At 36.2% G+C, this 72089-nt stretch overlaps 1 long non-coding RNA gene across 1 annotated transcript; it reads left to right on the top strand.

Annotated features, from left to right (window-relative positions):
- The first annotated feature begins 31379 nt into the window (after positions 1–31379).
- On the top strand, positions 31380–53695 carry LOC129526232 (uncharacterized). The gene is made up of 5 exons (XR_008670829.2): positions 31380–31689; positions 32990–33124; positions 44038–44068; positions 50836–51019; positions 53579–53695. It is a non-coding gene; the product is annotated as an uncharacterized lncRNA (long non-coding RNA).
- Positions 53696–72089: the final 18394 nt, after the last annotated feature.

Raw genomic sequence — 72089 nt, 5'->3', positions numbered from 1 at the left:
ATTCAAAACATTAATAAATAAGCACATTATGTTCAAAAACATACCATGTTTTTGAAGAGCACATATAAGAAAATCTTCATGACCTAGGATTAGCAAAAATTGTTCTTAGACATGACAAAACACAAAATACACACACACACACACACACACACACACACACACACACACAAGCTACCAGACAAAAAGTTGATGAAATGAAATTTATCAGAACTAAAATTGTACTTTGAGAAAATCTCTATGATGATAGTAAGGACACACGGCATAAGATGTAGACTTGAGGCAAACACTTGTAAATTGAAAACACAGTTCTAAAATGGTCAAGAAAATTGACAAGATTCTTGACTAAAAAAGATTTCAATGTGGTAAATAAGCCCTTTGAAAAATGCTTGAATTAATTAGCGATTAGCAAAACTAAAGTTAAATCATAGTGAGATATTAGTACTTATCTATTAAAATAATTATTTTTAAAAAACTACATAAGAAATTCCTGGAACTGTTGCAGAATAACGTTATCTCTTCTTTCTGCTGATAGAAAAGTAAAATGGAGCACTGACCCTGGAAAAATCATTTTTACATACATTTTAAAATTAAAATCAACTTTTGAAATAGAAATTTAATTCTTGGGCATTTATCCTACAGAAAAGAAAATATATTCACATAAAAAGTTGTATTGTGATGTTCAAAGCAGCATCATGTATAATAGTCCCAACCTGGAGAAAAACTGAAATATATTTTATGAGAAAATGGATAAGGAAGTTGCACTATAGTACACCAGATTAGAATATTAAAAACCAACAAATACTTCGAAAAAAACAACAAAAATGTCCTAAATTTATTTTCTAATTTGTATAGGTATAAAGTTTGTATTTAGGTCTGTGATCTATGTAGATATAATTTTGTTCTAAGGTGTCAAGTATGAGTAATGTTTTTGTGTTTGTTTTTGTTTTTCCATATAGATGTCTAGTTTTCCAATAACATTTGTCGAAGTCTCCTTTCTTCATTGAACTGCCTTGGCACCTTTGTTGAAAATCAATGAACTATACATATGTGTGTTGATCTTATAACTCTATTCCATACTATATGGGTCGCTTTGTCTATTTTTTTCACTAATGCTATGATGTCTTGATTATTGCTACTGTTAGGAAATCATAAAATCAGGTAACTATTCCAACTTTGTTCTTTTTCAAAACTATTTTTGCTATTCTGAATTCTCTGCTTTTAAATACACATTTTAGAATTATTTATTCATTGTTGATAATTAGAAATACAATTGAAATTTGTATATTGAGCTTGTATCTGAAAACATTGCTGAACTGTCATCATTTCTTGGAGGTTTTGTGTAGAGTCCATGGACAATCAAATTGTATTTGATTAGAGAAATTTTTATTTTCCCTTTCCAGTTCATAAATAACTTTTTCCTCCTGTATTTTAATAGGTTAGACTTCCAGTATCACCTCAATGATACTGGTAAAAGTGGATCTCTTTGCCTTGCCACTCATCTTTCAGCGAAACTGTTCAATCTTTCACTATTTAATATGATGTTACCTGTAGGTTTTTTGCAGATTTGCATTAGGATAGATAGTTTAGGGAACTAATCACCTATTCGTAATTTACTGAGAGTTGTTATCATGATCAGATGTTGGACAAAGTCTTATCTAAATCCATTGAGGTGATCATAGTGCTATTCTTATACTTTCTGTTAATATGGTGAATTATCATAAATATTGTAAATAATAAATTAGCCTTTAATTACTTATATAAACCCTATCTATTCATGTTTTTTCATATGTATATACATTTTCCACACGTGAATTTATGTAAAGGGTGTACAAAATTATTAAAATTACAGGTTGAATATTCCTTATCCAAAATGCTGGAGAGTCGAAGTGTTTCAGATTTCATACTGTTTTTTTTCCAGATCTGAGAATATTTGCATATATATAATGAGATATTGTATTAGTTCGTTCTTGTGCTGCTATGAATACATACCCAGGACTAGGTAATTTATAAAGAAAAGAGTTTTAATTGACTCACAGTTTCATATGATGGGGGAAGCCTAAGGAAACTTACAATCATGGCAGAAGCCACCTCTTTACAGAGCAGCAGGAGAGAGAATGAGGGCAAGCAGGGGAAATGCTAGATGCTTATAAAACCTCAGCTCTCTTGAGACTGTTTCATTATCATGAGAACAGCACAGAGGAAATGGTTCCTATGATTCAATTACCTCCAGCTGGTCCCATCCTTGACACGTGGGAATTATGGGGATTACAATTCAAGGTGAGATTTGGGTGGGGACACAGAGCCAAACCTTATCAGATATCTTGGGAGTGGAACCCAACTCTGAACACGAAATTCATTTAAGTGTAATATACACCTAACACCCAGAGCCTGAAGGTAATTTTATGCAGTATTTTTAGTAATGTTGTGCATAAAAGAAAGTTTTGACTGCATTTTTACTGAAACACCTCACATGAGATCAAGTGTGGAATTTTTCACTTGTGGTGTAATGTTGCTCAAAAAGTGTTGGAATTTGGAGTACTTCAAATTTTGAATATTTGGATTAGAGATGCTGGACCTGTATTATATAAAATTATCTTTAGACTCTGTGTATAAGGTGTATATGAAACACAAGTGGATTTTGTGTTTAGGCTTAGGTCGTATCCACAGGATATTTCATTAGGTATGTGCAAATTGTCCCAAATTTGAAAAGGTCCAAAATATGAATGACTTTCAGTTTCAAGCATTTCTGATAAAGAATACTCTACCTGTATTTACTTATTATCTTTTAATATTTGCAGGGATGTTTTTCCTTTCATTACTGATATGAATAATTTGTGTGTTGTGTTTGTGTCTATGTGTGGGGTCAGTTTTGCTAGAGATTAGTCAATTTTTCTTTCAAAGAAGCAGGTTTTGTTTCACTGCTATTATCTTGCTGTTCTGATTCCAGTTTAAATACTTTCAGCTCTTATATTTACTATTTTCTTTATTCCACTTGCTTTGGACTTAATTTATTCTTCTTTAAATATTTTCCTAAGGTGTATACTTGGATTACTGACTGGGGCCCTGTTTTCTTAAACATGGATTTATTGCTGTTTCTGTTTCAGTACTGATTTATCTGCAACTCACAAATTTTGATATGTTGCATTTGTGATTTTATTTATTTTAAAATATTTTCTAAGTTTTCTGAAAACTTTCTTTTTGATCAACGTGTTATTTAAAAATGTTGTGCTTAATTTCCAAATATTTGAGGAGTGCTTAAATGTTTGTTATTAATTTTTATCTGATAAAATTAATACTTCCATTTTTAACATCAAATAAAAAGTCAGCCTGGAAGTAGTAGGGATATAGAGAAATTTACTTTTTTCTATAAGCCAGATTCTAATAACTAAGGAGGTTGGAATGATTCTGTTGATATTGGTGATGGTGGTAGGGATGGTATACATTTTTTGGCAAAGTGGAAGTAGACTACAAAGAAATAGCAATGCCAAACTACTTCTTTGTTAGTAACTATAACATCAGCAGCATTCATGGTACCATCAGCAAAGTCAGCATGAATTTCAGAAGTGAATACCTTAGGCAGAAATTGTGACTACTTAGTTCCAGAGTTTCAACTGGCAAGCATTGAGAAGAATGAGCGGCCCCCTCCAATGTGAGAATGCAACATTAGCCAAGGTCAGAAGAATACGGTAACTGCTCCTTTCAGAGTTTTAACTTTACCAGTGTTATTTGCAGAAGAACTTGTGGCAGACACTTCAGGTGGAACTAATTTCTAATAAGTGAACTGGCAAAGGCTCATGCATTCATAACTTGATGTTAGGAAAAAGTAAAAGAAATGCAATCCCACTTCATATGGAAAGTCTGCTAAGGGTGAGAACCTACATATACAGTTGTGCTGCATTTCACTTGACTTGATTAACTTTTGAAAGTTTATGCAGATCTAATCAGGTTAGGCTTGAATTAGAGTGCATTTATATTCATGATTATAATCATATCTGAATCAGTAGACCAAGAAGTGGTATATTACATGGTAGGATCCAGGCGTTTTCATAATCCTTTGTCTATTTGTACTTTTCAGTGACCATGTTTTGCTCTATCATCAATAGCAGTAGTGAGGCTAAAAATTCTTGATGTAAATCACAAAATGAATTTTTTCTATAAACAAGTTTGGCTTAAACTAAACATACTAGAGACAGTCACGATAAGGAATAAAACATATATTCAAACAAAAGCAAAAGAAGATTATGAGATTATTATTTCTGAGTGTTTAAAAGGCCTTGTATCTAGGATAGGCTTACTTATTTTTAGAAAGTAGCGACTATGCTTCTATGATCTTCAAAGATTTTCATTTGACCTTCTTTGACAGGGATCCCAACAACTTGATCTGATAACACTTGTGATATGTAATTTAAAAATAAGTGCCTGAATTTTTTAATGGTTGATCGGATTAATTCTGTATGGTCAATTAGTATATATCAATAATTACTGCACATCTTAGAAAATATGTTTTATATGGAATTTATAAATTATAACTTAATTAGCCATCAAAAAAGATAAGTGATAACACAGTAGGTGGGTGCGAACCAGAGCAAATTTGATAAGCTCTCACACACCATTAAACAACCTCAACAGTCATTTTAGGGGAAAGAGGTCTGCACTTTCTGTTTTTGCCTTCTCATCACTTGTGTCGGTAGGTCTCTTCATGAAAGAGGCCCATAAATGAATAAAAACAGTCATATAATACAAGTTTCCTGTTTTGTAGTCATAAATATAATAGCATGTTAATAGATAGTTTATTACGATGAACTCTTTGTTACTAAACATAAAATTTGTTATATTTAATACATAGCACCATCTAGTGAAATTTGAGGGAAATGTATCATGTATTGAATATAATGCATAACAACATTGCAAATGTTACAGACTAATTCTTATTCATTAAGTATAATTTTAGGTTTCTTCAAGAAATTTCCCAAGGAATAAATAAAATGTATGTCTGTATATGTGTGTGCTTATATATATAGAAATAGACACAGATATGGCTATAGATATAGACACTTCATAGTATTAAAATTTATTCTTTTTATATTAATATGTTTATAAAATCAGTAAAATGTTCTCATACTATTAAATAATATATACCATTAAAAGCATGTATTTATTATGTATGCATGTTTTGATATTAAGAAAATTGTACTTCAAAAATCTCTAATAAGTTTTTATAATAACATTTGTTGGATTTTTGTGAAAATAGAGGTTGATGGTTCATGGAAGTTGTCAGAATAAATTTAATATTTACTTGACAAAATATGCCCTAATAGGTTATAAAATATTAAAGTTGAAAAATAAGTGATATTAAAATAATATATATAGAATTGTGTGAACACACCTCACTCCTCATGTTGATTTCTTTTCAATATAGCATAGAGTTCATCTATGTGCAGAGTTTATATTTTTGCCCATACACATATTTTACACAAAAACTATTTTGAACATCATCAGTAATGAAAATATATCATGCTCTGTGAATGAAGGCAAGAACCACCACCAAACATGTTTTAAAACCACGCTAGGTAATAGAAGGGGAATAGGAATTGGACAAATGGTAAAATAAAAATAAGTCATTATAAAATACAATTGTGGATTTATTTTGCATTTGATCAATGGGCTCAAGTACAATTCTAAAAAGATAAGTTCAAATACATTTTTGTAACAGTTTTGATTAGTAATTTAACAAATAAGTATTGATTATCAGCAGGAACTATTCAATTAATGAATAAGAATACAAGTGTGTCAGTAATGAGAATACACTGTCTGACTTTCCCATTAGACAGCATGGTTGACCAGAAGCCCCAGTTACTATGCTTTAAAATCCGTTTTCATGCTTTCCCCAAGGCCATGCTTTCTACCATCTCACTGCTAGCCAATAACCGAGTATGGTATGAGTACAAAAACAGGCTTATTTTGAGGAGACAGGAGGACATTTCTGACAGCCATCTTTGACTCACAAACTCCTCGATAGCTTTGATAAACTTTTCTTAGATTGCACTGCTATCTGGAAAGCTTCCACCAACCTTCTTTTTCTATCTCCTTTACACTTAGAAACACAATCTGATGGCTCTCCAAGACCCAGGTTTCTCTCCACGTTTTCTCAGATTTTTTTTCTAATAAAAGGTTCACACATTTAATTTTATTTAATCCTTTGTTGGCATCTATTTCTCAGAAAATTCTGAAGTTGGAAGGGTCAGAACTTTTGTTCTTAGAGTGATAGATTTTTTTTTTTTTGAGACAGAGTCTTGCTCTGTTGCCCAGGCTGTAGTGCAATGGTGCAATCTCGGCTCACTGCAAGCTCCGCCTCCTGGGTTCAAGCCATTCTCCTGCCTCAGCCTCCCGAGTAGCTGGGACTACAGGCGCCCGCCACCACGCATGGCTAATTTTTTATATTTTTAGTAGAGACGGGGTTTCACTGTTTTAGCCAGGATGGTCTCGATCTCCTGACCTCGTGATCCACCATCCTCAGCGTCCCAAAGTGCTGGGCTTACAGGCGTGAGCTACCGCGCCCGGCCGAGTGATAGATTCTTATACGGGTTTGCTTTCATTACACAAAGAGCTTTAGTTATTAGTACCACATACATGCTTACGGAATGCTTGATCCATAGGCTTGAATCCCACACAGTGTAGCACTGGGGCAGGGGGCATAACAAGGGTCCCATTTAACAATAAGTTATAGTTATAGTTAAGTTTAAATTAACTATAGACCAATAGGGTAACTTCAAAATTCATGTGCCCAGGGATCACCAGGCAAAAAGAGGAGTCACAGAATGTCAGGAGTAATTGACCTTCATCAGTAAAAGGAAAAACGGTTGTCATTATGCAATGGAGCAGGGAGAAATATGTATGAAACCCAGGTGATCTACTTGGGTGCTTCTTGGTCCATTGGTACTCCTTTGCCTCATTTTAACTGTGAATGCTGCAACCCTAGGTGAAGAAGAAGGCTATGATTATTGCAGAATCAGGTACTTCAAGAATGAAAGTTTGACACTCACACTACCAACCAAGGTTGGAAAAAGTTTGAAATGGATAATGATGGAAGGAGGGTGAGTATCAGTCAGATATTTTTAGATCAACTGCATCAGTAGGGTTAACTTCAAAGCAGTAATGTTTTCCTATATTTTTCCTTAAATATGTCCCAGGTAACCATGGAACTGATCCATGAACCTGTGTGGAGATTTTGAGCTCTACAGCAAGCGTGAGTGGACTCTGGCGGTCATGAGAATGGGAGCATGGTTGACCAAGAACCCTAGCTGCTGTACTCTGGAATTTATCAGCCACATTTGCACTGAAGACAAATTTCTCACTGACTGATCAAGCCAATGACTGAAAGTGGTAAGGACACTTACCTGGCCTAATTTGGGAAGACATGGGCGTCTCCTAACAATTAGTGTTGGCTCCAGAACTCTCCTATCTCTCTGCTGAACTTTTCTTAGACTGAAAAAGCAGTATAGGATTCTTTTACACACAGTTTTATTCTCAGTCCTTTCCTTGGGATCAAACTTGCATGACCATGTAATAAATAGCTCAGCATTACCAGCTTCTAGCCCACTTCCTTTCAACAGACCTCTCAGGTTTGCCACTGATAAAATCCTTGATTAGTTAAAACTGACAGTGCAATATCAAATAGCCCAAGAAGCTTGGATAGGCAAGAGGCTAGGAATTACTAATTGGATTAAATTGATTCATTTTGCTGATGGATATGGTTTGGCTATTATGCCCCTACCCAAATTTCATCTTGATATGTACCTCTCATAATCCCTAAGTGTCATGGAAGGGACCTGGTGAGAGGTAATTGAATCATGGGGGCAGGTTTTCTCATGCTGTCCTTGTGATAGTAAATAAGTCTCATGAGATCTGATGGTTTTATAAGGGGCAGTGCTCCTGCACAGGCTCTCTTGCCTACCACCATGTAAGATGTGCCTTTGCTCCTTCTTAACCTTCCGCCATGATTGTCAGTCCTCCCAAGCCATGTGGAACTGTGAGTCCATTAAGCCTCTTTTTCTTTCTTTTTTTTTTTTTTTGAGACATAGTATCGCTCAGTTGCCCAGGCTGGAGTGCAGTGGCTCGATCTCTGCTCACTGCAAGCTCCGCCTCCTGGGTTCACGCCATTATCCTGCCTCAGTCTCCTGAGTGGCTGGGACTACAGGCACCCGCCAACACGCCCAGCTAATTTTTTTGTATTTTTTTAGTAGAGACGGGGTTTCACCATGTTAGCCAGGATGGTCACGATCTCCTGAGCTCGTGATTGGCCCACCTAGGCCTCCCAAAGTGCTGGGATTACAGGTGTGAGCCACCGTGCCTGGCCGCCTCTTTTTCTTTATAAATTACCCAGTCTTGGGTATTTCTTCATAGCAGTAGAAAAATGGACTAATACGCTGATACACAGCCAGTAGATTATTAGGAAAAATTTTCTTCTAATTTCAAATTAATATTCTTCTTGTTTTAGAAAGGCTAAAATTAGAAAAAAATAAAACAACAAAAAAGTATCCTATGAGGAAGAATATAAAAAAATAAGTCAAGTATGTTTGTTACAAGGCATACGACAGGCCAAGTAGGGAGAAGGAAAAAATTTGTTTCCCATATTTCAGCTCAAAAAAACATCAGAAACCCAAAAATATTTGAATTAGGAGATTCTGTTTAGAAGAAGCCTGTGGTCACAGAGATAAATTGCATTATGTCTGATTAGATTCTTGTAATAATAAAGCATGATATATTGGACATCAAGTTTAAAATGTCAGCTGGACAGTTTCCTGATACAACCTGTACTAACATCTCTGCAAAATATTCATGCAAAAGTTGTTTATCCTCACAAAAGCTTGAATACTAAATTTAGAGATGCAATCAAATTATTTTTTCTAGGGTACAAATTATAATTTATATTCGTGGCATTCTCTTTGGCATGGCCAATTCTGGTGAACAGTTTAAGTATACATATATAAGACAAATTCCTACTTACTGTTCTCGGGGAATCAAAAACTATTAATTAGTATGTACACAATGTCAACTGCACAGAGACAACAGGGCCTGGATAATCTTTTTAGGTGCAGAGGAGTCTAGATTGCACAAGGTGGTATGTGGATCCAGGATCCATTGTGGAAGGTAAGCTGCCTGCTTTCTGCAACATGATGAATGGCTTTGGGAAAAAGGGGAAAGCAGAATGAGTGGTCCTTGTGTTAAGTTTTGCTAAACAGCAAAGCTTAGTAATCACTGTAATTAAGCTCCTACTGAAAAGAGTGGCATACACCTTTATTGGTCATAGGTAGAAACATGATGTCAGATACAAGACTCAGGAAATACTTAGCAAAGGAGTATAGCAATTACCCAGAACAAGGAGTGACTTAGATGACAAACAGCTTTCAGGAAATATTTATGCAAAATAGAGGCATTGTTTGGTACTGTCAGAGTGTGTCCGTCTGCTGGTAATGTTAGAGGTTTTATTCTTTCGGCAATAATGAAAGAGTCCCTATGCTGAAAATTGATGTGGAGAAAACTGTATACCCAATCTCCACGCACAAGCTGGTGTATTTGATCTTATCGATTTGGTTTATGTCCTGAAAACCAATTCTATTTTTTTAGCAACCTTTTCAATACAAACATAATCTTTTGTTTTGTTTTATTTTACGTAGAGTCTTGATCTGTCTCCCAGGCTGAAGGGAGTGGTATGATTATAGGTTATATGATATTGCAGCTTTGAACTCCTAGGCTCAAGGAATTCTCCTGTTTTAGCCTCTGGAGTAGCTGGGACTACAGACATGTGAAATGAAACCCAGCTAATTGTTCCTTTTTTTATTTTTTATTTTTTGTACAGATGGGGATCTCACTTTGTTGCCCAAGGTTGGTCTCTAACTCTGGGCTCTGAGTGATCCTCCCACCTCAACCTTCCAAAGTGCTGGGATTACAGGTGTGAGCCACTGCACCTGACCCCAAATGTAATATTTAGTAGAGAGCTCTACAGAATTCTAATTACAATGAAGAGAATTCATGATTCTCATTGAATTGTCTGCCACTTTCATCACTACAGAGGGTGTTGAGAACTACCCACCAATCCATTAATCTGTAACCTAATTTAGATACTTAGGGATTATGAGTGTGTATTTTGTTCTGTTCTTATTTACCATGTTGAAATAGCTCTTTTCATTAGCCAAGCACCACATCTAGGAATGTAGATCAAAATTCACTTCCCTAAGGAAGTTTAAGTGTATGGTTTTTTGTTGTGAGACACAAAAGAAGTAAACTGTAATATTCATATCACTAGTATTTTGAATTATGTGTCTTCTTATCAGGAAAAGTATATACAAAGTTATCTTGAATATATATATATATATAGGAATCTTTATTTCTTTATCTTTGTTTCAGCTAAGTTAGACATAGTCTGTAACATAAACAAGTTCACATTATTTATTACTGACAAATTTTACACTTGCAATAAAGTTCTCTCATTAATTTCTTTCTCCTAACAAAATTCTAAGCTTGTTAAAAGTAGGCAAAATTAGTTTACTCACCAATGCCTACCTAAAATAGTCTGGCACGGGCATTTATCTTGAGGGGAAATGGAAGAAAATAAGTTATATATTTTTATATATTAGAAATAATACTTTAATGTATTTACATTTTTCTTCCTTATAGTAAATACAGTTTGCTGATCTAAAAAATCATAAAATATTTTAAAAACAACAGAAAGTATTGACTCCACTTTAATTCTGATAAGGCATCATGATGAATATTCTGCTCTTTATCCTCGTTTATGTAAATCACCCCTAGAAGCATCGGAATTCCAGGCCTCTGTTTATCTACTTCGAATTACTCCCCATAATTGTCTACACTTTTAATATACCTCTGCACAGAATTTACTTCCTCACCTCTCATGCTCCCTACATTTAAAAATTAGTATAATATACAATCTGAAACTTACCATCCATCTTCATGAAAATCCCTAAATCATTAACTTACAATCTGAAAGATTCTACATCTCCACCAAGGTCAATGCTACCTTCAAAATTTTTGATTACATAACAGCATTTTCTCTCCTCCCTGTGCTTGTACAAATGAGCCCAGAAGCGTGGTATAGACTTTTTTTGTTGTTTTTCTTTAACCTTATTCCTGATTTCAAAAGCAATTTCATTCCTCCTTATTAATGCCCCCAATTTTGAATCTCATGTTATTAATTTATATACTGTAAAATATCTCTCTTGGTTGTAAAGTCTACTAATATGAACTTTATTTATCTTTAGTTTTCAGTCAATAACAAAGTGCCAGACAAAATGAATAAAAATACTTCCATCAAAGATCATCACAAAATTCTGATTAGGGAAGAAAAAGGTTTCTAAAATAATTAAAAAAGAAAAAAGGGGGGTGCTCTAAATGATCAAGTATCAAAATGGAATGAAATTTTTAACAGCAGGGCTGGAAGCTGATTAAAATGGAAAACACATTGAAATTCTTTAGAAAAAAATATATATGTACTTAGAACTCTATGTCTGGTCAAAGTATTAAGTGTAGATTAAATATGGAAACTCTCTAAGAACTGCTTTCCATTTAGTATGTCATGTGGCTACTGGCAGATGTTTTCAATTAATGTAATGTACTGATTTGTGAAAAATGAAGAAACTGAATACAGAAAATGGGAAATTTATGATAAAAGGGCAATAAAGATAATTATCAGGAGCAAATACATCCATTAGATAGGCTGACAGATAACACAGGTGATCCCAGTTAGATTTCAATTCCAGAGGAACTATTTTTAAGTGTAAATATGTCCCAAACAGTGGAGGATCCATATTTATAATAAAATATTATTCATTTATTTAAATTTCAAATTTAACTGATTTTCTTTCTTTCTTTTTTAATTTATCTTCTGAACTTAAGTAACCTTATCCAGGAAGGACATCACCAAGAAATGAAACTTCTAGATGGTGTGATGTTTAAGTATTTTTTATTTTTATTTTTATTTTTTAAATTTTACTTTAAGTCTTGGATACATGTGCAGAACATGCAGATTTGTTATATAGGTATACATGTGCCATGGTAGTTGGCTGCACCTATCAACCCATCATCTAGGTTTTAAGCCCCACATGCATCAGGTATTCGTCCTAATGCTCTCCCTCCCCTTGCCCCCAACCCCCAGACAGGCCCCAGTGTGTGATGTTCCCCTTCCTGTGTCCGTATATTCTCACTGTTCGACTCCCACTTATGAGTGAGAACATGTGGTGTTTGGTTTTCTGTTCCTGAGTTGGTTTGCTGAGAATGATGGCTTTCCAGCTTCATCCATGTCCAAAGAGTTCATGCAAAGGACATGAACTCATTCTTTTTTATGACTGCATAGTATTCCATGGTGTATATTTGCCACATTTTCTTTATCCAGTCTATCATTGATGGGCATTTGGGACGGTTCCAAGTCTTTGCTGTTGTAAATAGCGCTGCAGTAACATACGCATGAATGTGTCTTTATAGTAGAATGATTTATAATCCTGTGGGTACATAGCCAGTAATGAAATTGCTGGGTCAAATGGTATTTCTGGTTCTAGATCCCTGAGGAATTGCCACACTGTCTTCCACAATGGTTGAACTAATTTACACTCCCACCAGTAGAGTAAAATCATTCCTATGACCGGGTGCGGTGGCTCACCCCTGTAAGCCCAGCACTTTGGGAGGCCGAGGTGGGTGGATCAACTGAGGTTTGGATTTTGAGATCAGCCTGGCCAACATGGGGAAACCCCATCTCTACTAAAAATACAAAAATCAGCTGTACGTGTTGGTGCACGTCTGTAATCCCAACTACTCGGGAGACTGAGGCAGGAGAATCGCTTGAACCCGGGAGGCAGAGGTTGCAGTAAGCCAAGATCTTGCCACTGCACTCCAGCCTGGGTGACAGAGCAAGACTCTGTCTCAAAAAAAAAAAAAGTTTTCTATTTCTCTCCACAGCCTCACCAGCATCTGTTGTTTCCTGACTTTTTAATGATCACCATTCTAACTGGAATGCAATGGTATCTCATTGTGGTTTTGATTTGCATTTCTTTAAAGACCACTGATGATTTTTTTTCAAATGTTTGTTGGCCGCATAAATGTCTTCTTTTGAGAAGTGTCTGTTCATTTTTAAATGTATTGAAATTATTTCAGAAATGTAAGGAAGAGAATAATCTGTTACCTAATAAATTTAGCAAATTTTAAAAAATGAATTATTAAATTTGGAAAAATATGTAACTAAATCAAAAAATGAAATGTAACTATAAAGGACGAATTATGTCAGTTGATGTGGTCATAAATGTAAAAATAAATCAATTTGACGAAGTGATAGGGAAAAGAGGTGTATATTCCAGTGCATGTAATGAATATGTTAGTTTATAATGAATATGTTAGTTTTAAAAGGATAAACAATCATCTTCTATGGTATTGAATACATTGGTTTCTTTCACTTTCTGAGAATTATAAATGAAGCTGCCCCATACATTTGTGTGCAGTGTTTAATGTATATAAGAGTTTGCTTAATTTGTTTTGGTAAATACCACAGAGCATGACTGATGGGTTTTATGGTAAGAATATATTTTGCTTTGTAAGAAACTGTCACGCTATCTTACAAAATGGCTGTGCTATTTTGCAATCCCACTGATAATGAATGAGTATTTCTCTTGCTCTACATCCTTGCCAACATTTAATGTTGGATGTTAATGAAATATAAATAATGAAACTTCTAGATGGTGGGATGTTAAAGCATTTTTAAATGTACTGAAATTATTTTAGAAATTTAAGGAAGAAATTAAGATATTAGGAACCTTTAATTACTATAATAGTATTCTCATAATGTGGTAAATCATTTAGCGAGGTGGCAGCAAAGAGACTTTTTCACATATATAAACCATTTAATCTACCAAATTAAAAGAGTAAAATAAAATAATTCTAGAAACTAAGGGTTACAAAATAAATATCAGGAGAATAAAAATGATCTGTTTATGCTAAATTTTTATTGTAAAGTTAACTACTGTTTGACTAGTGAAACCTATCTGTGACAATTTTTTTCTTGAATTGGATTTTTATTCTTTATTTTACTTTCACTTTGTTTTTTGGTCTCCGGTTGTGGAATTTAACTTTGGATTATTTCTAATTCTGTTTGCAATTTGACTCAGAAAATAATAATATGTATGTGTGTGTGAGTGAGCGCACACAGACATACAGACATATTCATCCCCATTAGTGGTTTTGCTATTTATAGCGCTAATAGATTATCTAATTTTTTTTTTGACAGATCCTCACTCTGTCACATAGGTTGGAGTACAGTGGTGCCATCTCACTGAAACCTTCACCTCCTGGGTTTAAGCAATTTTCCTGCCTCAGCCTCCCTGGTAGCTGGAATTACAAGAATATGCCACCATAGCTGGGATTACAAGCATGTGCCACCACATCTGGCTAACTTTTGTACTTTTTTTTTAGTAGAGACAGGGTGTATTAGGGTTTTCTACAGGGATAGAACTAATAGGATCTCTCTCTCTCTCTCTCTCTCTCTCTCGCTCTCTCTTGCGTTCACTCTCTCTATATGTATACATATACATATACATATATATGTGTATATATAGATATGTATATATAAATGGGAGTTCATTAAGGAGTATGAAACTCACACGATCACAAGGTCCCACAATATTCCATCTGCAAGCTGAGGAGCAAGGAAGCCAGTCTGATTCCCAAAGCTGAAGAGCTTGAAGTCTGATGTTCAAGGGCAGAAAGGATCCAGCATGGGAGAAAGATGTAGGCTGGGATACTAAGCCAGTCTAATCTCTCCATGTTCTTCTGCCTGCTTTTGTGCTGGCAGCTGATTAGATGCTGCCCACCCAGATTAAGGGTGGGTCTGCCTTTCCCAGCCCACTGACTCAAGTGTTACTCTCCTTTGGCAACACCCTCACAGACATACCCAGGATCAAAATTTTGCATCCTTCAATCCAGTCAAGTTGACACTCAGTATTAACTATTACAAGTCCACCCCTTGTCAACTTGAACCCATACACATCTCCTGAGATCATACATAATCTTCAAATAAAGACAATAATAAGGTCATAATTATGCCTAACATAATGCAACTACCATTCATACAACTGGAAACACACCAACCCCCAAACCAAATGCTATTCCATAAAGTTAACACTGAAATGCTGATAGGAAGTCAATAAATCTTATGTCACATGATAAAGGAAAAAGGAAATAGAATGAAGCTGTTTTCTTAGTACAAGTGTATACATGCAAAACATGTTTTTAACGAAAGAAGGAGGAAATGCTCATGATAATTATAGTCCTCATTTTTGCAGCTGGTTACATGGTCGTAGGTGTTATTGATGATCACCTTCTTCTACTACCCATTCTGTATTCTCTTTGCCTTCAGCAAGCACCTCAGCAGGTCATGGTTTTTTCCTGGTGGAGTGACCCAAAACTTCATTCCTGAAGGGTCTGGGCCATTTGTAGCCCTGCCTGGATTGAGCTGTTGTAGTTTCCCATTGATCTCAATCACAGGGCATGGTAATACTAAGAGATACCCTAATGGAGCTCCTGTATTCCATGCATACTCTTCCTTGCCTCCGTTGTGGAGTGGTAGACTGATTTCATCTTGTTAGTCTGGGTCAATCACCCCAGCCAACACTGTAACTCATTTCTTAGCCTGTTGACTTAAAGGTAGGAGCAGCCCAAAGTGGCCAGGTGGCAATCTTCACTTCTAGTTTAATAGAATCGTTGCTGTGTCTCCTGGTGGCAGCATTTCTCCCTCTGGAACTAAGACCTCTAGGCCAGCAGAACATAATGTCATGAGAAGAGAAAGCAAAAATTTTGCTAGTGGATCACTGGGGATGATGGTGAGTAGTGCCACTTCCACTTCCACCCCTTGATTCCTGGACCCGTGAATCCTGGCTGTGGGAGAAACAGTACCATATATTGGATGCTGATTCAGTGCATACATGGCCTTCTGAAGAACTTTGCCCCAGCCCTGCAAAGTATTGTTACCTAGTTGGCATAGTAATTGTGACTTCAAAAGACCACTCTGCCGTTCTACCAATAGAGCTACTTCAGGATGAATGAGGACATGGCAAGACCAGTGAATTCCAGAAGCATGAGCCCACTGCCACACTTCTTTAGCTGTAAATTGAGTGCTTTGGTCAGAAGCAATGCTGTATGGAATACCATGATGGTGGATAAGGCATTCTGTGAGTCCAGGGATGATAGTCTTGGCAGAAGGATTGTGTGCAGCACAGGCAAACCCATATCCAGAGTAAGTCTATTCCAATAGGACAAATCTCTGTCCTTTCCATGATAGAAGACATCCAATTATAATCAACCTGCCACCAACTAGCTGGCTGCAAGGAATGGTGCCATACTGAGGGCTCAGTGTTGGTATCTGCTGCTGGCAAATTGGGCACTCAGCAGTGGCCATAACCAGGTCAGCCTTGGCTAGTGGAAGTCCATGTTGCTGAGCCCATGTGTAACCTCCATCCTTGCCACCAGGGCCACTTTGTTCATGGGCCCATTGAGAGATCACAGAGGTGGCTGGCGACAGTGGCTAGTAGTGTCCACAGAATGGGTCATCCTATCCACTTGATTATTAAAATTATCTTCTGCTGATGTCACTGTTTGGTGACCTCAGCACTCACATGGAATACAAATATCTTCACAGTTTTTGACCACTAGGAGAGGTCCATCCAAATACCTCTTCCCCAAATTTCTTTGACACCAAATTTCCAACATACTTCTTTCAAGTCCCTGACCATCCAGCCAAACCATTGGCTAAGGCCCATGAATCAGTGTATAATCACAGATCTGGCCATTTATCCTTCCATGAAAACTGTACAACCAGTGCACTGCTTGAAGTTCTGCCCACTGGGAAGATTTTCCTTCCCCGCTGTCCTTCAGGGATTTTCTAGAAAGGGGCTGTAGTGCTGCAGCTGTCCACTTTCAGGTGGTGCCAGCATATTGTGCAGAACCTTCTGTGAACAAGGCCCTAGTCTTCTTTTCCTCTGTCAACTGATCATAAGGAACTCCCCATGAGGCCATAGATGCAGACTGGGGGAGAGAAGGCAGCATGGCAGGAGTGGAAACCATGGGCATTTGAGCCCCTTCCTCATGTAATTTACTTGTGCCTTCAGGATATGCTTGAGCCTGATCACGTATATACCACTTCCATTTATTAAGATAATATAATTTTGTCATATATATATTATGAGTAATCATGTAGCTTAAAAGTTTGTTGAGTAGCTCCCAAGATCTTGAGGAGGGCTAGAGAACTGGGCTTGGACACTTCCTAGCCAATAAAAGTGATCACAGTCAAGTACAGGACTGTTGAGTGAAGATTCGCTGCTCCTACCAACAGGCATAGACACGGTGGATTGCCTTCACCCTGCTCTTGACCCACAATTCTTCTAGGGTTACTCTTGCCACTGTTATTCTATGAATTGGAGATGGATCCTACTGATTCCCCACCATAAATAACGGCCATGGACATTTATTTTATTTGGTTCTAATTCAATGTCTGGGACAGGTGCATGAGATTGGTGGATTCTAGTTTCCAAGCACACACACTAACAGCAAGAGAGACTTGGGAAGCAAGAATCCAAAAATTTCAAACTCTGTTGTTAGAAGTAGGCATTTTGTTATAGTGGAAAAAATGCATGTCACATTAATTTAATAAGAAGCAAAAAAAAATAGTAAGATGGTTTCAACATCATCAACTTTGGCTGTGCAATATTAGTATAATTATTTGTTCTTTATACTTCTAAAATCATACATTTTTTCTAACATAATGCAATTATTTCTTGTACAATCAAATACATGTTAATCTTCCAATCGAAAGGGTTAAAGCAAATTACTATGAATTACCGAAACCAATGTAAGACCATAATCATCCAGTCATGCCCATTAAAATCTTGCTTTTGTTAAAATGTTATCTTGATATTATCAACAACATACACCCTTTATTGAAGAAAAAAGAAAATGAAGTGTACAGAAGAGGGAAAGTATTTGCCTAATATAGCTATGCATATGACCGAGCAAGAAAGGAAATATGAGTTAATGCTCATAAGTCTTCATTTTTTAATTGTCAATAGATCGTAGTTGTTTTTTATTACTGCCTTGGTTTGCTAATCACACCACAAGTCCTGTACCACAGCCAACAACTCAGTTGTTAAGTTTTTGCCCTGTGAAGTAATGTATCTATCTATATATCTTCATGAATTTTTATCAGCTTTATTGATATATAATTAACAAATATAGATTGTATATATTAAAGATGTACAAGTGATGTTTTGATATATGTATGTATTGTAAAATAATCACCATTTTGAAACTCATATATCTATCTCTTCACATGATTACTTTTTGATGAGAACTCTTAAGATTTACCTGCTTAGCAAACTTTAGGCCCACAGGATACAATAATGTTAGTTAAAACCACATTGATATACACTAGATCTCCAGAACTCATTCATCTTGCATAACTGAAATTGTGTACCCTGTGACAAACATCTCCAATCTCTCCCTACCCCGAGCCACTGAAAACCACCATTTTACTCTATGCTGCTATGAGTTTGACTATTGTAGATTCCACATGTATGTGAGATCACACAGTATTTATCTTTCTGTGTGTCTGGCTTATTTCGCCTCACATAATTGCCTCCAGATTTATCTATGTTGTCACAAAAGGCAGGATTTCCTTCTCTGTTAAGGCTAAATATTATTTTGTTACATATCTTGTATAGCACAATTTTTTTAATCCATTTGTCAACAGACATTTAGGTTGTTTCCATATCTTGGCTATTGTCAATGGTGGGGCAATTAGCATGGGGATATAAATATCTCTCTGAGGCACTGATTTTAATTCCTTTGTCTGAAAACCAGAAATAGGTTTGCTGAATCATATGGTATTTCTATTTTTAATTTCTTGAGAAACCTCTCTACTATTTCCATAATGGATGTACTAACTTACTTTCCCACCAACAGTACACAAGCATTTTTTTTTTATCCACATCCTTGTCAACACTTATCTTTTGTCTTTTTGATAATAGACATTCCAACAGGTGTCAGCTGATAATCTCATTGTGGTTTCTTCACTCTTAAGGAATCTGAATTTTTATTGCCTCTGACTGTGTAAGGTGCTTGTGTTTTTTAAAGCTGTACCATTTCACTTACCATCAGAAATATAAACCTAGCACCTTAATGTATACTAAGAAGCAGACCCAGCCTCTAGAATTCAAGTAAAAGTAGTTGATTTTGAAAATGAAATGATTAAGGAAGTAGGGAATTGATAATAGAATAAACACCTATTAATGACTGTAGTATTAAGACAGCTACCCTAAAGTGCTATTAAGGCTTAATCCACTGGGGAAACACTGGGAAGGGATGCAGACGCACACTTCTATCAGCCCCATTCATGGGGTCAAGTATCTGTGGTTTTTATACCCTAACTCCTAAGCATCATTGGTGAGGGCTGCTACTGGGTGCCATATTTCCCTGCATATCCTGCCTGCTGCCAAAACTATGTAGGAAACTGATCTTTCCAAATTCCAAGGGAAAGGAGTTTTCAGCTTCAGGGATGTAGATACTGTTGAAAATCACCCAGAGAATATGAAAGGTCTAGGGAAAAATGAGCCAGACATTGCCAGGGTGAGCTACATTTTGGGGTTCTCTGGGGCTTAAATTATTTTTCTTCTCCTTGTATTTACTAGTAACAAACACTACAGATTACATCACTGATGACTTCACAAACAGGACATTCATACTGTCACTCAAACTGCTACAACTGCAGCTACAGGAACTGGCTGCAGCTGCCACTGTTGCCTTGTCATCCTTGACTTCTCACATGATTAAATTTTAATTCAAGTCTATGGTAGGTGTGTTTGATTGGTGAAGCCTATATCAAGGATTTTACTGTGTATTAAAGGGCCTAAAAGATAAATATCAGTAGTTTTCACAGTTTAAAATAATATGAAGCAGTCTCTGCTTTACAATTCAGTGGTTCTCCAAAAGTAGGAAGGAAATTCAACTGCAGAGAAACTTAAGTGAATGAAAATTCAAGTACAATCATCTTATATAAATTGTTTTTATTTCTTTCTCTCAAGATAACTTTCACAGAGGTAATGGAATTTTTATTACAAGAAAGAAATCTAAGCAATGTACCACAGTCTGAAGGTTAATTAGGTAGTGAGGAATAAACAACGGGCATTCCAAATATTGACTTTCTCTTTCTAAAACTATTACTTGTTCAGGTGGTTAAGTAGATTATGTTATTGGCAACCATCTGCACTTCTCCCTGGATTACACCCTTTGCCATAACCTTAAGGGCCCTTCAAACGTGAACAGTGTGCAGTTTTCTGTTTCTCCACATTAGCCTCAGCCATGCAATATCCTTTGGCCAACAGGATGAAGCAAAAGTGATGATGGGCCAGTTCTAAACATATACTTCAAGGGTCCCTACGTGTTTTCACCTGTGCATAAGCTCCTCTGAAATTGCCGTGAGAGTGAGAACATTCATAGTAAGTTCATGGGAATGAGGTGTGGATTAGGGACCCTTGAAGCAGAGCCACCCACAGCTGAGCTCAAGCTAGATAAATGAACCATAGCTAGACACAAACAAATATGAGCCCAATTCATACCAGTAGAGATGCACATTATCACAAAATTTAGGTCAACTGACCTCAGTCTGACTCAAGAGCTAAAACATTATTGTATGTTCCTTATATTTCTATGGGTGATTTTCCACACAGAATTTTTGTTTCTATAGCTAATACCTCATGCTACCAAGAAAGGGAATATGAAATCTACAATTCTTCTGAGGAATGCCATTGTACATGTTCCCTTCCTCTTTACTCTGCTGTGTGATCTTTTTATTAAGCCAAACTTGTAAATACCTCAGATGGTTAAAGGAGTGTTATTTCCAAGCATCTTGAATATGTGAACAGTGATAAGTCAATAAACAAACAGGTATGTCAATATATTGGCAACTTAAAGGATACACATAGTTTCTTCTTTAGTATGCAATATAGTTTGACTGTGTCCCCACCCAAATCTCATCTTGAATTGTAGCTTCTATAATCCCCACATATTGTGGGAGGGACCTGGTAAGAGGTAATAAATCATGGGGGCAGGTTTGTCCTGTGCTGTTGTCACAATAGCAAATAAGTCTCACGAGATTTGATGGTTTTATAAAAGGGAGTTCCCCTGCACTCGCTCTCTTGCCTGCCACCATGTAAGATGTGACTTTCCTCCTCATTCACCTTCTGCCATGATTGTGAGGCCTCCCCAGCCATGTGGAACTGTAAGTCAAATAAACCTCTTTCCTTTATAAACTACCTAGCCTCAGGTATCTTTTTATTAGCAGCATGAGAACAGACTAGTTCAGTATGTGAATAAATAAAAATGGAGAAGCATTTTAAAGAAATATGTGTTTTATAAATAAAGAAAACCTTCATTTACCTCATAAACCAGATGAGTTTTTTTGTCTGCTGGTTTTACAAAAATTATCTTCAATAAAAAGAAATGAATTTTATTAGTGTAGCAAAATTAAATTATTTTCTCTGCTGTAGTCCACAGTTTTGTCTTTTGAGACAAAAATGATTTTTAAAAAAAATATATTTGTTTATGTTTCTTGAGTTCCAGAATAAAGTCAGGCAAAACAATCAATAGTATTTAAATCATTATAATATTGCTCTTTAATATCATACACCTTAAAAAGTTGATTTAACACCAGGCTGAGTACAGAGTAGTTACACATAAATGTAACAAGTTAGAAAAAAAAAAAGAGAGAAAGAAATATGAAATCAGAAAGAAGGTCAAATTGACCAAAGAGGGAAAATGTTGGGGCCTAAAGTACTCAAAGGAGAAAAATGGAAGGTTGATTGAGATGAGGAAAAAAGAGATTGCTGTAGAGCAATCTATCATTGAAGAGGTAGACTGAGAAAGAGAAGGAAAAGGTTCTTAGGCAATTGCACAGCATTTGAGTGAGAAATCTATCACTTCCATCTCTCTATTTTTATCTTGATCAGTAGGATTTTGAAGTTTATTGTGAGGTGCACAAGTTTTCTTCTTAATAACATCAATGTTCTTATAAGTTCCTAAACAATATTTATATCTGTGCCATTCTTATATATCCATCCTGCTTTAAACGTATATTGTTTAACATATTGTTCAAACATGTTCTTCATACTCTAATTTTACTGTAAATTTCCTATTAAAAAACTCTGATATTAGTTTGTTGTGTTTTGTGCTTTTTATTACCCTTTGTAAAGGAGTAGTAGGACATAATTTTGTAAACTTACCAGTCTTTTTATGTGAGGTGGTGACCCCAAAATATACCACCTCTGAAATATTTAACACCCATTATCCACTATGTGACCTCACTGTCTCTCACGGCATTGAAAGCTGACTTTAATGTCCTATAATCTAGAATTGAAATACGATTTGTTTCTTGCATTTAGTCGTTCTTCGTGCTTCTACTCAGTTCTTTTTCTTTCCCTGAAGTAGACTTAATAAAGTTTCACTTGTTTACTAACGTGCCCCAAACTACAAACATCTTGTTTGTTCTCAGCTGATTGTCTCATTTTCTATTTTAAAAGTGGGAAACCAAAGTGAACTTGTTTTTCACCTACGAAAATCTTCACCTCCTCACCCATCCTCCCCTCATGTCCGTATGGAAGAGGCTGGCGGCTGCTCTCACACTCAATATCACATTTCCTGTGTTCTCTATCACCCGCGTGCCTCCCACACCTGTGGGATGTTGTACCATTGAATATGTACTCGTGATGATTCTTTAGCCACTACTTTTCGCTGGCTCTTTGACCTCAGTGTTTAAGATTTATGCTCCTCCCATCCTAAGATATGAAACGAAACACAAGATATGAAACAAAACACAGGCATTTTCTCCACTGTTTCTGTTCTATACTTTTAATCTTTTCGCAGCCAGATGTCTTGAAAAGAGAGTTTGAAGCACACTATCTTTACTTCCATTGATACGGGAGAGGGGTAGGGAAGTGCTGGGTAGAGAAGGGTGGGTGCCTGGCTAGGGGTCCACTCCGGTACCTGTGCCCATGGACCTAGGTGAAGACAGATAGTTGTTTTCTTGCACAAATGTTACATTTCCCAAGACCACCCTGGCCCGCCACGCCCCCATCCTGTGCCTATAAAAACCCCAACACCCTAGTGGGTACACACAAGTGGCTGAACATCAAGAGGAACACACTGGCGTAAGGGCACATCAATAGGGACCAGCAGGCTGGCAGGCCATGGACCAGTGGGAAGATATAGAGTTCGGCCGGGGCAGTCAGAGGAGAGCCCAGCGCTGAGCAGCCCAAATACAGAAGAAAACCACCTTTCCACTCTATCTCCCTTCAGGCTCCCGCATCTGCTGAGAGCTACTTCTACTCAGTAAAACCCTGCACTCATTCTCCAAGCCCACAGGTGATCCTATTCTTCTGGTACATCAAGGCAAGAAACCCCAGGATACAGAAAGCCCTCTGTCCTTGTGATAAGGCAGGGGTCTAACTGAGCTAACACAAGCCGCTTCCAGACAGCTAACCTAAAAGAGCACCCTGTAACACATGCCCACTGGGGGTTCAGGAGCTGTAAACATTCACCTCTAGACACTGCTATGGGATCAGAGCCTCACAGCCGGCCCGTCTGCATGCTTCCCTTAGAGGCTTGAGCAACGGGGCACCGAAGAAGTGAGCTACACCCCCATCTCATGCCCTGCGAGGGGGATAAGGGAACTTTTCCCGTTTCACCACAGCACTGGTACCTCAGCTCCTTGCGGTTAGCTCCAGCCTCCACTAAGCCCTAGATACTGAACTATCACTCCATCTTGAGGTTCAAACTTATATCCAAATTCTGTTTGTGATAGACAACTGGCAGTATCACAGGATGCTCAACTTCAAAATATACAAAATTAGCTTGTATTAATCAATCATCTTGTTGGTTCTTCTATATTTACTAGTTTAGTAATGACATTTCAATTCTATACATTACACAGGTTACAATCTTCTTTTATTTATTTTTTTATTTTCTTTGAGACGCAGTCTCGCTCTGTGGCCCAGGCTGGAGTGCAGTGGTGCCATCTCGGCTCACTGCAAGTTCCGCCTCCCGGGTTCACGCCATTCTCCCACCTCAGCCTCCCGAGTAGCTGGGACTACAGAGGCCCGCCACCACGCTCGGCTCATTTTTTGTATTTTTTTTTTTTTTGGTAGAGACGCGGTTTCACCTTGTTAGCCAGGATGGTCTCGATATCCTGACCTCGTGATCCACCCGTCTCGGGCTCCCAAAGTGCTGGGATTACAGGCGTTAGCCACTGCACCCGGCCTACACAGGTTACAATCTTAAGACTCATTACACAGTCCTTTCTGCAATGTAATTTCTTCTGTTGAAATACTTTATCATTCTTACACTTTTTTCATTCCTCAGCACTGTTTCCACAACTCCACTAAAGGCCTTAAAAACTATGTTCTTAAGTAGATAGTCACTCCTTTCCTTGTTTTGTGTTTCACTCCCCTCACTCCCAGCCACAAATCATTCCTCTCATGCAACTTGAGTTCCTAAATTACAAATCTGATCAGGGAATTTCCCATGCATCAATTCTTCAATGACAACAAAGTTCAAATATAAGCGAGTACTTCTTCAGCATGTCACTCAAGCTGCATAGGATGATACAGCTCATACACAGTGTCATGGTCTCCACCCATTCTACTTGCCCATTCATTTTTCTCTCCCTCCTCGATTGTTTCATTCCTCCCTCTTGGAATCCTTAACATAAATAGCATTGCTCAGAGAGAATTTTTGGACCACTTTCTTTTATTTTATGCTCCCTTAACATGCTGAACTTCTTTAACACAGTCAAACTACAATATTAATTTTTATATTAATATTAATTTTATATGTATTTTTCATTAATTTTCCCTGAAATACTTACACTCAGTAGTTGAGGCCAATTTCTTCTTTATTCATTATTTATACTCCAGCACCTAACAAATTATCTTAACTTGTTGAGTAAAGGAGGTTAACTCTATCTAAGGAGCACTGACAAAGCCTTCCATAGATTTAGAAAGGCAAGGATATAACAATTTTTGCTACAGAAATTTTTCTCACTCCAATGCACAGTAATAGTAAAATACTGAGGCTGGTGGATGTTTTGTGAGACAAAGAGGTTATCTAGATAATATGGTGGCTCAGATCAGAGAAGTGGCAGGGAAATAGAAAAGATTAGACAGATCCCATAAAATGTAAGTGGTAAGATTAGTAAGACATGACAAGAGCTGATACATGGAATGGGGAAGAGGGAGACGGACAGCTTGAAAAAATCGAGTTTACCACTTGATACAATCAGTTGGACGGCGATGTTAGAGAACAGAGGAGAAAAGCTAGTTTGGATAATGCAGATATTTTCTCTTGCATATGGCAATTCTACTGAGTAGAATTCATGTTAAAGCAAGAGTTCTAATGTTATTTCATTCTTTAATTAAATATCCAACGTAGTATTAGGATTATGTACAATAAAAAAGATATGTATCACTAATTAAGGCAGATTTTGAAAGCAACCTTTATTCTATTTTAGATTTATTAAACACTAATAGTCTCTCAAAGAAAGTTTCATTAAATGTGCCTGAGATGATTCTAAGAAAAATTCTAATTCAAAGGGTAACTCACCATGATCTTGAATTTTACTTTTCCTACACAAATATGATTTACAATAATGAAAACATGATTTTGCCACTATTAACATTTTTATAAAGATATGTTTTACAGTGCCCCAAAATGTTTCTAAATATTCTGTATTCATGTCTTTTTAACATTTCTTTTTGCCTATTTAGAAGTGTAAACTTGGTTCAAACAGCGAGTCTGTGCTGCCACCTGCTGGAAAATGTGAGAAAATTATCTGTTTTAATGGAATAGCAGTGATGTATACTGCATTAAATAAGAAAACTCAGGTAATGTTCAGGATATTTTTTTCCTAATAAAAGATTATCAAAATGGGGCCGGGTGCGGTGGCTCACGCCTGTAATCTCAGAACTTTGGGAGGCCGAGGCGGGCGGATCACCTGAGGTCGGGAGTTCGAGACCAGCCTGTCCAAGAAGGAGAAGCCCAGTCTCTACTAAAAATACAAAATTAGCCGGGCTTAGTGGCGCATGCCTGTAATCCCAGCTACTCGGGAGGCTGAGGGAGGAGAACTGCTTGAACACGGAGGTTGCGTGAGCCGAGATCACGCCATTGCACTCCAGTCTGGGCAACAAGAGCGAAACTCCGTCTCAAAAAAAAAAAACAAGTATCAAAATGGAAAAAGCTATGACTCAATGTATGTCAATATTTCCTTTGGTTGTAATAAAATTTATTTTATGCTGTCTTACCACTGTCCTCTCCATGACCTAACTTGAGGCTTATTATTATCTTTTTTTTTGTGGAAGCATATGCATTAAAGAAATTAGTTTTATGTTGACTAGGAACTAATTCACGTGGTTGTAAATATTTCCATTAATGAAAGCAATAAATATTCTTCAACCACCCCTGAGTACATGAAAAGGAGTGTGAAAGAGGAGAAAGAGCAATGAATGGTTCAACATGGCAAAATGGGTTTCGAATTTGTAGGTAGTGTAGGGATTCAGGATAGGTTCAGGATTTGCCATGATTTGAATTACAACGCGGAAGCTTACTAAAAGTGAATGTGGAAAATTTACTGTCTTAGTTGGTTTTCATAGTGCTACAAAAAACTGTCTGAGACTGGGTAGTTTATGAAGAAAGGAGATTTAATTGACTTGCAGTTCCCCAGGCTGTACAGAAAGCATGGCTGAGAGGCCTCAGGCAATTTACAATCATGTCAGAAGGCAAAGGGGAAGCAAGCACATCTTACCATGGCGGAGTAGGAGAGAGAAAACAAAGAAGGAAATGATACATTTTAACAATCAGATCTCATGAGAACTCTATCACAAGGACAGCAAGGGGGAAGTCCACCCCATGATTCAATCACCTCACCTCTCAACAGGCCTCTCCATCAACATGTGCCTATTACAATTCAACATGAGATTTGGGTAGGGACAAAGAGCCAAAGCATATCAGTTACTATTCCATTTCAGATTCATATTCTTTGTACTTAAAATCAGGGTACATTATAATTTATAACATAAAACATATGCAAAAATTAAGTAATTCCTGGACAGCAATCACACAGTGCCTGAAACACTGAAAACAATAACAACTATCAAAAATGTATCTAGAAATAATATTTTGGGTTAGTAAAAACATTACCACAGTTTATATAATGTTTAAAAAATATAAACTAGACACAATTGATTGTAGACTTTCTGGTGGTACATACTTGTATTTGAAATCAAATAAGCCTTTATTATTCTGACTAGGATACTTTACTAGTAAAGGCACATGTTAAGAATCAGGTCTAGCAGACATATTGAAATTTAATTTTAAGTAACCCTTACTTTTGCTTATACTGCAGTATAATGATAAGTAAATATATGCATGGGGCTTTTATAGACTTGAGTGGATTAACTCAACTATCTTTGTATTTCAATGACTGTCTAACTTGGATTTCACTTGGCCATGCTAAAATGGCCATTTCTAATGGTTCTGATTGATGCCAAAATTTATAATCCCAGGTATCACAATGTTCTGTCTGTAGATCATTGATGCTTCATTTTCATCCATGATATTAGTTTTCCATTGCTAAAATAAGAGATAACCATAAACTCAGTCACTTAATATAGCACATCTTTATTATCTGATGGTTTTATAAATCAAGTCCAGTGCAAATATCACTGGGTTAAACTCAAGTATTTGGAGAACTATCTTCACTTCCGGAAGGTTTAGAATATGTCATTTCTTTGCCTTTTGTAGATTCTATAGGATACTTGTATTCATTCCTTTGTGACTTTTTCATCTTCAAAGCGAACAACATTGCATCCTTCAGACCACTCCTTGAAAGTCACATTCCCTCCCTTTCTCTTTCCTGCTACTCTTCCACTTTAAAGGGCCCTTGTGGTAGCGTAGGATATACCCACATTAACAACTTAAGTTTAGAATCATAATCACACCCACAAAGTCCCTTTTATTATGAAAAGTAATATATTCACAAGTTCTGGTGTTTAGAGAAGGAATTTATCTAGAGGGACATTAACTACCACATATGTCAAGTGATATCAAGTGGGCAGTTTACAGACATAATAAAAGATAGTTTTGGCATATACTTCATAATTTTAAAATACTATTATTTTCATAGAAATAACAGAGTCTTAATCACTATATGTGAAATTATTTTTTAGTGAGAAAGGTGATGAAGAATTTATTTATATTTGTTTATATTTTTTGGTCCAAGATCAAGTTAAAAATACACAAAACAGAAACATCATTTTTGAACATTACGGAAGCCACAATTTAAGATGGAAACATGAACTTGTCTAATAACATTGTTCAATTATGGAAAGAAACTAAATATGCATTTTGGTATTATGAGGTGTGTAGGATAGAAAATAAGTTCTACACATATAGAAAAATATGTGGTAAGGAGCGGTGGCTCATGCCTGTAATCCTAGCATTTTGGGAGGCCGAGGCAGGCGGATCACCTGAGATCAGGAGTTTGACACCAGCCTGACCAACATGGAGAAACCCCATCTCTACTAAAAATATAAAATTAGCTGGGCATGGTGGTGCACATGCATGTAATCCCAGCTACTCGGGAGGCTGAGGCAGGAGAATTGCTTGAACCCAGGAGGCAGAGGTTGCCATAAGCCTAGATGGTTCCATTGCACTCCACCCTGAGCAACAAGAGTGAAACTCTGTCTCAAAAAAAAAAAAAAAAAGAAAAGAAAAGAAAAGAAAAAATATATATATCAAAGCGAGGTGTGTTGACTTTTAATCTTGAAGGTTATACTATACAACTACAGTCTTTTGAAGCTCAGGTTACATTGGAAACCTCTTCTTAAAATAAAACTTAAATTCAATTTTAAGAATTAACAATAAACTACATAAAATATAGAGATAAAAATATAAATTCAACCAGAATTTTACATTATGCCAAAACTATTTATCACTAATTTGCTTGACAGTTCAAAAATGGTTAATATATACTTTTTACTTGGGGACGATAACAAAAGGAAACAATGAACTGGTCTGCAGACATCAGTGTAATATGGTCCCGTAGAAGTGCTTTTTAAGTGGATTCAAACACACCTGCAGTAGAGTCAGCTGAAACTACCTAGTGAATATTGAATCAGAATCTCTGTGGAGGCCAGTGATACTCAGCTTGAGAAGCACTCTTGAGTAGCATACCATGATATGTTGTATGCTATATTACATATATCATGCGGGATAGAAGGAGGATGCAGGGGATAGTGTGTGAATTGTCACTAAAATCATGAGGGCCTTTATTTTTATTTTATTTTATTTTATTTTGAGACAGAGTCTCACTCTGTCACCCAGGCTGGAGTGCAGTTGCGCGATCTCAGCTCACTGCAACCTCTGCCTTCCTGGTTTAGGCGATTCTCCTGCCTCAGCCTCCCCCAGTAGCAAGTGCTGGGATTACAGGCATGAGTCACCATGCCCAGCCCATGAGGGCCTTTAAAACATGTGAGGTTGTAAGGATCCTTTCTGTAATGAGCAACTTTTACAGATCAGAGTTGTTTTACTTCTTTTTTTCTTTTCTTTCTTTTTTTTTTTTTTTTTTGACGGAGCCTTGCTCTGTCGCCAGGCTGGAGTGCAGTGGCATGACTTGGCTCACTGCAGCCTCCGCCTCTCGGGTTCTCCTGCCTCAGCCTCCTGAGTAGCTGGGACTACAGGCGCCTGCCACCACACCGAGCTAATTTTTTTTTTTTTTTTTTGCAATAGAGTCTCGCTCTGTCGCCCAGGCTGCAGTGCAGTGGCCCGATCTCGGCTCACTGCAAGCTCCGCCTCAGGGGTTCATGCCATTCTCCTGCCTCAGGCTCCAAAGTAGCTGGGACCACAGGCGCCTGTCACCATGCCTGGCTAATTTTTTTGTATTTTTAGTAGAGGTGGGGTTTCACCATGTTAGCCAGGATGGTCTCGATCTCCTGACCTCGTGATCCACCTGCCTCGGCCTCCCAAAGTGCTGGGATTACAGGCGTGAGCCACCACGCCCGGGCAATTTTTGTATTTTTATTAGAGACAGAGTTTCACCCTGTTGGCCAGGATGGTCTCAATCTCCTGACCTTGCGATTTGCCTGCCTCAGCCTCCCAAAGTGCTGGGATTACTGGCGTGAGCCACCGCGCCAGGCCGTTTATTTCCCAATTTTTTTTAACTTACCATTCACCTAGATTATTTTTAGTAGAAAAAAAGTTTGAGTACAACCGAATTAGTATTTTATTAGTAGTGCTTTAGGAATATAAAAAAGCAGATAAAAAATTTAAAGAATGAAAGAAATATTTTCTAAATAACTAGAATATAACCTTACTTTTACTCATGACTCCCTCACCAGGTATGCTTGTGGACCTTGGGGTAGCCCCTGCTAATTGAGAGGTGACAACGTGCTAGCAGCCCTCGCCTGCTCTCGGCGCCTCCTCGGCCTCTGCATCCGCTCTGGCCACGCTCAAGGAGCCCTTCAGCCCGCGACTGCACTGTGGGGGCCCCTCCCTGGGGCTGGCCGAGGCCAGAGCTGGCTCCCTCTGCTGGCAGGGAGGTGTGGAGGGAGAGGCACAGGCCGGAGTCCGGGCTGCATGCTGTGCTCGCCAGCCGGTGCGGGTTCCGGGTGGGCGCTGGCTCGGTGGGCCCCGCACTCTGTGTGGCCAGCCGGCACCTGCTGGGCTTGATCAGAGGCTGGGTCCCATGCGTGGACGCCATTCCCTCTTCGTGGGTTCATTGGCCACAATGTTGGGTCTCCATCTCTTTCTGGCTTCCCCTCTTTTCCTCTTGGTTGTCTGAGATGAGCTCCATCTGGGCTGCCGGAGTGCGCGGGCTAGGTGCGGCAAAGTCCTGCAGCCAGTGCCAGTGAGAGGTGAAGCCAGCTGGGCTTCTAGGACGGGGAACTTTTGTGTCTAGCTAAAGGATTGTAAATGCACCAGTCAGCACTCTGTGTCTAGCTAAAGGATTGTAAACACACCAATCAGCACTCTGTGTCTAGCTAATCTGATGGGGACTTGGAGAACTTTTGTGTCTAGCTAAAGGACTGTAAACGCACCAATCAGCACTCTGTGTCTAGCTAAAGGTTTCTAAATGCACTAATCAGCACTCTGTCAAAATGGATCAATCGGCTCTGCAAAACGGACCAATCAGCTCTCTGTAAAACGGACCAATCAGCTCTCTGTAAAATGGACCAATCAGCAGGAAGCAGGTGGGGCCAGATAAGGGAATAAAAGCAGGCCGCCCCAGCAAGCAACGGCAATGCGGTGGGGTCACGTTCCAGGCAGTGGGAGATTTGTTCTTTCACTCTTAGCAATAAATCTTAATGCTGCTCACTCTTTCCGTCGGTGCTGCCTTTATGACCTGTAACACTCACCTCAAAGGTCTGCAGCTTCACTTCTGAAGTCAGCCAGACCGTGAACCCACCAGAAGCAAGAAGGAACAAACTCCGGACTCCCCATCTTTGAGAACTGTAACACTCACCGCAAGGGTCTACGGCTTCATTCTTGAAGTCAGTGAGACCAAGAGCCCACCAATTGCGGACACATAATCACCGGGTCTGATGCTTTCTGTTTTAAAAGTTAATTGTTTATTCAATTTATTTAATAGATAAAGGCCTATGCAGATTGCTTTTTTCTTCTAGTTTTATTTCTAATTGTGATTTAAAAAAATTGGTCCATTTTATCTAGGTTATCAAAGTTATGGACATAGTTTCATTCACAATATTCCCTATCATTTTAATATCCATGAAATCAGTAGTAATATTTCTGTTACTTGTAATTTGTGTCTCTTTTTTGTTGGTTAGCTGGTTGGAGGCTTATCAGTTTTATTGATGTTGTCTAATAGCATACTTTTCACTGATTTTCTGTTTCGAATTTTATTAATTCTCGAATTTTTACTATTCTACTTATTTGGGATTTATAATTTTTTTTAGTGTCATAATTTGTGATACTAGAATATTGATTTTAAATATTTCTTCTTTTGTAACATATACATTTGCTGCTACAACTTACCCTCTAGGAATTATTTTGCTGCATCATACAAATTGCAGTAAGTTTATTTTCTTTTTATGGAGTTCAAAATATTTATAAATTTTTTTCAGACTTATCCTGAGACCTAGATGTTATTTAGAAATGTGTTATTTAATTTCCATATATTTGGAATTTTCCAAGTATCTTTTAATTATTGATCTCACCTTTAATTCTATTTTGGTCTAAAAATATACTTTGACATTACTTTTTAAAAATAATTTGTTGAGGTGTGTTTTATTGCCCAGAATGTGGTCTATTTTATTGAATGTTTCATGACATCTTGAGAAAAATGCGTATTCTCCTGTTGGTGGATGAAGTATTCTATAAATATCAAGTGTATGCCGTAGATTGATGATGATGTTCAATTCAACGATATCAATTTTGTTCAACTATACTGATTTTCTGCCTCCTTGATCTGTCAGTTACTCATAGGGGGGTCTCGACATTTCCAAATATAACAATAGATTTATCTATATCACCTTGCATTTCTATGAGTTCTTGCCTTACATATATTGCCATTATTATTAAAGATATTCACATTAGGGATTGTTACACCTTCTTGGAGAAATGACTGCTTTTTCATCATGTAATGCCTCTCTCTATCCCTGATATTTTATTTTCCTCTGAAGTCTGATTTGTCTAAAATTAATATAACTACCAGTTATGAGCTGAATTGTGTTCGTCTAAAATTCTTATGTTGAAGTCCTAACCCCTAGTACCTCAGAGTATGACTGCATTTAGGGATAGCATCTCTAAAATGAAAATTAAGTTAACATGAGTTTCGGTAGTATGGGCCCTAATTCATTACAATTTGTGTCCTTTAAAGGAGGACCCAGACACACGCAGAGGTAAGACCATTTAAAGATGGAAAGAAGATTACTGTCTACAAGACAAGGAAAGAGGCCGTAGAAGAAACCAACCAGGCCAAAACTTTCATCTCAGACTTCTAGCCTTCAGAACTGTGAGAAGATAAATTTATGTTGTTTAAGTCAAACAGTGTGTGGTATTTTGTTATAACAGCCCTAGCAAATGAATATAGTACCTCTGTTATCTTTAGATTATTACTGCTACTATGCCATATCTTTTCCATCCCTTCACTTTTAATGTCTCTCTCTTAAAGATTTCTTGATGACAACATATAGGTGGGTCTCAACTTTGTATCCACTCTTTTAATTGGTATACTTAGACCATTGAAGTTTAAAGTGATTATTGACATATTTGGATTCATGTCTATCATTTTGTAACTGCTTTCTATCCGTTGTTCTTGTTATTTTTGTGTATATATTTATGGGTCACATATGATGTTTTGATGCTGGGATACAATGTGTAATCACCAAATCAGGATAATTGGGATATCCATCACCTCAAGCATTTATCATTTCTTTGTATAAGAAAATCTGAATTCCAGTCTTTATTTTATTTTAAAATACATAATAAACTATTGTTGAGTATAGTCACCCTGTTATGCTGTCAAATACTAGGTCTTATTCAAACTATCAAACTATACTTTTGCACCCATTGACCATCCTCACTGTATCCTCCCCTCCCCGCTACCCTTCTCAGCCTCTAGTAACCATCATTCGGCATCCACTATTTTTTTCTGCCTTCTGTGGTGTTAATTGATCACTTTTTTTAATAATCTCATTTTCTCTCCTCTCTTAACATTTTAATTACGCTTTTATCTTTTATTAGTATTATCCCTAAAGGTTACAATATAATTTACAACTATTGTAGGTATGAAGTCTTCTTTCAGGATTTCTTTTTTTTTTTTTTTGAGACACTTTCTCACTCTGTTGCCCAGGCTGGAGTGCAGTGGTACAATTTCAGCTCACTGCAGCCTTGACCTTACAGGCTCAAGTGATCCTCCCACTTCAGCCTCCCAAGACTGGACTACAGGTACACGCCCCTGCATGAGGCTATTTTTTTTTTAATGGTGATGAGGTCTCACTATGTTGCCCAGGCTGGTGTCAAACTCCTGAGTTCAGGTGATCCTCCTCAGCCTCCTAAAGTGCTGACATTACAGGCATAAGCCATTGTGCCTGGCATCTTCTTTCAAATAATGATATACCACTTCATGTGCACTACACGTATCTTGTAAGAAAATACTCTGAATTTGTCCCATCTGCCCCTCATAACATCATCATGTATTTCATTTTCATACTTGCTATAATTAACAAATAACAAATTTTGTTATTACTTTAACAAACTTCTGTCTCCTAGATCTACTAGGAATTAGAAACATACAATATTTTACTTATCTGTGTTTATTACTTTAATGCTTTTCCTTTCCTCATGTAGATACAAGTTTCTGAACTATATCATTTTTCTTCCTAAATAACTTTTTAAAACACTTTTTGCAAGACAAGTTTACAGGCAACACATTTCCCCAATTTTTATTTTTCAGAAAAAAGTATTCTTCCGTTTTAAAGGATCATTTTGTAGAATACAGAATTTCAGGTAGATCTCCATTTCTGTTTTTCTTTTCTTTTAGTTTTATAATTATCTGACTCTACTCTTTTCTTGCTTTAAGAATGAGTGACTAGTGGTAGCTTATGTCATTCATTAAAAGGTTGAGTTGCTAGCAAAGTAGAAGAATGAATGTTTTCTATATGAGGTTTAGTTTTAATGAATATAGAAGATGTGCTTTTTATCAAATAACGTTTAAGAATTTTTTTTAAATAAAGAAAAAATTTAATGCTGAATTATTCATGCTAGTCAAATCTAGTTTAAAATGAATAGAACAAAACACTAAAATCTTTAAAATAAATGAAACTACTTTTTATTTAAATAAAAGTACAGGCTCTCAAGAGAGATATTTAGATTTGACTTTTTCAAGTGATCTACTTTTAAATACTTACAATTATTTTCACTTATCTTTCTATTCAATTTATGAAATAAAGGCCTTCCTTTTCAGTAGGTAATCTGCATTCTATTAAAGACTGAAAGCAATACCCTTGACTCATTCTTCACTGAAGCAAACTGTTTCTTGAGACTCAATGCTTATCATATGGTAAAAATGCAGATTTCCAAAAATTAATTTAAGGCTTGAAAGACAAGAGGCATACATACATCTGATATAATTACTGTATAAAAATAATGCAACTTTGATTTCTGAAGTACTAAATGGTCATGTTCTGGAACTCCTTTGAGGTATTGTAAGTTAGATGCTAATTTGCATTGGAGCCTACATGGAAATAATCAGTACAAAATAACAGATCCAGTATGTGAGTTTGATGGAATTAGAATGCTAATCAGAAATGCTTCAATTAACAAACGGCAAGAGTCCACATTAAGTTTAAACTCAGGCCCTGTGAACAATAAAGGGTTTTAAAATGTTTTATAAGAAAATATATTTTTACTCAATAGTCTTTAAATCTGATGTTGTAAAATCATACATAAAAGAAAACGATTTGGTGGCATGTCATGCCCTACATGCCTTACCTTCCAGATCCATGATCCCACAAATAATTGAAGCTCCCCCAAGTTTTTTAACATACATACTGTCAGAAAGACCAGGGCTTTGATTTTCATGCCCTCAGATTGTAAAATTTTATTTCATTCTGTCAGAGTCATAAATTTCCGTCTGCTAATTGCCCTTATCCAGTGAAGAAATTCATTGTATTATACCAGTTGTCCAGTTGTGTTTTTGAAGCCAACCTAATTGTCACACAGACTGTTTTTTTTTTTTTTTGAGATGGAGTCTCGCTCTGTCACCCAGGCTGCAGTGCAGTGGCACTATCTCAGCTCATTGCAACCTCCACCTCCTGGGTTCAAGTGATTCTCCTGCCTCAGCCTCCTGAGTAGCTGGGATTACAGGCATGCAACACCAAGCCCAGCTAATTTTTGTATTGTTAATAGAGACGGGGTTTCAACATGTTGGTCAGGCTGGTCTCAAACTCCTGACCTCGTGATCCACCTGCCTCAGCCTCCCAAAGTGCTGGGATTACAGGTGTGAGCCCCCACTCCCAGCCTTTTTGTTTGTTTGTGGTAAACATAGGAATTGACCCTTCTGGTCTTAAAGCATGAAACTTGTATTTGTTTTATCTGAGTTCTTTCATCAGGAAATCACCTCAGGCCTCTCAAAAAAAAAAAAAAAAAAAAAAAAAACTAGCAAAGAACTGAAACTCACCAGATAACCATTTCCAGATAATAAGATGCCAGGATCCCTTATTCATCCTGATTGCTTCCTTGTTACTCCCTAGTTACTGTTTTCTTACACATTGTTACATTTCTTTTCTGTTATATAAACCCCTACTTTTAGTTGGTCAGGGAGATGGATTTGAGACTGAGCTCCCATCTCCTCAGAAGCAGCACCCAATTAAAGCCTTCTTCCTTGGCAATACTCTTCATCTCAGTAATTGGCTTTATGCACAGTGATCAGCAGGACCTAGACTGCCCCTGGTGTTTTGGTAACATTTTCATTATTCAAGATCATTTAGTATAAAAAGATTATTTGTTCTCCATAGTTCTGTGCAACTTTCTCCTCTCCAACACGTTTGTCTTCCACCGCACCCCAGTCATCCAATCTAATGGCCACAACTAGATTTTAAATTAACAATAATTGAATCAACTCTTGGGTCTTACTTTTAATCATGGCTTCGTCTGGCAACCACCATCTATCTTGATAGCTCAGTCACTCAAATACCCTAATTCTAAAATTATATAGGCCCTCCTGTGATGCATAAGCTAAACATGCATATATTTTCACATTTTATCAACCCTCTCATTCTAGTGTTGCTGCATACAGGTCTTAGAACCAATGACCCACACATATAAGGGTCATGGCATAATGACCCTCAGTGCATAAACACTGAGGTTTGCTTTCTCTCCATCGATTAAAACTCCTGAAATCGAGGGAGTGCAGATCACAGTACCCTTAAGTTAAACATTCTGTCTGCACTGGAGTAGTGAATATAGCTGGGCAACTCTCCCTGCCACCCCCATCCAACACATACACTCATCTTTAGTTCATCAGTATAAGTCTCTAGGTGGTTCTCCTGTACTTCCCACATCAGTTATTTTTTTCCACTTTTCTATGCTACTATTTCTTCCATTTTTTTTCTCCTGTTATCAGCTGATGATTTTGTTACATTACTGAGAAAATGTATGCAATCAGAAGAGGTCTTCCACCTCTACACAGTCCCAAATTTACCAAACTATTTTTTCCTTCTATTATAATAACTGAATTCCAAATGTTTCTATCCTATTAAAAGTCGGCCGGGCACGGTGGCTCACGCCTGTAATCCCAGCACTTTGGGAGGCCAAGGCAGGCGGATCACGAAGTCAGGAGATCGAGACCATTCTGGCAACACGGTGAAACCCCGTCTCTACTAAAAATACAAAAAATTAGCTGGGTGCAGTGGCGGGCACCTGCAGTCCCAGCTACTCGGGAGGCTGAGACAAGAGAATGGCGTGAACACGGGAGGTGGAGTTTGCAGTGAGCCGAGATCACGCCACTGCACTCCAGCCTGGGGGATAGAGTGAGACTCCGTCTCAAAAAAAGAAAAAAAGTCAAACCATCAGTATCCCACTCATATACCTATACTAAAATTTTTTATTGCAAGTTCCTTTCTTCTTCCTGCATCATATAATTCCTATCACTTTAAGGATACACTATCCCTTGGCATGGTGGCTCAGTAATCCAAGCACTTTGGGAGGCTGAGATGAGTGGATTGCTTGAGTCCAGGAGTTCAAGTCCAGCCTAGGCAAGTCCAGGAGTTCCAGTTCAGCCTAAGCAACATGGCAAAACCCTGCCTCTACTAAAAATACAAAATAATTAGCCAGGCATGGTGGCACATTCCTGTACTCTCATCTACTTGGGATGCTGAGGTGGGAGGATCACTTGAGCCTGGGAGCAGAGGTTGCAGTGAGTGGATATCACACCACTACACTGTATCCTGGGCAACAGAGCAAGACTCTGCCTCAAAAAAATAAAAAATGAAAATGAAACCCCCAAACATAAGGATATATTGTAACATATTTTATCACAAAAAACTTCAACCAACATCGTCCTCTAGTTACCACTATATTTCACTCTTCTATGTTGCAGCCAATTATCAAAGAATGCCCTATTAGCATTGTTCCCCTTTATCTTCCGCTTAAATCTCTTGAATCCAGTTTATCACTTGGTAGAAAGATTCCCATTATCTCCAATCTAATACTAATTTTAATTCACAATTCATTCAACATATTAGACACATTTGACACACATTTCTCCCTTTTTCTTGTCTTCTATGAGAGATTTCTCTTGGATATCAACTTGTAACACTGGTCATTTTTAAAATTTGTTTCCTCCATCCCCCAAATCTAAACTCTGGGATAACCCAAGAAGTGTGTTGAGCCTTTCGTTTATCTGCATTCGATTTCGGCATATTTTTATCCACAATCTGTGTTTTATATAAAATTTATAAGTGTCTAAAAAAAAGGTTTATCTGTAGTCAGACTCTTTCCGTGAGCTACAGAATTAATTATACAGCACTCGCTTTACATCTTTTAATTGTTGTTTTTTTCAAAGTTCACATAGAAAAAAAATGTATCCTTAAAACTGATTCCACTATATTCACTGTATGTGCTTTTTCCCTTATGTTCCCTAACTTAGTAAAAGGCACTGCAATTTATACAGTTGTGCAGGCATAAAACCTATGAGTTAATCTTAACTCTTTTATGTTTTTATATTCAATCCTGAATCTCTTCACTTCTATCATCTATACTGCTAATTCCAGAGCCTAAGCCATCATAATTGCTCACCTAGACATCTTCATTTGTCTCTTAACTAGTTACTCTTCCTCTATTCTTATATTTTTACTACTACATTTTTCAATTATCAGTAAGAATAACTATATGTAAAAATTAAAATGTCTATTGTTGAACAAGCCCTGGTAACAAGGATAACTGAATGGAGAGAAAAATCGCATTCATTAGCCGATGAGACTTGTGTTTTTCTGATAACTGATAAATCTGATAACTAAAACTTTAACAGTTAAAAATAGAATTCATTAGGCAATAGAAACAACCCATACAATTAACACAAGATAATTTTCTTTCATCAAAAAATGCAATGGTCAGCATTCATCTCCTCATTGTCTTGGTCACACCAAATGATTTCATTAGCTTCAGATGAACTGTAGATGTAATGTTGTGATTACTTTCGTAGGCACATTGTTACATTACCTCCGAAAGATTTGCTCTATTTCAGAGAGACTCAGTCGTTGTAGCTCTACACCATCGTGTACCAGTCTCTGCTCTTACTCCCTATAAGAAACAACAGCAATCTGGAGAAATCTAACTCATGCAAGGGATAAGTGAAGAAATCCAAAAATTGTAAACTCTAAGGTTCTGGGAGGTTTGACTGAGAGGACTTTCAATTGTAATACAGTTGAAGGTGACTACTCATTTTTTGCCTTGGTTAATTTGTACCACAAAAATAAATTTGAACAATATCCTCCCAGACACTCAAACCAAAAAAAAAAAGGCATTATAGATTTTTTTCTCTTTCTCTTTATTTACACCATTATTTACAAAACTTTTCTGTTTATAAAACACTTTCATTACGTTTTTTTCAAAAACTTCCTTACATGTCTGTTTGCCTCTCATTACAATCTGTCCACAAAATTATTGCACTATCCATATTTCTGAAATACAATTGGAATGTCAGCAATCTACTTAAATTCTTCCAGTGCTTCCCCATTATGGGTGAGTAACAGTACACCTTCCTGCAACAGTATGTAACCTGGCAGTTACATGGCTTTTGGTACTATACCAACATGCAGCCCCTAGGTCTGTACTAGGATCGTTTTCTTAGGCTCCATGATGATATTTTATATATTTGAAGTACTGTTTTAAGAATCCCTACTTTATACCCCATTCATTCTCTTTCACACGGCTAACTCATCTTGTATTCATTCACTGGTCAGCTATCACTTATGAAGGGATGTATTTAGCCCTAACTACTTACATGCATTGTCATTTCTTTTTCTGGATGCACGTTTTACTAGCTTGTAGAATGAGGTTCTGCTAGTACAAAGCTTTCTATTTTGGTATTAACATATTATTATTTCATATTTTCTCTTTAATTTTATCTTGATATAGAATTGTGAAATCACAGAAATTTTCTTCCAGTAACTTGAAATTCCTCTTTATATTCTAGCTTATTCTTGCTATTTAAAAAAGTCATCAAATTCTCATTTTTTGGAGGTAATATGTAGTGTGTCTTTGTGTGTGTGTGTGTGTGTGTTTAATTTACATACATTAAATAACTATTATTCCATTTATGCTTCTGTAATTTAATTATGACAATGTCCAGGTGCAGATTGATTCTTATTTATTCTGCTTAAGACCCACTGTGCTTGCTGAATCTGAAGATGCATGTTTTCCATTTTACCTGGAATATTCTTAGCCTTCTCAGAGTAAATACTCAGTTTCATTTATTCAGTTAATGGAACTTCTTTAACACCCTACATGTCTCATAAACTTTCTTTATATTGTCCATTTGTTAAAGTTCCTGTGTCATTTGGCTAATTGTTAAATTATACTAGTTTACTGCTTACTGCATCACTGCATATTTAATTTTAATTTGATTATTTCTCGACTTCACATATTATTATATTACCTGGGTTTTTTCTTGTATTTTTAATCTATTCTTACATTACTTTATTTTAGAAACAAATATTGTATTCCATGGTTGTCTGTTATTTATTTTCTCTTTCTTTTCATTTTATTTACCTTTACTTATACATTCACAGTGCCGACTTTTGCTTAGACAGATTCTTTTATCATGAGTTGCTTGATATTTTACTCAAGAGCATTTCTATGATAGCTTTTACCATGTACATCTACTGAATTATTAGCAAGCCACCCCTTTATATGGTAATTTCTCAATTTCCAGACTTGCATCACAAGAAAAAAAGAAGAAAAAAGAGATGTAACTATGGGAAATAATGGATATGTTAATTCACTTGACCTATAGTAATCACTTCATTATATATGTATACCAAAACATCTTGCAGTACAACTTAAACATACAGAATTTTTTAAAAGACTGCATCCTCATGCTTGCTTAAGGACATAAATTTTCAGGTGAACTTTTTTTCCCACATAGAATACAAGCGAAGATAGGCAAATTTCCTTTCTGTAGCCTACTTTTTAATTGTGAATTTCTTATAATTTTCAGCCTCAGTTACATGTTTCCAAGTCATGAATTGGCCTAAGGCTTTATCTCCTGCCCTGCTCCCTATTCCCAGTATACACGTTATGTCACACGTATAAAACAGAAACACCTTAGTTGTGAACATGCACAAATTCCTCTAGGCATCCATGTCATGAGATTATATACACATTAGAAGCTTAGGCTTTTCTTTTGTTTTATTTTCAGAATTTCCCTTATTTTCTTGCAAGATAACCTATATATTTATGACTATATTAAGTTATTTCAACAACAAATTTCTATTTTTTCCAGCAAGAGGAATTTCAGATGAGCTACGTTGTTATATTGTTTTTTACAAAAGCAAAGCTGAAATGTATAGACTTTTGCCATTGTTCCCTAAATAATACAGTGTAACCACTGTGTATATAGCACCTACATTTTATTAGATATTATCAGTAATCTAGAAATGATTTAAAATATATGGAAGGATGTGCATAGGTTATACACAAATACTACACCATTCTATATTGGGGACCTGAGTATCTGTGGATTTGGGTATCTGCAAGAGGTCCTGAAAAACCAGTCTCCCATAAATACTGAGCGATGACTACACACACACACACACACACACACACACATCTCATTCATTTTTTTAAATAAAAAACTAAGTAAAACTATTTTTGTTCCACATATTATAGGAAATGTTTGCCAGGATAAAATACAGTTGCCCCTTGAACAGGATAAAATACAGTTGTCCCTTGAACAGGATAAAATACATTTGCCCCTTGAACAGGGTAAAATACAGTTGACCCTTGAATAGGATAAAATACAGTTGACCTTGAACAGGGTAAAATACAGTTGACTCTTGAACAGGGTAAAATACAGTTGACCCTTGAACAGGGTAAAATACAGTTGACCCTTGAACAGGGTAAAATACAGTTGACCCTTGAACAGGGTAAAATACAGTTGACCCTTGAACAGGGTAAAATACAGTTGACCCTTGAACAGGGTAAAATACAGTTGACCCTTGAACAGGGTAAAATACAGTTGACCCTTGAACAGGGTAAAATACAGTTGCTCCTTGAACAGGGTAAAATACAGCTGACCCTTGAACAGGGTAAAATACAGCTGACCCTTGAACAGGGTAAAATACAGTTGACCCTTGAACAGGGTAAAATACAGCTGACCCTTGAACAGGGTAAAATACAGTTGACCCTTGAACAGGATAAAATACAGTTGACCCTTGAACAGGGTAAAATACAGTTGGCCCTTGAACAACATGGGAGTTAGATATACCAATTCCCTACACAGTCAAAAATTTGTTTATAACTTGAGTCCCCCCACACCTAACTACTAATAGCCTATTGTTGATGAGAAGCCTTGTCAGTAACATAAACAGTAGATTAACACTTATTTTGTGTGTTATATATATTATGTACTACATTACTACAATAAAACAAGCTAGAGAAAAGCACGTTATTAAATAATTATAAAGAGGAGAAACTACATTTACTATTCATTACAGGGAAGTGGGTCATCATAAAGGTGTTCATCCTTGTCATTTTCACGTTGATTAGACTGAGAAGGAGAAAGAGAAAAAGTTGGTTTTGCTGTTTCAGGGATGGCGGAGGCAGAAGAAACCATGCAGTTTAAACCCGTGTTGTTCAAGGGTCGACTGTAAAGCAACTCCAAAATCACAGCAACATAACACAACTAAGGGTTTACACTACTTGATGTACAGAGATTGGTAAGAGCCTCTTTTCATGGTAGTCAATTCAAGACGTAAGGTGATGGACGCTGTTTCAACATGTGCTTCCAACTACATCACAGCTGGAGGAAGGAAGCATGGTGAACTGCACATTGCCCGTTAGAGCTTCTGCCAAGACACGGGACAGTTCACATCTACTCACATTTCATTGACTAAAAGAAATCTCAACTACAGGCCTCTCTGAAAGAAGCCAGAAGGCCAGATTATTAGCATTGCTAGAATGACTATCATATCACAGTCTTCTGTGCTGGAAAGGAAATATTAGTTTAACTTGCTTTCCACATAAGTTACATTATCCTGTTCCCAAGTGAGACAAAATCCCCATTTTGTCATGACATTGAGCTCAGAGTTCAGGACCTCTGGTAGATGCAGACACAAGGAGGCTTTCATTCTTTTTTCTTTTTTTTTTTTTTTGAGATGGAGTCTCGCTCTGTCGCCCAGGCTGGAGTGCAGTGGCACGATCTCGGCTCACTGCAAGCTCCGCCTCCCGTGTTCACGCCACTCTCCTGCCTCAGCCTCCCTACTTACTGGGACTACAAGCAACCACCACCACGCCCGGCTAATTTTTTGTATTTTTAGTTGAGACAGCGTTTCACTGTGTTAGCCAGGATGGTCTCGATCTCCTGACCTCGTGATCCACCTGCCTCTGCCTCCCAAAGTGCTGGGATTACAGGCGTGAGCCACCGCGCCTGGCCAAGGCCTTCACTCTTGTCTCTGAAAGAAGATCCCGTGTACATTATTTTCCAGAATCACTGTTTCCACCTGCTGGGGGAATCTTCATTTACATTTTTTTTTTTTCGGCCTTAGAAGCTTGGGTGAAAAAATATGTACATTCCATTTTCTGCTAATAGATGTGGAGGGCATAGAGGGAGCTTTATATCTTTAAAGTTCTTAGCCTCTTTACTAACTCAGGCCTATATACTTTCCTTAATTTTAATTGGCTTTTATTTTTCTTTGATTGCAGAGAGCACTGTGAGAAAATAATCATGTTCATGGTAAGATTTATAGTCTGCTTCTTGTATTTATATACATCTTTCTCATCTCTATGCCTTCTTTATGGATCTATCACAAATATATTGGGCTCACAATGTTAGCATGGCACAGATGATTAGCTTTATCTCCTAAGGAATTTTTGTCCAATGGAAAGAAAAGATTAGCTGAAAACCATATTATTCTTTAATCTGAGACTCTTATTTTACACAGAGGTTTAAACAATAAGTGCGGTATTGTTTGAAATCACACTTGATATTGATGAAATATTAATGATATTTCATCATTAATATAAGAATGGTTAAATTGTTTTATAACTCAAGGCCTTTCTTTGTTTTAATATTTTAAAAATTGGGTATGAGAAGCAAATGCTTCTTTAAATTGTCATGGTTTTGGACTCCCATTTTAAAACAAGCTTAAAATTAATACTTCATGTTTTCCTTTTTACATTCAATAGTAAGCAGCACAGAATACTAATGTTTTGTTTTATAACTTCTTACACAAGAACTATAAAGTCGTTATGCCTGTGATCTTTCTTCCATGTAATCAGAAGAAACCATTTTACCAGTTTCTTTTATAGTCTATTGACGAATCATTATTCTTCCAGACTCCTTTTCGGAGAGAAACCCTTGTCTTTCCTTATGTAAACTCCAAAAGTGTAAAAAGAAAAGCTCCTCTCAGATCTTCAACTACTTGTTTTTGTATTGTGTTATATGATTTTTTTGGACTTAAATAATTATTACAACAGGGGCTACTCTTGATTGTTTAAGATAAGAAAGGGTGTGGTTTAGACAGAGAAATGTCTTTATAACAAAGTGCAGTGTAAAAGCATTACATGGCTTAATCTCATGACAGCTCTTTCTTTGCCGACCCGGGATTCAGTGGGAGCTTTGCTCAGAGCCCAGTGATCCAGTTAAAAGATAGAGACTAAATTTAAAACTACCTACTAAATAAAATTGGTCCTCTTATACAATCCTGTGGTAGATAGAATTTTATGTTTGATTTGGCATCTATTTTTAATCTCCCTCTCATACAACAGACTCTCTCTCCCTCTTCTCTATCTCTCTCTCCTCTATCTCTCTGTACTTTGAAGTGTGAATTTTGCTATCTGATTTTCACCTAGGAGTTGTTACTTAAGTAAGCAAATTTAGGGCTATCCAGCTTACAGTTGCCTGGAGTAATGAAACAGATTATCAAGAAATTGAAAGTCTAAAATAGGAGAAAAAGAAAAGGGTCTTGTGGATCTATAAGATTTACTTCTACCTGCATATCTAATATATCTATGTATTTATTTAATATATAATGTATGTCATGTATATGTTTCACTACAAAAAAATATTAAAAAGAGCTCTAATTCATTGGCATAAAGTAAAAAAAAGAAGTGCTTAAATCAAATGCTGTGTCAGAAAAATAGAGGCTTTAAGCCCAAATCCATTTTCAAGTTTACCTGACTTAAATTAATATTTAATAAGTAAGCTCGTTGGTAAAATAAAATTAGAAATGTCTTCAGAATTGTCAGCATACATTATTGTTTAGATTTCTTGGTCAAATAGTTTTAAATTTATCTCTGCTAGATATTATAAGCTGTCAAAATTTGCCATGAGGGTTATAAAGCTATAAATGCAGCCCAAAAGAGAATTATCTTTATTTGTGTCATTTTTTATAAATAAGGCATTTAATATTGCTTGTTCAATACAAACAGCTAAATCTTGAGTTGTTTACAAAAAGAATTACTTAACCTTATTATTCTTAAGTAAACACCTGAAATTCACAGGATATACAAATGGTTAACAGGAAAATAACTTTAAATAATAACTATCACATTTTTCGTAAGTAATCTAAGGTAAACTATTAAAAATAAATTAATCAGCTAAATGTAATGGAATAAATGCTTATAAATATGTTATATTATTTAGAATCTAAAATTATATTAAACTAAATAAAAGATGGTCATTAAATGTCTGGGTCATTTCCAATGTTTTAAAAATTATAGGAAATCATTTTTTAAATGTGTTCTTATTTAAAGGAAAATAATTTTTGCCTAATTCAAAAGTTATTTAAAGATTACTTATGAAACAAGGTAAAAGGAACCAGTAAATAAGAGAGATGCAAAGAAAGTTATAAATATAAAGAGGCGTTTCAGCTAGTAAAGGTTAAAAGGAAAATAATTGTGTATGGGAAATAATCTTGTAAGATAAATTTTTGTCCTAAAGTAAAATAATTGGTTATTTAGGAGAGAGGGATGCTTAGGATAAAACAGGAAGTCTGAGTATAATGCAGATGGTTTGTGTAAGTCATGATCAGATTTGTACAAAGAGAATTTATGAGAAAGAAAACTTTAAATGATCACATTGGCTATAATAAAAGGAAATTATTTATAAAAGTGTTTCTAAATATTGGGCTTTGATATTAAAAATACACTAACACACTAAAGAATTGGTAGGAACACCAAAATTGTCTTATTTGCTCGTAATAAAATTACAAGAGATTTAATTTATTTTAACCCCAAATTTCGACTTTTATTGCATCTCATTGTTTTCAGTTTTCTCCCCCATTTGAGAAAACATGAAATAATAACTCCTTCAAATTTTTTCTCTTGGGGTCTAACTGCTATTGTGGCCTGATGCTAAAAATGTTTTGTCTTAAAGCTCTAAAGGAAATATCTTCTTTCAATATAACATTCTGTGCCTTTGGCTTTAATGAAACAAAAAAGCTCCACTTATGCCCCAGGATACACTCTTCCTATGTTTGACTAATTCAAGTATCATTTTTATTAGTTTTGACTTCCAGGTTATCTAAATGAACTCCCCATAGGGAAAGACAGGCAATCACACTGCAGAAGGACTTTTCTTGTTTTTTCTTTTTTTGTCTTTTTGTAACTGGTGTAACAAATAAATTTTATGTTTTGTTGAAATAATTTCTGTGTCATTTTTACTAAGTTTTAATTTCCGTAGGAAAACTTAAATTAAAACAAATTATAACTTAAAAACAAATAATTAAAAACTTTAAAAAATTAAGCTTTTTATATCCATGTAACTTTCTGTATTGCTTTTAGAGTCCTGTGCTATTACATTACAGTACTTTGACTCCTGGGTCTAAAAAGGACACCAAGTACTGCTAAATCTTCAGCATTCACAGCAGTTAAAGCCTTCATCAGAACTGAGAGATGATGACAATCAAAATAAACTGCCTTTGTGAGACACAGAGCCAGAAATTAAAACTATTGAACCCCTGTAGACCCAGATACTATTGCAGAAGAGGTAGTCACATGAGATTGTAAGAGCCCATTTTGAGAGATAAAATTAATTCAGAGTTTCTCTATAAATTTAACATTAATATCAAATGCACACTGATGAAAGAGCAGCATATAGGCCCCTGAGTCAGAATAATAAGCCTTTCTTGGAGCATTAACCAAATCTTTAAAAAAGAGTATAAAATTTTATAAAAAGATTTATGGAAATTATATCTTAGGGGCAAGGTAATTAAAATTAAATAGATTTGTTTATAACATTTGAGAGACAGATTCAACTGGTCTCATGGTGTTTTTATTAGAGCTTATTGCTTGGGAAATTAATTCTCCTGTCTCAAATAATAAAGGTTTTTGCTTTTTAGGGGGAAATCTTTGAGTTTTTACTTTGGCTAAATGAATGACTTATTTTACAGTGACTTGTGATCCTATTCTGTGATGTCAAGTGTTTTAAACTTTTTATGTTTGATGAACTTTCTAAAATCACATGCTAAATTCAGTCCTATTGACCTCACTAATTTTTTGTTAGTAGGTCCCCTGAAGTCCACAAATAAATGTTTGGCTTATTTGATGTAATAAAATCATATAGGAAGCATTGTGAAATATAAAATAATGTTTAAGCATCTTTAGATTATATTTATATAAATGTGTTAGTAGTATTTATTGCAAGATTATATGAGATTCCTGTGACTCTAATATGTCTTAGTATATGTTATCAATAGTAATTATAATTGTTATGTAAAATAGTTGAATGACACAGAACTAAATGTCCTTGTCAATTGTATCTTTAACTATAGCTGTTCTAAGACAATTTAATCCTTTAACAAGGCAGTTTATAATCAGCTATAGAAGTCTAAGGACCACTGTTAAATATAGGTTTCTCATAATTTTAGAGATTGTAACATTGGAATAGACAGAAAATTTTCCAGGGCTCTCATGGAGAGCTGACGTATTCATGAGGATTTTTGATCCAATATCGAGCAGAACAGGAATCAATTGCAGAGACTGAACTAACAAAAGAGTAAAATAATGTTGGGGAAACCAGCCCCACACCACACAGTGGGTACCTTGAGTCTGGCGGAGACAAAGGAGTTAGAAAAAGACAGAATAAGCATTTAAAAGGTGGATCCTGGGAACTGGAGCATCAGAGGCTTGCTCATGGCCCAGAGCTTTCAGGAATCCCCCTAATTTATTGGTTTACAAGCTCTTTGTTCTTAGGGAAGATGGGAGGGGGAGGAAGGGATGAGGAAAAGGATTAATCAGTGAAGGAGAACTCAGAGTCATTCAATAAGATGTATAGCAGTGGCAGTTTCTGTGAATTTCCTTGAGCAAAGGCGTGTGTCTAAACTACTTAAGATCTTTAACTTACTGGGAATGAAATGGGTGGGAATGGTTTCAGGAGGAGCCAAGATGTTTGATTATACTTCACTGCTTCAAGGGAGTGTTATCTTCCTGAGCAACCTGTGGAATGCTGCTGAGCGGTTATGTTCTTGGGGCATAAAGACATGAAGGCAATAAGGAGACTTTTCTCCTCAGAGGCTGCCCATGGCTTCCCATGGGTGTCTCACACAGGGGAGACCAACTCAACTGGCATCCCAGAAACTCTTTCCCACATGTCCCCCTTTTTTGTCTTTTTTTTTTTTAGATTAATAACCACCATTGCTATCATGGCTCGTTCACGGTATCTGGCTTCTCTCCCAAGGTGCTGTCCGCATTTGTAGACTAAAAACAAACAGCATAAACAGACACAAACCAAAATAAAATTTGCAATTGTTGATCTACCTATGGTTTTAATCCACTTAAAAGGATTGGTATTAGAAAGGCCATCAGCGGCTCCAGCAAGAATATCAGCTCCAGGCAACAGGGTGAGATGAGCCTGAGATGCCTCAAAAACTTGTTTTCTTCAGTTTAGCAATATCTAATGTTAAATTATCTTCTTTTCCTTGTAGGTGATGTCTAATCATCACCCAGTGGTGCTCAGTGGCATTATAGGAGCTACGAGTAATAGAAAAATCAGAAGTATTCCAATCACATTGCATTTGAATTCTATGCTCCAAGTTCATAATCCAATCTCCCATCCAAATTACTGTTTGACAGAGATCATTAATTTGATTTGCCAATTTTTGATCTATTTGGCTTTGGGAATTCCAAAGCTTAGAAGAATTTTTCTGCCAACTATCCACAAAGCCTGCAGTTTGAATACAAGAGTGCAAAGCAACAGCAGCAGCAGCAGTAGCTGTAACAGCTATAAGGCCCAGGATCACAGCTGTTAAAGTAAATATGAATCTCTTTGATCTATTAAGTACTCCTTTTAGTACTTCAGTGATAATATGTATGGAAGGAGAGGCCTCCCAAGGTCTATTGAGGGAAACAGGTATCCAAATTCCTTCTCAGGACTTAACCAGTAAAATGTTATTATCTTTATTAAAGGTAGAATTAATGCAGGTAAAAAAGATGACAGTTGAGGCATGATATGGTTTGAGAGTCAGGTAGGATATTAATTTTTTCCACTGCCAACATAAAAGGAGGTTTAACACAACTCTGCAATGGGACTGTCCGATTAGAGGTCATGGCTACAACAAATCAAAGTTTTTACTATGGGTTTCTGTTTTATTTTCTCCTTTCCAAATCCGAATTGGGGTTTGAGCCATCATTGATTTCCACAGTTCTGGATGTTCTGGACTTATAATTGGATCAATCATTTTCGGGCTTGGAAGAGCCATACCATTCTCCTCCCACTTAATAGAGTAATTTGTTTCAATTCTTCTGTATAATTTTGGTGCATTATCTGGGTAGTCATTTGCAAAAGGAATCTCTCTGCAATCTTCATGCTGTCCAGTACAATTTACTGCAAAGCATCCCCTAGGGGCCCAATCAATGATGATTCCATAGGAATTATTTTGCAGTACAACAGCGCTGTTTGCAATACAATCTTCCCAGGTTAGCCCCTCTAGCTTTCCAGACAATTTAGTGGCCTGCCTAAGGCAGGGCTTTTTATTAGGTTTAAATTTATTAATCTGGTGATGTGTCATAACATAGCTGGGCTCAAGGTATTTAGTAGTGTCCAAAGATTGAAATGTTCTTCCACTGATTGCATGAATAGAGGCTTTTGATCCATTATGTGCAGGGACATAAACCATTCAACTTTGTTTATTATAATTTAAACATCCTGCTGCCAGCCCTAGGCAGATGGGAGGAAAGCGATAACCAATGGAAACATTCATTAACATTCCTTCCTCCTCTGGATGAGTAGGACCTCGTTTATCTGTTGGTCCAGGCATCCAGACACTATCATTAACATAAACCTCCACCGGGGAGTCTAACCATGTAACAGGCCTAATCAGTGGTGGGAATGGAACGTAGGGCCAATAAGTGTAATTTTGATCTCTCTCAGCTACGGCGAGACTCACTGCCAGGGAGATTACTGCCATCATAGCTACCATTAGATTACTGATGGTCAGTGGCTTGTTCTGAGACCTCAGGTTCTCTTCTGCAATGTGAGCTACTCTCTTCATCTGCCCCCAGGTCGGTGGAGTTGCTTGGCGAGCTTTACAGTTTCCATCTGCTCAACAGAGATGTTCTTCTGAGCCATCTGACGAACCGGGGGTGCAGGGATGTTCCGAGGTCTTTTCCTCTTCCTTGGATTCTGGCTCATGGCACAGCTTAAGATGTCTTATGGGTACCCAGACAGGAAGCTGATTCTCTCCTGGTGAGATACAAGCAAACCCTTGACCCCTTGTAATGATGTTGCCTTTTTCCCAGATTTTGGTTCTGACATCCTTCCACCACACATGTTTTCCCTCATGAGAATTTATTTTATGCCCTGTCAAATGCTGCTTTGCTGCCGTTGTAACCTGATCTCTAGACAAATTCAAAAAATTTAAAGTGATAAGAGCCAATTGTATCTGCATATGGGGAGTAGAGTATTCTCTGGTTCCCCCCTCTGACTTTTGTTTTTGTAATTGAGATTTTAGGGTTCGATTAGCCTGTTCAACAATGGCTTGGCCTTGAGAATTATAGGGTATTCCAGTACTGTGCTCAATGTGCCATTGTTGAAGGAACACTTGTAAAGATTTACTGCAGTAGCCTGGGCCATTGTCTGTTTTAATCTTTTGTGGGATGCCCATGGCAGCGAAACAGGAAAGTAAATGTCTTTTAATATGAGCAACCACCTAACCTGTTTGGCAAGTTGCCAATACAAAATGAGGAAAGGTATCTATAGTAACATGGACGTATGAAAGTTTCCTGAATGAAGGTACGTAGGTTATGTCCATTTGCCACAACATATTGTGGGTTAATCCCCATGGGTTAACACCAGTCCCTTCATGTGGCAGTTGTAGTACCTGGCACTGAAGGCAATGTTGCAAAATGTCCTTTGCCGGTCTCCAAGTAATCTGGTATTTTTGTTTAAGTCCTGCTGCATTAACATGTGTTAGGGAGTGAAAATCTTGGGCATTAGTAAGCATAGTGGAAACTAGTAAATCAGCTTGATCGTTATCCCTTACAAGGGCCCAGGAAGATTAGTGTTTGCTTGAATGTGCATAATATAGAAAGGAAAACAGTGATCATGCACTGCCTTTTGTAAAGAAGAAAACAGCTGATAGAGTTGTTCATCCACAAGATATTTAATGAGTGTAGTTTCTATATATTGAGTGGCTTGAACAACATAAGCTGAATCAGAGACAATCTTTACAGGTTGCTTAAAGTCTTCTAACACAGCTATAACTGCCTCTAATTCAGCCCTCTGTGCTGATTGAAAGTCAGTTTGAATAATTCTGTTTTTGAGTCCTACATAAGCTGCTTTTCCATTGCTAGATCCATCTGTAAACACAGTTAACTGCTCCTTCCAATGGAGCACTAGGGGTAATTTTTGGAAGGACCCATGTTGTTAGCTTTAAAAACTGAAAAAGTTTGTTTTTTGAATAATGATTGTCAATAACTCAAATGAATCCAGCTAAATTTATTTGCCAATTGACCGAATTAACAAAGGCTTGCCGAATCTGATTTTTAATCTTTGGAACTATAATCTTATCTGGATCTGAGCCACAAAGTTTAACAACTCTAAGGTGAGCTTGCCCAATCAAGATTGCCATCTGATCCAAGTATACTGTGAGTGTTCTAACAGTATTGTGAGGCAGAAAAGACCATTCAACTAAGTCCTCACTCTGAATTATAACCCCTGTAGGAGAATGGAGAGTAGGGAACACAATGAACTGTAATGGTAAACTTGAGTCTATTCTATTAACCTGGGCCTGTTGTATTTTTTTCTTCAATCATTTGTAATTCTTTGGCAGCTTCAGGAGTCAGTTCTCATTTACTATTAAGAGAAGGGTCTCCTCTTAAATAGAGAACAGATTAGACATAGCATAGGTAGGGATTCCCAAAGTACGTTGAATCCAATTGCTATCCCCTAATAATTTTTGAAAATCATTTAAAGTTTTCAGAGAGTCTTTTCGAATTTGAACCTTTTGGGGTTTAATTGCCCTTTCCTGAACCTGCATTCCCAAGTATTGGAAAGGAGTGGCCATTTGAATTTTATCTGGTGCTATGAGCAACCCAGCATTGGCTACCACCTCCTGTAAATATGAATAACACTGGATAAGTCGGTCTCGATTTTCGGCCGCACACAATATGTCATCCATATAATGAATGATATACGAATTGGGAAACTGATCTCTCACAGGTTGAATAGCCTTCCCCACAAAAGTTTGACAAATAGTAGGACTATTCAAAATGCCCTGTGTCAGGACTTTCCAGTGATATCTGGCTACTGGTTCCTTGTTCACAGCAGAAATAGTAAAAGCAAATTTCTCAAAATCAGACTGTGCTAGAGGAATATTTCAAAAGCAATCCTTCACATCTATAATTATTAATGGCCAGTCTCTAGGAATCATGGTGGGGGAAGGAAGCCCCAGCTGGAGGGCCCCCATCAGCTGGATGACTGCATTGACCACTTGTAAGTCAGTTAGCATGTCCCATCTGCCAGATTTTTTCTTTATTACAAACATTGGCAAATTCCACGGAGAAAATGTTGGCTCAATGTTTCGTTTGTTTAATTGCTCTTTGACTAATTCCTGTAAGGCCCCCAATTTTTCCTGAGAAAGCAACCACTGCTCAACCCAAACAGGATTTTGGGTCTTCCATTTTAAGGGAATAGGACTTGGAGGCCCAACAATGACTGCCCCTAAAAATGGTAACCTAATCCTTTTTGGTCATTTTTTACGGTAACGTGTATGGGTTCAATAATGCCCGTCTCCTGTTTTCCTAGGCCTTTTCCAGGAATATAGCCCATGTTTGACATTATTTTTTGATGAGCTTCACCGTACCAGGGAGAAGGGATTGAAATTTCTGTGCCCCATTGCTGAAGCAGATCTGTCCCCCATAAGTTAACAAGAATCAGTATGTAAGTACTACTCCGGTATGTACTTGAATTCCCTTTAAGTTTAAGCTGGACCTTCTCAGTGTAAGTCCCACCATGCCATTTGGCAATGGGCTGTAAACTCCCGTTGGGACCTTCCTAGGAGGCTCCCCAGGATGGAGGGATACAGCTTTGGTACAGCATAAATCTACTGCCCTGCCTTTAGCTGTGGAGGAGGACAATCGCTGTACATTTGTACAGGGATAGACTGTGCCAGGAACACTCTGTTTGGAGTCAGGGATGTCCTGTCCTGAATTGGGAATGCCCCGTTTTGAATCGGAGCCTGGGGCTGCCCCCTCTGTCTGTTTCCCGGCAAGGGCTGTCTGCTATTATCAAACTTTGAATGACATTGATTAGCCCAGTGTTTTCCTTCCTTATATCTAGGACAGGTACCTGGTTCCCTGCTTTTTCCTCCTGAGTTTTGCCTTTTTTGGCTCTTTGTACACTCTTTTTGTATGTCCTATCTCTCCACAATTATAGCAAGATCCAGGGAACACTCATGTGTTTTTTGTTACCCTTAGTCCAGCCATTGCCTGAGCAAGGATACTGGCCTTATATAAGTGCCCCCCAATGCCATCACAGGCTTTAATGTATTCACTTAATGTTTTTTCCTCATTTAGATCTGCCTTTCCCTTAATAGGTCTAATTGCTGCCTGACATTATGTATTTGAATTTTCATAAGCAAGCAGCTGAATGATCACTTACCTGGCATGAGAATCCGAAATAGCCTTTTGAGCCGCATCTTGCAAATGGGTGATAAAATCTGGATAAGGCTCACTTGGACCCTGTCGAACTGAGTTAAAAGAAGGATAAGTAGTACCAGGGTAGTGAATTTTTTCCCAGCTTTTAGGCATATAGTTCTGAGCTGATCAGCAGCCTCATCACCCATTACCATCTGTTGATTTAGAGTACCCCATGCCTGTCCAATTCCAAGCAATTGATCAGATGTGATATTAACGGGAGTTTGGGCTTGAGCATTTCTGCATGCCTGATTTGTTGATTCGTCCATCCACCAGGTTTTAAATTGGAGAAATTGAGAGGGGGACAAGGTCGATCAGGCTAATGACTCCCAATCCGTGGGTTTTAAACGCCGGTTATAAGTCACAGATTGTAACAAGGAATGAACACAAGGAGAATCTGGCCCATATTGTCCAATTGCTTGCTTTAAGTCTTTTAATATTTTAAAAGGAAATGGCTCCCAGCATGCTTGAGCATGTTCTCCAGGCTTCTCAGCTGGCGAAATAATTACCAGAAACTGCCAACCATCCAAATCCCCCATTTCTCGTGCCTGGTGAATGGATGCCTGGATTATCCCTGCATCATAATTTGTATTTGGGCCAGCTTGCAGCATTCTTCTACCATAATTAACAGGTGGACAAGCCTGGATCATTCCCTCACCGTAACTGGCTGTTGGGCAAGCCTGAAGCTTTCCTTCACCATAGTTAATGGCGGGGCATGCAACAATGGGAGTGGCAAGCCGCGTCTCAGGCTCCTGTTCCAAAAATTCATAAGGCTGAGGTGGGAGTGGCCATTCTGGACCTTCCCCTAAAGGCGCAGTAGGTGGCACTGTTTCTGCAGTAGGTGGAACTGTTTCTTTGATAAGTTTTTGGAGGTTAGCATATATAGCTTCCCATTTCTCCCCCTTTTTTAAACTAGACTGTGATGGTTCACTTTGCTGATCATCAGACTCCCGATTATTAAACTTTTCTGTCATCCTGAAACTCCTCATCCTCCTCCTCAGTGTGGAAGGGCTCCAATGCTGTTTTAATTGCCGACCACACAGACCAAGTGGAGAAGGGAATATCATGGCCCTCTTATTGTGCTCGTTTTAAGTCTGTTCTGACCTTGTCCCAATCTTTTACATTCACGGTTCCGTATTCCAGGAACCAAGGAGAATACTTTTCTATGAGATGGAACAAAGATGTGAGATTTTGGGTACTCACAATTACCACCCCCTGCGGTGCAATAACTGCTGCACCAGGCTTAAATAATTAGCAAACTTACCTTCAGCCTGACCCATATTTTCCTGAGGTTACTCTGGAATTCTCTGAGGGCCCTACTTACCCATAGAGCATGAAGTGAAAAATGTACTCAGGCATCCTTCGTCAGTCGTCCTCCACTTTCCATGCTCTGGTATTTCTTCACCTGATTATTTGTAGAGTTTATGGGGAGCCCCACGTTGGGCACCAGATGTTGGGGAAACCAGCCCCATACCACCCAGCGGGTATCCCAAGTCTGGTAGAGACAAGAGTTAGAAAGAGACAGAATAACCATTTAAAAGGTGGGTCCAGGGGACCGGAGTTGGTGGCTTGCTCACAGCCCAGGGCTCCCGGGCTCCACCCAATTTATTGGTTTACAAGCTCTATGTTCTTAGGGCAGATGGGATTAAGGATTAATCAGTCCCTTGAAGTCCAAAAATAAATATTTGGCTTATTTGATGTAATAAAACCATATAGAAAGCATAAAATGATGTTTAACCATCTTTGGATTACATTTATATAAATGTATTAGTAGTATTTATTACAAGATTATATGAGATTCCTGTGACTCTAATATGTTTTAGTATATGTTATCAATAGTAATTATTATTATCATGTAAAATAGTTGTATGACACAGAAGTAACTAAATTTCCTTGTCAAATGTATCTTTAACTATAGCTGTTCTAAGACATTTTACTTTAATCCCTTAATAAGGCAGTTTATAATCAGCTATAGAAGTCTAAGGAGTACTGTTAAATATAGGTTTCTGGTAATTTTAGAGATTGTAACATTGGAATAGACAGAAAATTTTCCAGGGCTCTCATGGAGAGCTGATGTATTCATGAGGATTTTTGATCCAATATTGAGCAGAACAGGAGTCAATTGCAGAGACTGAACTAACAGAAGAGTAAAATAATCTTTTATGACTTTTTGTTTAAAACATTTGCTGATTCCTTTTGTTTTGTTTTTCAGTAAAGAAAAATATTTTTTCTTTCAAACTATTTGTAGCTTTATACAATTTAGTAAAGTATACTCCAGTGAGCAAAATTTAAAGCATAATTCTTTTCTCTCTATCTAATTTCTCCCAAATTTGGAAACTATATGCAATTATTATTAGTTTATGGCAATATAGTTATTTGCAGAAGTTCAATAGGAATCTGTTTTCTTTTATAATAGGGCATAATTGGAGTCACTCATTATTTTACCAAGGCTTTGGCTAGAATGACATATTTTCAGATTACCTTGAGAAAATGAGGCTTACCTATAGGGCCAGTAAAGGCTCCTTGGAAATATTGGCCCCATATCTTGTCCTTTACAAGGTCCTGACCTGTTGTAAGTAAAGAATGTCACTCTCTGATAGGACCAGGGATTTCAAATTTTCTTGGGACCTTGAAAAGGGAAGAATACATTCAATTCATACAGGTATCTGTAGGCACAGATAAATCCTTAGCTGCGCTTGAGGCTTTTTAAAATGTGTAATCTTAGATTTCTTATTGGAAATGATTCCAGCAAAGCCAATTAAAAGAGAGAAGGGGAGCGGGGGGGGAGAGAGAGAGAGAGAGAGAGAGAGAGAAAGCCTATTAGCAAATTATTATTTTTGCCACACATTACACAAATAATCAAGCCAAGAATAATAAGACTAAAACTTATTTTAAAAATAAATTAGCCCTACTGTGATTTTATCTTTAATAAAATTGGGGAATTGAAGAGAAAAAAATGTTTCTAAATGAACTATATTGCACTCATTATTGGATTCTAGCCTTGTGCAGTGATTTTCTATTATTATTATTATTATTATTATTATTTTACAATTTGGACTGAATTCTAAAAGTTCTCCTTGCCACAAGTCTCCAAAATAATGTTTTAATTATTTCTCTTTGTTTTCCATTTTCCTGATTTGAAACACTAAATCTAGGCAACTTAAATGTCAGAAGAAAATAACAGTAACCTTTTTGTATACATAAATTCATTTGATACCTATTGATGTATGGACTTCAGAGTAAAACGGCTTATATCAGTTTTCCAGGATTTTCTCCCTTTTTTGTTGTTTGTTGTTTTCTTCTTTTTCTCTTCTGTTTATTTCTCTCTTTCTCCCTCTATTTTTTCTTTGTAAGATGTGAGACTTTACAATCTGCTAAAAACGAGCCTTCCCAACCATGTAGGACCTGTTTGTCTAGGAAAAAACTGTCCTATACATGAGAGATTAGACAAAACCCAAGACCAGAGACAATTTTCTTCTAAAATGCTTTCTCTCGAAGATTTCAAAAAGAAGAGGGAGGTGAAATGTAAAAGGAAAGTAGAAATGTGGGACCCCAATTCAAGATGCCAAAAGGAAAAATTAAGCTGAAACTGAGTCATGCAAGAAGCTGCCTTTCTTTTGGTTCCTAAGCAGATAGGTACAGATAAAAGGTTGTTCACTTTGTCTTATGTAAAGTGCTGCCTCACTGAGCATGGGATGAATACCTAATGGACTATTCCCCTATGTGCTCCTTTTCTCTTACAACATGTGGATTTTGTAATGTGACCATACCCTCCCACTTTCCCCTCCAGGCTGCTTTTCCCCTTTAAATATTGAAGCCCTCAAAAAATTATCTTTGGAGAAAGACACAGATGTGTTTTCTGAGCATGTCCTTAACCTTTGCAAAATAAACTTCAAAATTGATAGAGACCTGTCTCAGATACATTTTGTTTTACTGACTGATTCTCATTTCATCTTTGCTATGCTTCCAAAACCATCAAGATGGGGAAAAATAAAACACTCACAGAATAAACAGTACAGTAATTCTTAATGCTACTGCACAGAAATGTCTTTCACCACTTAAACTATCATGCCATTGGCCAAAACAACTCACAGAATCATTCTTAACTTCAGGTGGACACAGGAACACAATACTATCATTTCTTTCAATAAAAAATATGGCTGGGAAATTTTTCTTAAATAGTAAGAATGTCTCTATCAGTGTCTGTATACAAACAACACAAAGAAAAATACAATTTATACATAATAAGGGGAAGAATGAAACTTTTCCAGCATCCATGTATTTTTTGATAATACATGTTCTATTTTGTTGCGAATTTTTGAAATGTAGAAGTATTTTAGAATTTAGTTTGTGTGTGTGTGTATTTAATCAGGAGTTGAAGGTAAAACAGTTATAAATTTAAGGGGTTTATTTTTGTTCACAAATCATAAAACTCAGAACATGTCATTAGAAATTGATAAACGATTACAAATTTTTATTTGAGATATAGAGTTAATTCTAGTTCATTGTAGTTATTTATTTACTTATTTTAGGTTACCTTGAAAATACTAATTAAGATTTTTTGAAATGATTAAAATCATTCCATTTTCATAATTCTTAATTTATAAAATGCATCTTGTTAATAGAAATAAATTTTTTAAGCGTAATGTAAGCTACTTGGGTGAGGGAGAAGTAAATATTCTTTGTATTCTTTCAGAATTTTTTTTAAGTCATATACCACTTCACAAAATCCTCCGGGTAGATTTTAATATGCTGTGTTTTCTTTGGCACTGCTGAATTAATCTACTTATATTTCTTATTTAGAAGCTGAAAGTGCCATTGAGCATACCAAGATTTGTTTTCTAAATGGCGATCCGGCTGGTGTGTGTGTGTGTGTGTGTGTGTGTGTGTGTGTGTGTGTTTGTTGTTGTTGTTTTTCTCCTCTATTAATTCAGCTGCAGTAAGTGCCTGGATTGCAGGCATTTGCATTGCAGTAACAGCAAGTGGCATGCTAGTGGGCACTGGCCTGGAGCCAAAGAAGCCAAGCTGCCTCAGGCTTCCTTGTGCTTTCACTACTCCTTCAATGGACCTTTGGTGTCAGCTGAAAAGTGTGCAATAAATCAGCCTGTTTCATCAGTTGAAATCCTGTAATTGAATTAAAGAGCATTTTCATAGTTTATGGGAATCTCAGTCATTGGTTAAAATCTAGCTGGATGTGCCATGTTCTAATGGACTGGAAATGAATTTTGTGACTGTCCACTTCAGTAATTTTCTCAGCTGCCTTTCTTATTGTTAATGTTTCAGCAATTGCAGTCTGTGTCACTGGGTGGTCAGAGCAATTTCTGCTCACTAGTCAAAGCTACTCAGTTATCCTTTTTGTTTTTTTCAAAAATCTTCACCTGTTTTTTTTTAAGTAGTAAATTTGTGGTAATATCTTCATCTTAAAATCTTTTCTCTCTTTTATTTTTACTTATAGCAATAATTGTACATACTTATTAGGTACAGAGTGATATTTTAATACATGAATATAATGTGTAATAATCAAATCAGGGTAATTAACAAATTCAGCTCCTCAAACATTTATCATTTCTTTGTGTTGGGGACAGTAAAAATCCTATTTTCCAGCTTTTTGAACATATAAATAAATGATTTTAACTGTATTTATCCTACAGTGCTATCAGACACTAAAACGTGAAACCTTTTAACTCCTGCCTGACCCAAAAGTGTTTGAGTATACCTTAAAAAGTAAGAACTCAAGACAAAAATCTCTATGCTACTATTTGAAAATCCATTTAAAATATACATAACACATATATAAGTAGATTTCTTTTACCAGTATTGAAGGCTAAAGAAAATAAACTAAAACAATTTGTGTTTTATCTTTCTCTCACATATACACACAACTGAAAATAAACAAGTTTTTGCTATTTCATCCTTTCAAACTGGAATATGAAAAAAAATGATACTTTTGAAGCCTGATTTCACTGGTACCACTAAAGTAAATTTGTTCATCCATTTACTTGTCAGTTTAACAACAGTCATTATTTATTGCCTGCTGCATTTCAGAGATTCTGCTAAGTTCTGTAACTACAAAATTTCCTGATATACTAGAAAAAAAAACTAGAAAACAGATAATCACATATACATATAAACATCACATAGAGAAGTTTGGTTGTGTCAAACTCAATTTACAGTAAGTGATATTGTGTTTCCTCTTTTTCAGTCTTGATTTTTATCTCCTATAGAAAAGATTCTTGAAAAGATTATCTTTTCAAGTTGTATTTTATGTAGTGTTTAGCACTGTACATTTCAAATACATTTTCCCCCAGTCTTATTAATTTACAATTTTCTATCTTAAGCAGCACGTTTTGTGGTTCTAAACTGCTCTTATTTCCAGTAATCTCTCAGCTAGGTGTGTCATCTTGTCTTACAGCAGTAATTACTTTATATGGAAGTGTTTTTTATTTGCCAATATCCATTTCTCTCATAATTTTGTGCATAGGAGAGGATTACTGTAAAGTTAGGTGAGGCCAAGTTTTTTTCTCTAATGAATGACATACAAGTGGATGTGCACATTTTAGCTTCTCAGTGAGATCACTCTGAAAAACACATTTAAAATTGAAAGTCCCTTTCAATCAGCACTTCCTATGGCAATGCCTTGTCATTTTTTGCATAGTAGTCATTACCAGTTATCAATCAATGCATTTTAAGTAATTTTATGCTTTTTCTTGCTCCAAAACACACACGACTGTAAGAGCAACAAAGTAAAAGTAATTCTTTATTTTATTTTTTTACTAATATGGTTTCTTTCCCTTTGGATCTACAATAGTGCTTAGAATATAGAAAGTGCTACATAAAATAGCAATTATGAGGCAGATGTAAAGAGGTGATTTCCAAACTAGGAAAACCATGTATGTGTGTGTGTATACACACACACACATTTTACACATATTATTTCTATATTATATACTAATATATTTTAAACATACAAAATACATTGATTTGTATAAAATATATAACAAATACTATAGAGAGACTATATATATACATACATACATATATATGTGCTGCTTTTATGCTTGTGCTTTCATGTTAGTCTTGTTTGCTTGAGTGTTCATGTTCTCATATACTTGTGTGGTTAGGTTTTCTTGTTTAATTTGTTCATTTACATTATGCAAAGTTATATGGATAGTATAATTCATTAAAAGCATTAGAAGACTAAGTATATTGGGGTAATAAATTTAACAGACTTGGTTGAAAAAGTAGTAATATTATATCAAGTAGAATATTGCAATTTAAGATATCAAAGATTGTGTATTTCTGGATTATGACAATATATTGATGTGGCAATGGGATATAAAGCTAAAGTGGAATGCATTTAAAATTTCTGGAGTGGATGAGTTCAAGGATTTTAGGCCAGGCTTGGTAAGCTGCATGTAGCTCTTTACATCATGAAGGAAGCAGGTTCGTTAATAAGAATAACAGTGTCAGTCAGAAGCTCAAACTAATTTAGAGAAGTAACTATGAGTGTGGTTGAATTATCTGATTACCATTTTAGCTGCATATGGTAGGCTATCCACAAATACGTTGAAATTCTATGAGGTGTTTTTAATAATGGGTTTAGGATCAATACATTTCTAAGCTTCTTCGCATTTTTCTTACCTCTATTTTTCAAAGAAGTGGACTCACTAAATCTCCAACATAGACTGTTCCCTCTTGGTTCTAAAAACAGTATAGACTGGAAGCAAAGTGTTGCTGAAACTCTAGATTTTCTTTTCCTCCTTCACTCAACATGGAATAAAGGAATAAAGAATTCACAAACTCATAAGATAATCCATTCACTTTTCTGACTTCTGTAATTGAGGGAACATTATTGATTTTAACCCTATTTTCCTATAATAATGAACCCCATTACATATATATATATATATATATTTGTGATGGCACAGATTAAATCTAAACCCTCACTAGGTAAGCTCAAATATTTACCTGCTGAAAATTATGCCACATCACTGACCAATAGATTTATACTTTTTTGTTTCCTAGTTGTACGTGACATGTATACAATGGACCCATTCTATGATTGAAAGTTTATGTGTTTGACTTCTATTAATAAATATGTCATCCCTTGGTATTCCATTTTGTAGGATTGAATTCTTAATTTGGTTCCTTTTTTTCTGGTAGTTTACTTTCCAAACTAATTTTTATAGACTCATTTTCATATCCATTGTTACATATTATAGACTAATTATTTCCTCCTCTGAGGAAGCAAATTTATTGTTATCAAACAATGTTTCATTTATTTGAAAACAAGCATTATATTTTACGTTACTTTTGCCTTCCTTGGGTTAAATATCCTCATTTCATCATTTTATTTCCCATTTTGTCAGAGTTGGTGATCTTTGCTCTTTGACACATTTGACTTGATAGACAACACTGTGCAGAGATTTATAAGTTTTACCAGTATATCTCACAGATATGAACAGCCTAAAACTGAGCCATTATCCTCCTTCCTCTAGACATTGAGTGAAGAGTGAAAATTGCATACATTTTTGAGAGTTGAAGCACATTGATGGCTCCATGTAACACCCATTGTAAATTTTAATTGTTTTATTCACAGAAGTATAAACTTCATTTCTCATTGTTCCAATTTAACTTATATTCCACCTCTTAATTTAGATTCTCAAGTTCCTTTAGAACCAAGACTCAAATAAATAACTATTTCTTCATTGTTCCTGATCCACCCAATCTATGAAGTAGGTCAGTCCTCCTTGTTTAACTTCAGTCTAATAAATCATAAATATATAGAATGGAATAGAAGTGTTATTATAATTATCAATTCTCAGAAGCAAGAAGGAAATCCAAACATAAATTATGAATGGGACTAAGATGTTGAGAAAAATAAAACAAAATTCTGAACCAAGTGAAGTAAAATGCTGGTATAGGACTTTTTAGAAACATCCATAAAGTGGAGAATGTAAACATATTCAATGAGAATCAATCTAGGTGACTTGAGGTAAAAGCTTTATGCTGAGTGAAACGCAACATTCAAGAAAGGGCAGTAGGGTGAACTTGAGAGTAAGTGTAAAAAGTCGAGAGCTCCAAATTTAGTCAAAAGATAAGAAAAATGTGAGAAATTTCTATCTTATAACATTTAAGCCTCACATAGCATCATAACAACTCTCAGCCCACCAGTGGTCCATCAGACACAAAATTGATATATTTAAAATTGTATTCATTTATTTTCTTTTTAAATTATAGATTCAGAGGTACATATACAAGTTTGTTACATAGGGTATATATTGTGTAATGCTAGAGTTTGGGCTTCTAGTGAACCCATTGCCCAAATAGGGAACATTGTACCCAATAGGTTATTTTTCAACTCTCATTTCCCTCCCACTCTCCTCCCTTTTTGACTCCCAAGTACCTATTACTCCACTCTGTATTTTCATGTGTATCCACTGTTTAGCTCCCACTTTATAAGTGGAAACATCTATAATTTTGTTCTGTGATTTAACTCTTAGCATCAGCTTATAAAGGCAAAAGTTTTGAATTATTTTCTGGTTGATTCAGATTTGAAATGTTTAGTAGAATAAGATAGTTGGCATGAAAGCACTAATAATTTCAATTGTTAAGTAAAACTCCAGAAATTTCAGAAAAAATTGCTTAAAGTTAGATGAAAATCAAGTCAAAATGATTGGAAACATGTGAAAAACAGTTGAGAATCTGATAGTAGGTGGGCCACAATTGCTGTGGAGAAATGAAGGTATGGACCTGAAAGGGACTAGAGGACCGAAGGGCTGAGAATAGTCTTGGGGAAAAAATAGTTTCTGGATTTTCTGTTTCTGTCCTTTATATTGTGACTGTGAGAACGTAAGATTAGAGATATAACAAAATGATTATGAGTTCAAAGCTGAAAATCTGTCTCAGGTTTTACTCAAACATCAGCTTCCATTTTTGAGCCAGTAGGGGTGTTCAAAATTCTCTTGATAGCATTATGAATCAATAAAAATGATTTCATTATTATGACTTCTGGCCCAGATTATATCATTAGCCCAGATCCTATAATCCTGGAATTTTGCCAGATCCTTTCATATCAGGAGGCAACAACACAGTAGAGCCAACAGGTAGGGTAATATTAAGGAGATGCTGGACTGTTACTACATTGAGTAGCCAAGAGGGTGGTGGTGGCTGGACTGCACGCCTCTGAACCCTCTTTTACTCTAACCTTGGTATAGGGGATTATTTAGAGACTAGCTGCACCTAAACACAAGAACGAGATATATGATGCAGAAATTTGGAGGTACCCTGGAGGTAGACTTTACATGAAATGAAGGGGCTCATTTGCAATCCTAAATATACACCTCTCCTTCACTCATATGATTAACACATTTTAGAGTTAATTTAGTGTCTCTTCTTACAGCTGTCAGAAGGGATCATGAGCCTAGGTATGGAGTATATCAAGCAAGTTGGAATAAATTCATATGGGAAAAAGTGTTGTAAGACATGTAAAGAGGAAATAAAAATGAAACTGATGAAATGAACACAACAGCACACCACTGAACATCAAATGGATGAAACCAATTGAACAAGAAAGCTGAACATTTTAAAATCTAAAAAGATGGTATCAAAATTGGAAACAAGAAGGAAGAACAGTAGTTTTGAAGAAAAATTAAGCCAAAGACAGGATAGACTGGATAGAAAAAAAATTGTTGGCATACTTTCAAGAAGTAGGACAAATAGAAAGACCAAAGACCTCAGATCATGAAGGTTCTTGATCCATAGTCACTTATATAAATAAGTATTATTTAGATATATAACAGAGAATTTTAGAAACAGCAAACAAAGATACAAAATAGTAAAAGCTTTCATATATAAAGCCAGGTATATCTAAGAAAAAGCTGTTTGTTCTTCAATATAAGTGAGTTATGATAAATTAACATGTTTGTTAATCATAGATAGACAGAAATTCTAACAGAAAGGATGATGTCTCTGGATCAGAGAACAGGGCATGTATTACATAGATATGCAGTGGGGTAGCACCACATGGGAGGAGGCCCTGATGGTAAGATTTGGAAAGTATGTTTCTCATCATAGCATCTTCCCTTTCAAGGAGAGAAGGTGTCAATTTAGCGACTTTATTTTCTCAAGTATTCCTACATATCATCACTTTTTTCCATCTCAGATAAGAGGTGTTAAAATTATTCAGCAACTAAAACAATTGCACAAATTAATATGTGAATAAATATAGATATCATATATAACTTTGTCTGTTTCTTCATTTTCCATGAAACAAAATACCAAGTCAAATATAATAGTATAAAATCATTCTAATAATTATTTTGTTGCATAGTTATACAGCACATTAACTGTCACATAACCTGAGAAGTCACTAATCTGGCCCTCAGTCTAAGGTAGCCCAATTTTATGTGTTTGCTGTATCACTTCTAAATTTTCATTAATAAACATCATTTGTTATGAAAAGCTTAACAAAATTGTACAGATTGTTAAAGTATAGACAGTTTTGTGATTTTTAAATTTTAAAAAAGTGATTTTAAAAGTTAATGGCTAAAATCCTCAATATACTATAAGACTCAGGTAGGAATAAAGTTTCCTTTTCCTACAATTCTGTCCTTATAAGATATTCATGTGCTAGGCAATTAATATATAGCTGTTGAAAAAAAATTAGTGAAATTAAAATTACTGAAAGCCTAGGAGACAGTGATCATTTCTAATAGAATATATTAGAGATCACTGTGACAAGCTTAGGGAATTTCACATGTTTGGGTGTACATGTGATTAAAAAAGAAAACTTTCAAAAACCCCAGAGGGCAAAAAAGTGATTATAGTAATAATGTGGACAGTGGCACTAAATGGTGGTTTCACATCCAGTGATGGTAAACTATGAAATACAAATCACAGGTGATTTTAATGAGAGTTTTGAAAAAAAATTGTTAAAATCAATGATAAAAAACTCTAAACGTTTTAAATATAAAACTGAAGCCTTTCATGATACCATATCAAAATGTATACATCAAATGTAATAAGAACTGAAATATAAAAATTAGAATTGTAAATCTAATAGATTTACATCACAGAGACCCTGTAATGGCACATTGTTGAGGTGAGGTCCTCAGATATATCTAAGTTTTAGTGGGACTAAATTATGCCTAACATTGCTCTGTATCCTCTGTAATGAAGCTTAAAAACTTTGTAGAAGAAAAACCCATCATTCAGGTAAGTTAACTGTGTATTATGAAATGTCCAATATTATTTAAGGGAACACAAAGAAATTTAGCATCTGACAATATCACATTGACACCTCCTAGCATTTCATATAACATTTTCCGGCTCAAAAAATAAAAGGATGACATAAACTATAATCATGAAAATAAAACAACAATAACTAGAAACAAAGTGACAGTAATAATGGAACTAGAAGAAAAAGATATAAAGCAGATATCATAAATATCTATTTGATATGCTCAGAAAGCATGTTTAAAAATGATCATCAGCCAGGTGCGGTGGCTTACACCTGTAATCCTAGCACTTTGTGAAGCCAAGGCAGATGGATTACCTGAGCTGAGGAGTTTGAGACCAGCCTGCACAACATGGCCAAAACCCATCTCTACCACAAGTACAAAAGTTAGCTAGGCATGGCGCCTCACACCTGTAGTCCCAGCTACTTGGGAGGCTGAGGTGGCAGGATCACTTGAGTCTGGGAGACAGAGGTTGCACTGAGCAAAGATCTTGCCACTGCACTTCAACCTGGGCAACAGAGGAATACCCTGTCTCAAAACAAACACAGAAACAAAACATAACTTATGGAAAAGATGGCAAGTCGAAATTTTGGAGATGAAAAATAAAGTCTCTGGAATTAAAAAACAAACAAGCAATAGATGAAAAGAATAACCGTAGAGTTTATAGAAGAAAAAAAGTTAAAACTTGAAATAAAACATATATGTAAGACTGAAAACAAAATGAAGAAGAACATCAATGACTTGTGAGACAGTATCAGCCAAAATTGACAAATGGGATCTAATTAAACTAAAGAGCTTCTGCACAGCAAAAGAAACTATCATCAGTGCAAACAGGCAACCTACAGAATGGGAGAAAATTTTGGCAATCTATCCGTCTGACAAAGGGCTAATATCCAGAAAATACAAGGAACTTAAATTTATAAGAAAAAAAACCCTATCAAAAAGTGGGCGAAGGATATGAACAGACACATCTCAAAAGAAAACATTTATGCAGCCAACAAACATGAAAAAAAAGCTCATCATCACTGGTCATTAGAGAAATGTGAATTGAAACCACAATGAGATACCATCTCACACCAGTTAGAATGGCGATCATTAAAAAGTCAGGAAACAACAGATGCTGGAGAGGATGTGGAGAAATAGGAACGCTTTTACACTGTTGGTGGGAGTGTAAATTAGTTCAACCATTGTGGAAGACAGCGTGGCAATTCCTCAAGGATCTAGAACCAGAAATACCATCTGACCCAGCAATCCCATTACTGGGTATATACCCAGAGGATTATAAATCATTCTACTGTAAAGACTCATGCACACATGTGTTTATTGGAGCACTATTTACAATAGCAAAGACTTGGAACCAATCGAAATGCCCATCAATGATAGACTGGATAAAGAAAATATGGCAAATATACACCATGGAATACTATGCAGCCATAAAAAATGAGTTCATGTCCTTTGCAGGGACATGGATGAATCTGGAAACCATCATTCTCAGCAAACTAACACAGGAACAGAAAACCAAATACCTCATGTTCTCACTCATAAGTGAGAGTTGAACAATAAGAACACATGGACACAGGGAGGGGAACATCACACATCGGGGCCTGTCTGGGGGTGGGGGGCTGGGGAGGGAGAGCATTAGGAGGAATACCTAATGTAGACGATAGGTTGATGGGTGCAGCAAACCACCGCGGCACGTGTATACCTATGTAACAAACCTGCACGTTCTGCACATGTATCTCAGAACTTAAAGTATAATAAAAGAAATAAAAAAAGAAAGATCCCTGGCTTCTGCTAAACATACACCTTACCGAGATCAAGAACAGAAAATACTGACATAGATGTTAGTCTGTCCCTATGGGCACTAGCTCCTCCTTGTGGGTTTCAGCTTCTTGTTTTCCCCTAACTTACTTCAATTTATCTCTCTTTCCTTGATGCCTTATAGACTTCAAGCTTCAGGCTCTAACATCAGACACAAAGACAGTAACACTACACCAGAGACTAACTGCTTTCCACAGCTTCATGAAGTCCAAAGCTTTTAAAATTTATAAATATGTGTGTGTAAGGTCTATGTGTAATTACATACATGCTAATATCTAACTACATTGTACATCAGGAATAACGTGTGGTAATTGATTCCTTGATATTTGGTTGGTGTTTTGCTGTATACATGTGATAAAATAAATAAGTGCTTTGTTTATAGAAATTATATAAACATTGATTTATTTTTCTTATAAACAAAGAATAATTATATATCTCATAAAAGGAAAATAGAGGGTATGTAGAAAACATAACCATAAAAGTAAACAGCATTATTTAGTTACTGTTAAACATTATTTGAGATATTTTTGTTTGGAAAATATTTTAAAAGTGATTTATTTTTAAGTAAAAAATGGATTTATTTCAGCATTTAAAGAAAAATCTTTTAGAATCCACTTGTCCATTTGGGCACCTATAGGTAACTATTATTCTGATCAATCCAATAATTATTATATAATAATTATAAATATTTTAAATATTCAGAAATATTCTATCAATCTGTTTTAATATAGATATTAAGATTTAGTTTTGATACTATGTACATACGTGTATGAATATGAATATACCAAGTAAATATTAATTTTAAAAAACAGTCATTGGGGTTATATATATACAAATATATGGATATTAAAATGATACTACATATCAATAATTAAAATAACGTTCATAAAGTTATTTTAAAAATTTAATGTTGGAGAGGGATGGGATTGTCAAGTGTCTAGCTCATGCTATGAACTCCAACAGAAACCAAGTGAATTACATTTCAATTCACCTTGAATGCCCATTCCCGTGATCTAATCTAAAATTGCAAAATATTTTATAACCTTTTGTAGGTGTTCTGTTCCAAATAGACAAGTAGGTAAGCATGTTTTATATTCACGTTGTATTAGGAAAATATATAGGCTTAAACTTTTCACCTTAGGTAAATTTCTTGAAAAATGAAGGCAAAACATTTTTTAAATGAGAAAAATTTAAGTAGTTTTAAAAAACTAAGTGTAATGTAAAGCAAAATTATCATAGAGTACTGAATGCTTTCCAGGAGGCAATTCCAACATTTTATTACAGGCTTCATTAAACAGTATTGAGCATTTTAATGGAGCAGAAGGGAAAAGACTGCCTGGTTCGGAATTGCCAATTGCCATTCAACAACCTTTGTCTTCTCTTTGTTTTCGGCAATGTTGCCCTCATAGAACGTTAAAATATCACAATATTTCTTGTCGACTGGTAAGATGACAGCTCTGAGGCTAGTTGTACAGTCACTAAGAAACTAATTAGGATTATTACAGAGAAGTGTATATGATAATTAACAATTAAACTTTAACTTTCTGAATACAAGCTGGTTTTCCCTGGAGGGGACTCTGCATAGATTACGCTGAAGGAAAAACTTAATAAATTTTTTTTGCATACATCAGTTACATAATTATGATTCTTTGCTATAGTCATTACTATTTAAATACTCCATGTACAACTGTAACTTTGAATATATCTTTTGATGTAACTATGCACCGAATAACAATGTTTGCATTTTATTAACATTCTATTGTGACTGATATTAGAATCTTCAACTAGATACTGTTGCAGTATTTGGCCACATATTTTTTAAATAAACAATTCAACAGACAATGAAAGAAATATAAATATCCAAAGTATTTATTCATAACCACATCCCAGAGATTTTTGAAACATTTGGGAGCAGATGTTCTGAAAAACATAACCTCTATTATGTTTAAAGTTAATGATATAAACCTCATCATTTTCAAAAAACATTCTAAGCCTTACTTAACCAATTTTCTTGGGAACTTAGCATTTCACATGTTATTTTTCTTTTCCATTTTTGTGTATAGACATATATGGTACTTTTAAGGAAACTATATTATTTTAGTCTCTAATTGGCAACAAAATCTAGGCAGAGTTAACAATAGTGTGGGGTGGAAATTGCATTTTGCAGCTAACAATTGTACTTGTTCAAAATTAGTAATTTTAACAATTAAAATAGTTTTATATTTTTTCCTTAAAAAATGTAACTCAGGCAGTGTGTCATGCCTGTAATCCCAGCACTTTGGGAGGCCGAGGCAGGTGGATCACAAGGTCAGGATATCGAGACCATCCTGGCTAACACGGTGAAACCCCGTCTCTACTAAAAAATACAAAAAATTAGCCAGGCATGGTGGCGGGCGCCGGTAGTCCCAGCTACTTGGGAGGCTGAGGCAGGAGAACCGCGTGAACCCGGGAGATGGAGCTTGCAGTCAGCAGAGATCGCACCACTGCACTCCAGCCTGGGCGACAGAGCGAGACTCTGTCTCGAAAAAAAAAAAAAAAATGTAACTTAGAGTACAGAACATAGAAGGTGCTGAATATTAGACATACATTTTGTCAATTTGCTTGTAGTATTTGAAAACATTAAATATAAGGAGATTCGTTTGTTCCTAGTCAAATATAAAATTTAAATTTGTATTTTAGAGTGAAATAAAAATACTGGCAATCAATCTAAGTTACATGTCATGTACTTAAATAAACATTGCTATGCAGATTAGCTATTACAAAAAACAATGCAGCAATTTGATTATTAATCACATCCCATTTTAGGGGTTGTCATAAATCATATTTCAGGTATTCAACTTTCTAAGACCACAGCTACTGCTAAATCCAAAAAGCAGGATCTGGCCACTGTGACCTAAACCAACTTCAGTCTATTCTTGGTTTATTTAAATGGAAATGTTTTAACTTAAAATTTAACAATATGGGAATAATATGGGAATTTAAAAATATGGGAATATTAACTTAAAATTATTAAAAAGATTGCATTCATGCTTATACAACTGTTATCTATATGTATTATACAACAATAGTTTTTTTTGTTTTGTTTTGTTTTGTTTTTTAGACAGAGTCTTGCTCTGTCACCAAGCAGCAGTGCAGTGGCGCGATCTCAGCTCACTGCAACCTCCACCTCCCAGGTTCAAGCGATTCTCCTGCCTCAGCCTCCTGAGTAGCTGAGACTACAGGCACACGCGACCACATCCAGCTAATTTTTTTGGTATTTTTAGTAGAGACCGGGTTTCACCATGTTCGCAAGGATGGTCTCAATCTCTTGACCTCGTGATCTGCCTGCCTCAGCCTCCCAAAGTGCAGAGATTACAGCATGAGCCACCGTGCCCGGCCAACAGCAATAGTTTTTTAATACACATTTGTATATTTTCTCTTTAAATTGAAGGACTTTTTAAAAAATCCAATTTTGATTATAATACATGCAAAGCATTGTGGCTTATGTCATGTCAAATAACTTTTTATTTGGTTTTATATGGAAAATTTTGAAAAACAACACTGGAGTGATGAATAATTAGG

Source organism: Gorilla gorilla, chromosome 14, assembly GCF_029281585.2.
Source record: "Gorilla gorilla gorilla isolate KB3781 chromosome 14, NHGRI_mGorGor1-v2.1_pri, whole genome shotgun sequence".
Taxonomy (NCBI): Eukaryota; Metazoa; Chordata; class Mammalia; order Primates; family Hominidae; genus Gorilla; species Gorilla gorilla.
Note: the sequence above shows the minus strand (reverse complement) of the source record. Positions and strands in the feature narration are given on the sequence as shown.